Genomic DNA, 72,089 nt, shown 5'->3' with positions numbered 1-72,089 from the left:
TGTAGATATAAACTTATCGGTTTTGGGCCCGTAGTGTATTTGGTTACGAAAATTGGTAGACACATTTTTAGAATGAACATAGCTGTAGTTATTATCATAATATCATCTTTTGATACACCAGCGTCGATAAGCTTCAAATTTGTAACGGATTCTGATGTAGACAATCCAATCTAAAACATTTTATAGAACAACGATGTGAAGTTATAAAGTGGTTAAAATAATTAGTTAGACTAGTTATAAAATGTATAGTAATGAAATTAATATCGTTCATAATTTATTATTATCGAATTAAAATGACTTTATAGAATAGATAATAAAATGGATACCTATATCCATCTATTGTTGTATAATTCTTCTGTTATTTTTAACATTGAAAAACAATACAAAATAAAATATTTAAATATCTATGTAAATAAATTAATTAAAAAATAACTAATAAATATTAATAAACGTCAATTGTAATAATATATGTGTAGTATGTTAAATATGATTTGAGTTTGCAAGTATCGTACGATTTCCAGTATTCCATTAGGAAATTGTATGAACATATCAATTACCATAGACGTCAGAATAGCCATTAACAATAATTTCATATGTTTGATTTTAAAAATATCCCATAACAGCTTATAACTCTGAATAATATTGATCTTAAGAGGGTCGGCGTCTTCTTCTTCTAATTCTTTGTTTCTTTCTTTTTTAAATATGACTAAAAATGTGACAAACAAAAACACAATGCCCCAAAATAATAAAAAACCTGTAAAACAAAAATATAATTAAACTAAAAAGAATATTTTAACTTAGAATGTCCTTAGATTAATGTTATTTTAGTATTTAAGATTGATGAATGAATGCACTGAAAAACTAATTGAATCGAACTATTTACAGATATTGGATTGGTTTAACAATGATGTATGATTTTAAGTTTTTTTTTGCGTGTCATCGTTTGGAGCTGTAAAAAGCAACCTTAAACTTTGTGGGTAATTTCTGGTAGCAAAGTAGGTCTTGTTTTATTTTGGATGGTCAAAAGTAAAAATTCAGATACACCCAAAACTTAAAATAAGTCCCTGGTTATTTTTAATAGGTACTACTTTTTCAATAATTTAATGATACAGTCCTGTTTCAGTAAATAACTATACTTTATATGTATAATTTAAAAGTTGAATTATTTTCCCTATTGTAGTAATATAATTGCAAGAATATACCTACCAAAAATAATTAATCTATTGTGAAATATGTCTTATGATTGAAATAATTTAATAAAGTTAGGTACATTATTTTCAACATAATTATAAAATAGTATACACACATGTTATGTACCAACAAAGTCTATTTAATTATATCGATGAACAAGTTTCACTAAGACCATTAAAATCTTAAACAATATTTTTTACCCACTTTTGATGCTTAGTATTCCTCCTTCGTGTGGGGTTAATCGTAAGTATTTGTTACAGAAGTACTCAGAAGAAAGAAGAATTGGACACACGGAACCAATATACAATCCGAATGCTATACCTGTGCTATTACACGTGGATGAATAACTCACATTATTTCTGTAAAACATTTTAAAGACATGATATTATGGTATAATATACTATTATATAGTATTGTGTAAAATAGTAATATTAAAACTACTTATCCTTACTCACTTTTTCAACAAACTCAATGCCCAACTGTCAACTACTATGTCCTGAGTAGCAGCCAAAAAATTAATGATGAACAATACGCATACGATCATGCTGAGATTTGGTTTTCCTGACTCAGGTAACCAGTCATCGATGTTATTGCCGAAAAAGAGAAAGAGTATTCCTGCTCAGCATTTATAATATATATATATATATATAATATGTTGTTTTAACAATTAATGGCAGTGTTTGAGTGTAGTAAAATAATACTTAGTAATAATAAATATACGAAAAATATTACTCAATATATAACTATATATACGTTTATACCTATAGCATTAGGTACTTCAAATAGTTATACTATTCCAAATTTGTCCGATTGACAGTTACCGATTTCATTAATATAAATTTTGACAGGCCTTAAACCAATGCCATAGCGAGGGCCCCATTAAAAAAAAATTGCGATACGTGCATTACCTACTTATCAGTTATCATACGTTGTTACGTTATTGATTTAAATACAGTTAAACACACGTGCATCATAGGATTATAAACGTGTTCTATTTCCAACGTACCGATTAATCTAGTGAAGTGATAAAAATTCTGAAAACAGATTTGAATTTGTCGTCAAGTCTACTTGAGATCGACTTTCCCACATTTTTTTTCCCCAAAACAAAAAAAATCATAAAAACGATAGATTAAAAAGAGTAATAATTACTTTGATTAAAAAATTGACAAATTTCAATTTTTGGAGAAGTTTAAATCAAAAAATCGAAAATGTGGGAGAGTAAGTTGGAAATAGAACACGTCTATGATCCTGCCTGTTTATTATCGCTGCACGTGTGTTAGACGAAGACAGAAAATCGCCGCTTTCAATCCCCTTGAGAGAAAATATGCTCTTTTATTAACAGCTGGTATATTTTGTATTTTTAAATAAAACTCATTGCAATTAATACTAACAATTTATAAAACCTTTAAGATATATCAATTACATACCGATTAAAAATTGAATAGGAATGTACCATGATTTTCGTCGTCCTATCCACTGAAAATGTAATGCGTCTACGACTGGTGCCCATAAAAGCTTAAAGCTAAAAGGCCATAGTACAAAACTTAATATAGCCTAGAACATAAAATAATAAACATGCATGTCAATTAACTACTTATTTATTATGAAAGTTATCAAAATCTTACCACCAAAGCTAAATTATGCAATTGTCATTGTATATTTATATAATAAAATATTAATATTTGTTTATTACAACATGATTTTTATAAGATAATGGAAGTAATTTCAACTAATTATAATCGTCATAATTACATTTTAGTTACCCAATCATCATTTTAATCTAACAAATATTTAGAAAATATTTAATAGTATTTAGAAAATTATAAATTTAATAGCTTACCTATTCGTTTGAATTTCATACCAACATTGGTTTTTAAAAACAAAATTTAACATGTAATAATATTATAATATTTGATGTTTATTTTTAAAAAAAAATGTCCTGTTTTTCTAGACTAAAAATGGACAAGGGCGCCCACAGGGGGGGGCCAGGAGGGGTCATGCCCCCCCCCCCGATTTTTTTGCCAATATTTATATATTACAGTATATTTTTATAGATATTTTTATATGTTTTGTAGCATTTTCATAAGATTGATCGATAATTGATTAATCATTAAGATATTAGTGATACAATTGTTCTGTGTTATCGTGACCATGGTAAAGCATTATAGTCATAAGCATCTAACATTCCAAAGTCTGATTGACAGTTATCAATTAAATTTATATCTTATTTTTGTTTGTGAAATGTGAATTATAATTTCAAATTTGTATAATCCATAGCCGTATTGATAACTATGTACCTACTAGTCAAAACAAGTTTGTTACTCTATAACCTTAACGTATTTAAATTAAGATAAATCCACCAAAAAGACATACATTTATGGATAAGTTTGTTTGTTAAATATCAAAAAATTATGATGACGACAGAAGTAATGATGATCAATGATAATAAAAATATTTGCTACGGAGCCTAGGCGCAAGCAATTTTTATTTAATGACCAATAATCTTAATATTTTTTTTTTAATTAGATAGTTAATATTATAATATTATGAATAATGATTTACAAGATTTTTTTCAGTGCTCTTGATGTCTCATAATATTTTGATGAAAATATACAGTTAATCATATTATTGTGTCATCAGTTTATTTACTAAGTTTGTAATGAAACTATAAAATACTACGCCTAATATGTTATGAATATATGTATAAAATACGCCTTGCCCCCCCCCCTGGTGAAAATTTCTGCGGGCGCCCTTGAAAATGGATTAAGTACAGACCTGCTATATTATGCTAAAAATATTTACGAAATACGTAAAACCAATTAGGATATAGAAGGTACTCGTGAAATCTTAGAAAATACTTAAAAAACTATTTTGCGCAAACAAGAACTTTATTTTTTTTTTAGCACGATGCCTATATAGTTTAAGGTTTAGACTTCATCTACATTTTTTATAAATTTTTATTTTAACCATAATATATACATATGATTTTAAAAAAATCGATAAACATATGAATTGAAACATGTACTTACTTGATCGTTATATGTTACAAATTTCGTATTTTGAAGTATAATGGGAAAAGCGTAGGACAAACCTGTAGTAGTACCTTGGAAAGTGTAAAGTAATATCAAAAAATAGAAGTTTAACCAATCTCCCTTCAGATTTGGTCGATCTGAAGAAGAATCCTTTGGTATTTCTGATTTTTCTTCATTCATTTTTGTATTTTTCAACATAATATTTAGTTACGGTGTGTCGGTGTCAGATAGATTGATTCCGCAGCAGAATATAGTTATTAAAAAATGATGTTAGTGTACGCACTTTGATTAAATACTAAATATACCAACGCATGCTCTTGGCCACACGGAATTAATTTTATCATGGTTTTCTGACCTATTACATTCTTAATTTGTCCAACACAAAACGATTTTTTTGAAATTAATTTGTTTGGTATAATGATTACTTTTAAACCACTTATTTGCTAATTAAACATATTTTAATGACAGAACCAATTACAGCTACACTTAATACAATTAATTTAATTTATTATAATTTTACTTTACTTTTGCAGGACTTTGCAGGTTTTAAAGTGAGGTATTTAATAATTTGCCCAACTACCTATTATCCAGGGACATGTATTTGATTTTCACAAAATATTTCATCATGGTTAATATCACAATAATACATTGAAAAAATCAAAAATGAATCAACTAATATCATAAGTGATTTATACTATTACTAGCTGTTCCACCTGTAGTAACCCGTGCTATAGATTTGTATTTTGGACAAATATATTTGTAAATAAATATAAATGCATATTTTAATCGTGATTTAAAAAAAAAATTCCATCAGAAAGCTACACATCAAATGATCTATAGGCTATATTTTATCTCGATAAGTGGCCCTTCATTTTTTTATTGCATATTTGTGAATATTTTTATTACAATAATAGAAATAATAATAATGATAAATTTTTGTTTAATATTGGGTTGCTATTGGCTACAAAAAATAAAATAGTTATTATGATTGAAGATAATTTTAGACCTGTATTTTATACTTGGTAAAAACCTAAAAAACCTCAAAATGAGTGTAACTACTAACCACTAATAACACTGTTATAACTGTGTTTTTAACCTTGAATGGAGATTAAGACGGAATTGTCACGGGAAGTTATGAACATCACCACGCCGGGTATTAAATGATAACAAATTCAACACAAATTTTTAATCATATAGAGTAGGTATTTTGAACGGGCAAAGATGTGCACAGAATCAACTAATTACGAGAACATTTTGCAGGTCGGATCAAAGCTTGATTTTAAAAATTATAATTATAGAATTTAAAAAAAAGTGGGTAAGTGGATTAAGTAAGAATCTACTTTATTGATGATTTCAGATGTGTCAAAATTGAAAAGCTGATGTTTTTCGATGGTCATCATTACATTAACATAAACGATTCAAGTTACGAGGCTATTGTTAACTTATAGAAATGTATATAAATAACTGACTAAGTGTCTTCACTGGAAGGCTTCTTAAATCTGTCCTTACTTCAAGCCTCTTCCTATTTCCTATTCACTTATCTATTTTACTTATTGTTCAATTTTATGTAACAGATTGTAAATAAAAAAAAATAATAAAAAAAAAAAAAAAAAAGTTACGAGGCAATTGCGAAAGCTCGGAAGATTCATGTTATCACTTAGGCATCACTAACCACATTTTGTTGTTATAACTACTGCAGCTAACTACTTTACTGAAAGACCTTTTTTTGAATCTTTCGAATTTTAACGATTCAAGAACGATTGTACAGTCAGAAATCAGAATTAGCCGCTTAGACTGATTTAAGCTTATCAAACTACTGGTTACTTCACCATGTAGCAAGTACATGTTATGTTAGCATAGGTCTACTACACTCATCCAACTCACCACCCCAGAAGGTCTGCCCTCCACAAGGTTGACTATTTCTACATTCGGAGGGAAAACCTATAACATTATTAATTTCCCAATATTTGTAGTCTTTCAACATCCATCCAATGCCCGCTGTTTCAGTCAAATGTATTATTTATGAGTTACCATCAATAACCTTTGCTATTGAGGTAATGTCAGATTAAGCGAATTAACCCCACTCCATGTTCAAGTAAAAAATTGTACATATTTTAATTGTTCACTGAAAAAAGTGCACCGCCCACTACCACACGCAAAATAAATAACGCTACTAGTTATCGATAAAATTTTAGTAATATGCACCTTCTCGATTTATGTTTCCATGGTTTTTCTGTATTTATTTTTATTTATTTCTGTACTTGTAGTTAATACGGTTTAGATCGATCCCTACTTCCCATAAATCTACGTACCATCTGACGCTATATAACAATAGGTACATTAAAGAACCTTATGTCTCAACCTACAAAGCTTTACGCAAAATGCAGTCCGTCGCAAAAAAACGGAGAAACGTACAAAATAAAGTACGTTAAAAATAATTAAGAACATTTAATTTTTTTATTATTTGTATCCAAGAAATACACAATTACAATTCAAACATTTTTACATTGTAGATCATGAAAAAACATATTACCAAAAAATAAATAATATTTACTATTTTAAAATGTTATAACTTTAATAATATTATTATTTATTATAATTGAAAAGACGTAGAAATACAAAATCAGTTGTCTCGCACACATAATATACAAATCTTGCTCAATAAGTAACCGAAATCAATGATTTTGCATTCATAATTTGCTATCGTCTGGCCCACAGTTGCATTATTTCAGTTGACCGGTGTTGTTGGTGTCAAAATGTTTGCAGGCAATTTCTAAATCATTACCAGGCCTATAGTTGGCAATTTGTAAACCATTACTAGACCTATTATTAAAGGTTATATGGTTATAGCAGATAGCACTAAATCCGTAGATATATTTAGTTTATCATACAAATACTATACAACAAGCAGGCAATGAGATTTAAAATATAAACAAATTGGAATATACAACTTTTTGACATTTTGACGAGAAGTTATAAAATTTTGTGATATCTTATCACTGGTTAATAATATACATAATCTCGTTCATCGAAAATGATATAGTAAATGATGATTCAGCATTCAAGTATATTCCCCAGTGACAAAAATTACATACACTACCAACAATATAGTTTCCAATCATTGCTGTTATGAATGCGTAAATGTGATAACCATGTACCGACGTTTTGCATAAATATAACGTATAAAAAGACATCGTTACATTTTTTACTCAAGTATATAAATACGATACTAGGGTTACATGCACAGCCAGGGCTGTCATTTGATGGGGAGGGGGTGCAGGGTGTACATTTGCACCAACTTTTTCCTAAAACGCTTTCTTTGGCGTCCAATCAATAAATATAAGCGCCGATATACCTATAAGTGTTTTATATTATATAGTTTATATCTTTTCAGTATTAAAAAAAAATGTGTAAAAATATTCTTAAGTTCTTATCCCACTTGACCCCCCCCCTCAAAAAAAAAAAAAATGTTTTGACCTGGTAATAATTTGAATGGCCTGCAAACATTTTGGCACCAACAAAAAAAAAGTTGAAATGACGGCCCTGTGTACAGCTAAAACCGATTTCACTCAATTCGGATAAGTTAACTCCCGCGTAGTTAAATACATGTAAACTGCTATTAATTCGGGATATCAATGAGGTTTACCTCAAACGTTTAGTTAATTCACATTTGAAATGCACATTGAAATAACTATGGGAGTACAAAATGATGTAACGGAACACACCACAACAACCGAATCAGGATTGCGATAGATAGGAACTGTGCATGTAAATTTTACGAACTTGTGATGTAAACTGGTTTGTGGACAACATTTGTGGAAGTGTATTAAACTAATACGGTTTTAGACGTGTATGTATGCTTGTGCCCTAATTCGAATTGAAAAAGTTAATTCGAGTTAATGAATGCATATAAACAAGGTAAAATGAAAGGTGCAAAAGATTGCTTTAGGCTTTTTATTGGAACCTGAAAAGTGTCCACACTTTAATAAAATAAAGATAGGATAATATGAGTGTATTCACACAAAATTCATTAAAAATGATAAATACGTATTTTTTCACAATAGGCATCCCTCAATAGTAGACATTATTTCTCAAGACTCGACCGGAGATCACGGTTCCATGGATCAAGGCATGGTCGAGGGCAGCGACCAAAGTTTCACGACTACAGCTTGCCTCGAAGGACTGGTCCGGACGGACGGTCATGGTCGACAGCTGGTCTTGTTGGACGGAAACACGGTTTACTGGCGTGGACATCAGTCTTTGTCTTCCGGAAAAGGCCGCGTGAAAGTGATGGCTGGTCACCGTGGTGGCCATTACCCCACGTTTGCACGTTACGTGGGTGCTGGAATGTTGGACGCCGCCGTTGCCGGCCCGGACCCTGGTCGACATCCGAACGCCGGTCACGTGCTGACGGCCATCCGGGAGCTGGACGATCACTATGGGGTACTGGTGCTGGTGGCCAGCGAGACGGCGGCCATCCTCAACTATGGCATCGCAGCCCAAAAGGCCCGTACTCAGGGCATTATTGTCAAAGTAAACGATATTACGACTCAAATCCGGATTAAGGGGGACACGTCTTAGGGGCACACCTTGTGCCAGATTATAGTTATATCAAATAGCATTTTTAATACAATGTTAATGATTTTATTAGAATCATATAAATTATATTAAATATATGACTTCTAAAATCTACCTAAATATAATTGAGTATTTTAAAAATTATTATTTAAGGGGCCCGGTGTCAGTTTTTCAAATTGTCCGCAATTCTATAAAATTTGAAAACTAAATTTTATATTTTAGTTGTCATCTTAATTTATGATAATACTTTTCCACTAATCTACTGCCCGATATCTATTTAGGGGGGGGGGGGGGTGATAGTGTGTATTATATTGAAAAACATATTCACGGGAATAATTCTCTTGTAGAATTATTGTCGGATTTTGATAAGTGATAACTATATTTTTATCTGAAAGAAAAGACTTCCTCCAGGCTAATTTGTAAAAACGCATTTTCTGAAGACATTATATAAAGTTTGAGATTAAAATATTGAAAAACTGAGTTCGATGTGGCCCGTAGAATATTACCATCTATTAGTTTAAAAAAAATTATTAAATTTGGTTGATTCTACAGAGTAGGATCATTATTCCGTAGAGTGTATTGTTGTGTGCAAAATTACACCGGGCACCGGACGCCTTAGCTGCGTTTATTTCAGTATATTTGAATTATATTTTATTTCTTATATATAGGTTAGCACTATACACTGCTATATAATTTATTTTACTGTAAATTCGTAGTAATATTGCTTATTATTAAATATCAATAATAATATTTTAAAGTTATGAGTACCGGACACTAACTACTTGTTACGATGTTCAAACCTTTAATAAAAACAATATTATTTGTTCTTTTAGAAATGTACTGTATATGGACTTAATTCGGCCTTCAACTATGTACCTATTATATAAACGTACCCTCTTAATACCTATTTTTCACAATATATAAAACTGAAAATTTTTTTGTAAAAGGTATATACACACACATTTCTTTAATATAACCCCATCGGCAATCACCCATAAAAAATATATATTTATATGTCTATACGCCACTGTAAGAGTTACATCTAGATTCTAAGCAATACACGTAGATTTTTCAAAAACACATCGATATTTTTGAAATGATTTTGATTATTTTTTTCTACATTTAGTTATCACATAACAAAAACATGTTCAGTGGGGCTCATTAACTTCTTGAAAAATAAATAAAAATAAAAATTATGAAATAGTAAAATCCTTATGTTAAACATTTTTTTACGAAAAATAAATTATTATTTTGAAAAACGAATGAAATCAATCCTTTTTTAGCTATTGGCGGTCGGTGATGACGTTATCCGAAGTCGGTCGACGACTGGTGGCCGAAGACGTGGTTCTGCGGGCATAGTGTTGATATGCAAAATAGCTGGAGCCCTGGCGGCCGGCGGCCACAGCCTGGCCAAGATTTTTGCCGTATGTCAGCGCCTGTCTATGGACCGCGTAGCCACGGTAAACGCTGTGATAAGTTTAAAAAAACGGACGTACGACGAAGACACTAGCACCAAGTATGTATATGATAATATTATGTATTTGCATACAATTATATCACAACTACGGTGATAACTTAAGTCCACTGTCTCGACTCACGAATCATAAAGCTGAGTGCTCACTTCATCGTGTCATGTAGAGTTGTGTAAAATATAGAGTTACTACAATTTTGTCGCCTACATAATTATTATATGGAACATGACACGACACGCGATGTTATGTAAGCCCCTCGGCTTTATACTGCATTACTGCCCAATGCCTATATAGGTACCTAGTAAGTGTGTAATCTACAGGATTAATTTTTTCATACGTCTAGACTCCTGGCCTAAATATTGGTATATTCTCCATATAGTATACCTACTGAAAATCTTAGATAATAATATTGTTATATTTTAATTTAAAATAATTTACTTAATGTAAATACGTTTCAAAAACAATTTTCCATCAATTAGTTCATTATAAATCAAAAATTACATAAATACAACAGTAATACACACAAAAATGATCAGTAATCGCAGGAACGAAATAATTGCCTAAACACAACTCCTTAAAAATGACATATTTGCAGGAGCCTTAAATAGTTTTGAGTATTTATAAATTATATATATTATAAGCTACATATAAACATTCAAGTATTCAACTCAAATATTTGTTTTAAGATATAATTACTTTATTCCATAAACCATAAACGTGACGATTTTTAATGCATGCTTTTACCTCATCTGCCCTATTAACCAATGGTAAATATTTATAAACGACAAAAATACCAAATTCTACTAATTATTTTTCCTAATACTATTATAATCTGTAAGCTGTAAGCCTGTAACCAATAATAACCATTAATAAACAAAATAACAAATTTGATGGTCTCAACGACCTGTCTGTGCCAAACTGTGCGCCTGCTAAATTGGTAGGTAGGTGATTCAACTTACATGCCTGGATTCATGACGATAGACAATCTAATGCATGACAACTCTACTGAAAATAAGGAATCACGTCACACGGGATGGAAGAAAAATAAAGTTCAATCACAGGGACAAGGGGTTATGTGGTCGGTTTGATCTAGTGCAATTAATGGCCGCAGAGTACATTTTTAAACAAAGGGACGTACTTAAAATTAATACAATTTAAAGCAGGCAGATGACAGGTTATTTGTCTAGTAAGCAGTAATCAACGCAACTGGACGACCTGGGTGGTCACTCACACAACCCACTTTAATTGCTGATAAACACACTTAGTTCCTCTGGTACCAAACCCGATATCTGGCACGCTGGATTTACTTCCTAATGACAAATGCAGCAGTAACCCCAAAAATAAAATTAGGGGAACGCAGTAACAATGTAACATCAATGGCAAGTGACTCTTGGATCAATGAAGAACATGTTTTTATTATAATATATCAATAGTATATACCTTCAGATGTTGCAACACCAATGACACAAATTATACAATCATACTACACAAAAACAGACTGAAACAGACATAGATTTTAAATAATACACAATAACGCACTAGCAGGTCGATATAAGAACGACGAATAACAAACATAATGGCTTTACGCAAAAAATGCATGGATAATAATAATAACCATGAGTTGATTACAAGGTATCCAAAGACATCATGGATAATAATGATTAATAATATTAATAAAACAGATTATAATTCACGCACGTTTACTTGTGAGACTGAGGAAGAACGGATTAATAATATATCCGAATACGTAAGTCAAAGTCAACAAAATCAACTAATCAGCGCAAAAATCACCGCACATTTTGAAAAAAATCCCCTAAAGGCGTGGACAATGGATATAGTTTTACCACTGGACAAGTCAGACTATCAGAAATCATGCCACAGTATCGACGCGGGTGATTCCAATCATATCTGGGTGAAGAAGGTGAACCTGACCAAGTTTCCAATGAAATGGATTTGTGGCTTCGCTCATAAGAACAAAAGCACCAACATGCAAATGTTCCCCGTTGGTTTGCCATTTTGAGTGATACTAAATGTTAGATAAATATTCGTTCTTACAGTGTCAGAGTATAGAGTATAATAGAGTAGGGCTTAATTCTAAATGATAAGCCTTTTGGACAATACATAAACAAACATATTATGCATGCCAGTGTAGGTGCGCTTCGATGTCCTCTTGTTGATTTTAAAACATTTGGACCGGAATAATCAACACTAGTGCTGGTAAATAATTTTAATTAAAACAACTTATAATCCACACACATTTACTTATGAGAATAAGCAATTAAATAAGACTGCGTGCATCATCGTGCTCAACATGATAGTAACAATAAAAATAATAATATACAGAATGTAACAGATAGAACTGACTTTTGGAATAACTTTTGTTTTAAATTTTTTTTTTTATACATAATTTATAGCCACTTTCGCTACACGTGTAATAAAAAAAAATTATTTTTATTTTTTAATACCAAAAATGAAAAATTTTAAATTTGATTTAAATTTTTTTGAATAAATTCAAAATAGGCAATTTGCGAATCTGATTATAAGAACTATTTGGATGGTAAAAACATTTATCTAAATCAAGTAGTTGTTTTTTTAAAATTTTTTTAAATATCAGTATTTTTTTGATTAAATTAATTTGGAACGCTATAACTTTTTTAAAAATATTGTTTTTGGAAATTTGCTAACATGAGAATATTTCTAAAACTATTTACTAATCCTATAATTTTATTAATTTTTGTCATAAGTTCAAGTAGCATACATTTTTTTTTTTTTTTTTGGTCAGTTCTTTCTGTTACACACTGTATATATAGTTGAATTTTCAGCGTAAACATTACACATATTTTATTTCTCACAAAAATAATATTATAGTTAATCTGCTAATGTCCTAATCACATTTTTAAAACATACTATGAAATCAATTTTTCAGCTTACCACCATTATTAGTAGGTATTTACGTATAGGATAGCACACTTGCACACTTCATGTTTATTTCGCGCATACCAATATGGCCCTCAAATATGCCCACTACTACCACATACATAATATTACCTACACTGAGCTCATAAAAAAGTCAAGTCACAACCATCCTGAGAGAAAATAAAAATTAGAATTATGTTCAACTATAAAAGCTTATAATATAATTGCCCAAAGACCAGGCCATCCCGACTGTTTGCATGTACGCAAAAAACCGACAACAGCACACAAAAGTACAACGTGAATTGATTCACCAAATAACTTACAATAAAACACTTATATGTGCTTACTATTATTAATCTGCTCAAACATTATATTTTCGCTGACTTACCGTAGATAAATGACAAATTATCTGCTAAATATTTAAAAAAATTTGTTTAGAATAGTATAAGTGAGTATGACACAACTACGCTAATGTTTGGCGTTTGGCTATCTTGTCAGCAGAGATAAAATTTATAAAATGCAAGTGGATGTAAAATTAGTTTAGTTACACTAATACACTATATTATAATTAAGGTCATAAATATTAGGAAGTAGTAACAGTATTAATGCAATAATCAATGTAGTATCTATCTCTAATTTTAATTAATAATGTAGGTATAACCATAAAGACCATTATATTATTCTTTTATACCATAATAGTTGAAATAATAATTCAACAATTTATATAGGTAGTTCATTCTACATTATAATTATTATATCATGCGTTAATAATTTTCCATGTTATAATTTGTACTATCTACTGATTAATTAATGATTTTTTTTTTTGTTGTTGTTCATGTAACTAACCTACTGTAAAGCATATTATATTGTACTAAGCCAATTATCAATTCGTACAAGAGTTGGTATGGTAAAAAAAAAATTGTCCATAGACCACAGTATATCATTTTCACTGTTTATAAATTGTAAACGTACTATTTAAAATATCCTACCCACGTGACTACGCGAAGATATATTATAATCATAGATATATTTTGTATCAATGATGACTGAAAAATAACCTGTGCGGTTACAAATTTGTCTCCACATCGATCATATGCGCAAATAGGGGGAGGAGGTGCTTTAGGGGCTAAGCCCTCCTAAAAATGTCCATAGCCCTCCCAAACATTTCCTACATTTGTTTTAAGCTTATTCAATATCATCAAAGTAAGGCCATATTAGCCCTATTAGCCCCCTAAATCTCAAACGCTATTTCCGCCTATGACGTCGATATAATATTATAACCACCTACACACCACACAAACAAGTGTAAGTCAAAATTCATAAGTCTGACGATTTGGGCAGGAGTGAAGGAAATATGCTGTTTCTGGGCACAGACGCAAACGGCAGGAACGAGATCAGAACCGTGCGGACGATGGATCTCACGGCGATGGTGTCTGTCACGCTGAACCTACTGACAAACGATGACCAGCACATCATGCGACGTTGGCGGGATGCCGACATCGTGGTCATGGTCAACAACATGGGTGGCATGTCAGACGCGCGGTTCATGGCCATCGTGGCCGAGATTACCCGTCTTCTCGGCGCGGCCACTGGCGCCCGCGCGGTACACCGCTGGTACACCGGCCGGATGTTACCGTCGTCCAGCGACATAGACGACGGTTTCTCCGTGACCCTGATGGACATTGGCGCCGCGGCCCGAGGTTCGGCTGCCGCCGACGGCCGTGTGTACGATGGCCTTTGCTACTCACTGTTAGCTTGTCTAGACCATCCGGTATCCGCTTCCGGTTGGTCGTTTTCAGGCCTGGATGGATGTCTCGACCTGGCCCAGCATCCCAAACCCGAATATGTCCGGCGCCACCGCCACTGCCCCTGCGACCTCCTAACGGGTGGAAACGACCGCGACCGCGGCGGCAAGGACTACGACCATGACGAAGACGACGATGACGACGATGTTCCGCCGAGTACGACCGTGTCCGAAGACCAAGTGCCGTTCGTAACAGACGTTATAAGTATGCAATATCATACTATAATATTATGATATTATAATAATTTAGGCATGGGTCTCCGGACTCTATGATCTCTCGAACTTTTAAATCTCAAAGTTCAATCTGTTGATTTGGGGGAAATGAGTTTGAATTTGAACATCTCGATAGTTATCAATGAGTTAAAAGTAAATATTATTGTTCAATAGTTTTAAGAAGTTAGTATCACATTAATTTCAAAAAAATTAAGTTCGAGTTCATATAAATTAAAATTCAACTGATCACTTATAATAAAATACTATATTTCCATTCCACGCAGCATTTTCTGTTATATATAGGTCACGATCAAGTCTATTTTTGACATTTGATGATTATTATTATTCTGTGTATAGTTCACGTGTGCGATCGGATTATCCAGGCGGAGGGCCGGATGAACACAATGGACGAGACAGACGACGGCGACTGTGGCAGCAACTGGCGCCGTGGTGCGGATGCGGTGAAGGTGGCCGTGACTGAGGGCCACGTGAACGTGGCCAGCCCCGCAGACACATTTCGCTCGATAGGCCGGCTGCTTGAGACCCGCGTGGCCGGCACTTTGGGCACGCTATTGTCCGTCTTGTTCCGGTCATTCTCACTGGCATTTACCAAGCACTCATGCCGTACAACCCTCGGACCGGCCATGTGGGTAGACGGTCTACGCCGTGGTGTGGCGGCCGTTGAGGCATACGGTATGTGTCAACCCGGCGACAGGACAATGTTGGATGCACTAGTTCCGGCCGTTCGTGGTATGGAGGACGTCTTGTGCAAGTCTAAAAACCCGGTATGCCCTTTTGAGTAACCATAAAACGGATATCATAATAAGTGATAGCTGTTATAGACTTTTAGGCGACTTTGCTTTTCAAAGCCACGGTCAACTGACCACAATGGGAGAATAATATTACGTCAAATGTAAAAATTAAAAATATTATCACACGGAAATCCCCCCATTGGTAGCTGACGTGAATTCAAATTAGTAGTGTACACAGTTAAAATAGAAATGACATAATGTTCGTAATAAGTTCATCGTGTACACTGTACGCACGATATACGTGGTTCGAGGTATTTTTTGATAAATTACGTAAAGAATGCGATTTTTGTCATTCGTACTGATCGAGCAAGCGACGCGATAAGTATCTACAGTGCGTCTAAAATACCAAATTATAAGATGAGTATTGGTTTCGACTTTTCCAGCGTTTTTAATATTTTCCTGTCATTAACACTAAGAATATGTCCTGTTGTCGACATCCAGAATAATGTAGCGTTCTAATGCCTGTTGAAATGAGGCATTTTACAATTAGTCGACGTAATTTCCAATTTAGTAGGTATAATATTATTGGCATTAGATACATCGTTACGCGATATATAGGTAGTTACTACATATAGCTGTCATGCCGCATGAAACAATTATTAACTAGACATATGCGAGATATGAGCATTTTTTATTTGTAATATTGCACATACCCATATCTTGCTAAAAAATTAAAATATTGAAAATCGCCGACATGAATATCCGATCTTGTTATTTCTTTATGTTTTTGTTTTGTTTAATATTACAGTTTTATTAAAAATACCTTAATGGTTTAGTGTGAATGAGAATCACAATTCTTGTGTTTCTTTTAATTGGTTAGAAATTGAAATCAGGATTATTACTAATTAGTTATTATCAATTAAAATTTACAACGACTCAAACGACGTTTAGTCTTCCAAATGTATATAAACTATACATAAATAACTATTTCTTTTAAGAGTGATATGGTACCTATAAACTATAAAGCATAAACTATGTTTGAAATTTGTATTTTAATTGTCTAAATAATACCTATATAATAATATATTATAAAAATATCCAATAATGCATTAGTTATTTTATATTTCATTATAATACGAGATCGACCACATCAATACCTATATTATAGTAATATTGTCACGACGAAAACTAACAACTCGGCAGCAAAATAGGTACAAATTGTACATAGGTACAATATAATATCACATCAAACAGCCGTCCGTATACATGTGTGTGTGTGTGTGTGTGTGTGTGTGTGTTATATGTATACTAACCTATTGTACGATACGCGCTATTATTTTCGCTGTAATAATATTTTATTATATTATTATCGTGTTGGCGTTGTCGGGAAAATTCCAACAGCATAATATTATCGACATACGCTGCAGAGACCCGAGTCGCGCGCCCAATGACACGTCCGATGGCGTCTGTAGTTATGCGACAGTGCGGTCGTTATCTATCGTCGCGTTGGATTGGGTCTATCCGCGGTTCGGTTATAGTGTAGGTGGAATCCTCACCACGGTGAGCAATTCGACGAGCAAATGGTTTTTGAAAACGACGAAACAATTATTTTGGTCGTTACGAACGTAACACGATATTGACAAAATGTCGAATTCTTACGTTTCACATCGGTCGTGTTGTGTTATCAAAATGATAAACCGATGATTAAGGATTATGTTATTAAATATTTGTATTTACCTATTGTTTATATGTAGGTATAATTTAAAATTCATATACATTAAAATAAATATATCATAATTGAGTTTGACAAGTATCTATAGTCAACAAGTGTCAATATAATTTTATACAAATGTACAATATTAAATTTTAAAATGATAAAAATGTAGCAAAACAAAAGTAATCATTTACAATAATTTAATTTTTAATCATAGAGATGGAGTAGATATGATTAATTTTTTAAAAACATTTTTTTCAAGCAAATTACATTTTATTTTAACAAATAAATCATCTTATCCTTTTTATGTTCACTGTCAAACGTTCAGGTATGTGCCAACCGAGTTGGTCAAACCCTGACGTTTTTACCCAGATAGAAAATATTTCACCTCCTTACAAAAGTCTCTTGACCAATTTCTTCGCTACGTGATTAACATAAGATTGCCTTTGCAAAACACACAGATCCACCTACTGAACAGAGCGGTCAGAGAAGCGGACGATGGGTGCAAACTGACCGAACACATGATTCATCAAGGGGAGAAGAACGACGATGGTGACGGTGGCGTACGGTCTTCAAGTTGTAGTTCCGACGCAGGCGCGTACGGCGTGAAAATCGTGTTCGCAGCGATACTGGAAAAGTACACCGAACGATCGCCTGCCGCGATGGCGACGGAAAAAAATTGTATATGCCGGACCTCGACGTGATACATACCGACGATTGATATCGTATTATTGTGTAGTAAACTGTGTTGCTTTCGCAAAAAGTGTGCGTAGAAATAAAATTGCGTCGATAGTGTCGAGACGGACGTGCCGAATTACAGACGTACGTCGTGATCCCATCGGTACCGTTTTTCCAGTGTTCGATTACAAAACAGCTGCCTCTCTTCGAGAGTTGGGCAACTCATTTCTTGTTCTTCTGGTATGATGGTCAAACCAAACTCTAGAAAACGTGTTTTTCTGTTCATACCCATTCGATTCATCAGGTTAGATACTTAGGATACTAGGGGGATGTTCGTAAAAGAAAGAATAGCTGCAAGGAAAACCAAAATACACAACACGTCATTAATATTTTCAAATTTCATATAATTTATTTATTCATTTTTCCTAGTCAATTACATTACCTTATACAATATTATACTAATTACGTTATTAATTTAAACTTAATTCATTCATAAGATGGGTAACTTCAAACAACATTTCGCCGAGGCGCACGACGAAAACGCTTCTCCAGGGCCTTACATATTAAAGAACAACACCGTTTTACACAGCATATAGTAATAAGACAAAACCAAATTTCAATATTATCTACCATAAAAAAAAAAAAACTAATTACAATATTAGAACGTATCGGTAGTATAAAGTATCAGTAAAATTAGGTTATTGCATAATGAACACACCGGTTTTACTAATGTAACTTGTTATTCATTTTTTAATCGTATTTAAACGCATAGTTATACACATACACGCACACATTATGCACACAAACACACACACACTTTTACATAAAACAATTTAGTGTTGTATACTTGTATACAACATAATACATATATAACTATGATTTAGTTTACAGAAAAAAAATATATTAAAGAAATCATAATTATGATACACAATTTTACTATTTATGAAGGGATTATAGGACAGTGTCGGTTAATATATTTATTTAACATTAGATAAAAGTGTCCTGCTAATAATAGTATATTATTTAATAAAAAGAACAATATTTGGGTTCTGTATAAGTGTATTTAATCAACATTTTTATTTTAGGAACTAATTCGATTAGTTTAAATCAATTATTTTAAAAATTAACTAAAATTAATCTTCATCTAATTTCAAGTATTATTATTACTTTTCAATTTGAATACGTACAATAAATATATCACAGTAAATACTGCATGCATGCAAATAAAAGGCGTTTAGAATAGTGAGTGTTCACAAAAAAATATAACGAGATAAGTTTCTACAAACATTATACCATAGAGGACGAGAGTACGAGTTAATTATACAAAATAAGGCTAGAACAAATACATACAAAATAATAAAATAAATTATAAAATGTTAGTACTTTTTCTTTCTCAAAAATAGTAATACAAATGGCGCGGAGTTATTTATGTAACTTGATTTTTTTATTAAAATGCACTAGATAAATCTCAACAATTTAACTAAATTATTAAATAACACTGTTATAAAGAACTTAAAATTAATGTTTAACATTTAGTTATTATATTATATTAATGTAAAAGAGAAATCCCTAATAATAACTGAACCACTGCAAATTTAATTAAACAAATAAATAAATTTAAAAGGCACAACCAATCGATCTTGAGAAAGAAAAAAATATTAAAAATAAATTATCACTAAAAAGGTATTTATCGATCAAGCACAGCCTGTTCCAAGGGCAAGGGGCAGTGTCACCAGCCGTTTTTTATGTAATATAATTATTTAATAAATAACTTAATCTTAATCATTATAAATACTATACATAGAATTTCATTGTTTCACGCTAAGTTACAATTAATTTAAAATTTAAATTTAATATCACAGATATGTTTGCAGATCATTTTCATTAAAACAAAATACTGCAATATATTATTATTATACTAAAAATTAAATAATTATTGTAATTAAAAGAACATTTTTTTAATTTAAAGTATTATAGTTTATGTCAAAATTATACTAAAAAGACAGTCATATCAATAACAGTTTTGTTAAGTGCACGTCGTAGGAGATACACCGTACGTGTTAACTCTCATTTCTTCAATTGCTTTACACCATTCCAAAGCAAAACCTTCGGGATCTTCTAGGTAATAAGTCCTGTTTGGCTGCAAAAGAAAATTCAAATAATCAAAATAAAATATTGAAAAAGTTGAATTAACTAATTAGGTAAAATATTATACCAAAATAGGTACTACATTATAATGTAATTAAAAAATAAGACAGAAATTGTAGTTACCGTATGAACGAAAAATATTCTGAAATTTTTAGGTTCCACACGCAATTGTGGACTCCAAGGTATTTCTCCTTTTAAAGTCATAGATACTGGATCGGCATAATACAAATGTGGACCCATAGTTAACATCAACATACGTCTTCTGGCAAAAAGACCCTAAAAATGAAAGGACCAAGTGAATACCATAATAATGATAGAATGCACTCATTGAAACATGTCAAACAACAAAACTCACTTTTCGCTTGTCGACCAATCCTTGTTTGACAATCAGATTTCCCTCAACTAAACCATGCCATTTACTGTTACATCTTTGCTGGTTCAGTTGGTGTTGCCTCTCTTCGTCATTCATATGAAGAATGCCGGATCGTTTGCGCGGTCTAGGTACAGGTGCTGGGGTGGTCGTGGAACTGCTTTGGCCATCCAGACCTAGTAACCGGGTCAGTTGTTTGTCGTCCAGGCCCGGTTCCAAATGATCAGGAACTCGGTATTGACTACGAAGCTCTTGGCCTTCGCTATTTCCGGGTAGGTAAGGGTATATAGGTGGTGGATTTGTTACATGCAGCGTGTCAAAATCCAAGCCGTTGTAGAACGGGTGTGAACGAATTGAAGTGTACCGTTGGTCATCCTTGGTGCCCAGGCGTTCGTTTGGATCAAGCACCAAAAGTTTCTGTACCAGATCTTTGGCATCTGCATTGAATCCGTCTGGATACACATAGTCGAGGTTCAGAATTTTCTTGAATAACATGTATTCACTCCTGCACAATGGGAATTTGATTAATAAATAATAATAATGCTATTATTATACACTGTCAATGAACTACATATTTTTTTTTATATTATAACAACACAAAACAGCGATGTGTATCAAATTCAAATATAACATACCTAGATCGAAAGGGAGGTAAACCAGCAATCATCTGATAGATAATGCAGCCGAGGGCCCAAAGATCAGAACTGGGCGAAATCGTTTTCTCGGTCAACAGTTCAGGACTGACGTATTGGGCAGTTCCGACAAAACTGTTAGTCCGCTGACGGGGATTGTTTTCGTCCAAAATAGATTGGTTGTCCACAGCGTCGGTCTGTTCGAGTATTTTCGAACACCCGAAATCGGCCACCTTGATGTGCATATTGTGGTCAAGCAATATGTTTTCCGGCTTCAGGTCCCTATGCATAATGTTCAGGTCGTGTAGGTGCTCCAGGGCGCGAAGGATTTCGCCCGAGTAAAATCGAGTGCAAGCAGCGTCGAACGAGCCCACTTTATTTATGTACGGTAGCAAGTCACCGTTTTTTGCGTATGACATAACAAAATCTACGAGCAAGTGTTAAGGAAAACACCACAAAAGCGAGCTACACAAGAGATGTATAGCCTAACATAGAATTTGTGTACAAATTAATATTCATATAGGTGATAGTTATGTTAAGGATACAGAGTCGTTCGGTGTCTTGGAACGTGCAGTACAGCTTGACGAAAAGACTGGATCCTGAATTGCTGAGAATATTAAGAGCGTCCTTTTCACGACGTACTTGTTCGCGTTTCTTTTCCCTGATGATTTGTTGTTTTTCGCAGACTTTAACTGTAAAATCAAAACAAAATTTATCGTCAGTGAAATTATCACCGATATCATAATATATATTATTAATTATTATAGTAGCTTGCATAGTAGAGAGCGCGGAATGCGTATCGTCATAAAGGGTGCGGGAATGAGAAATACTACCAAGCGAAAACGAATTTACATAATTTTTTTGGGGGAGGAGGTCCCCCCCACTCTCCTCTTCTACGACGAAAAGCGGTTGTCAGTTATATGTTGTGTACAACGATAACGTTGTATACAGAAGAGAGCAATAAAAAAAATCGACGGAAATTAACACCAGTACTAATTAAGCGAAGAAGTCATATAAATATTAATGGCCGACTAATATGCGTGCGTTTTATCGTAAACGTCCGTTGTTCAAGGGTAATAATACCCGTGCCCGAAAGCGAACACTGTGCGCCGACATCGCCGAAGGTTGACACGTGGAAGACACATCCTTGTAGAATAGTATTATATTGGACTATAAAAAAAATTCGCACATACGACAGTAACGGCATTTTGAGGTCGCGAATTTTATTTCGATAAAATGCAGTAAGACACGTGCAGTGTCAAAACTCATGTGTGACGCTCCACCACCCCACCATTACTCCTCCTCCTACTCCTCCTCACACTGGTAACAATGTCACGTAGATAATAAGTGGCTATATTTTCCCCCATTACATGATTTACCCCATTCCCCGTTTACATACACATTTATTGAATATAACTCTAATTATTATAACCGTAGTAGTGATAGTAATGGTACACGAAATGTTATATTTATAAAATGTATACGGTGGTCATTAACTTATCAAATGGACACTCACTTGCATGTTCGCGATTTGTATGTATGTCTTTGGCCAAATACACCTGGAAAGATAAAAACAATAGCATTTAACGTACACGTTAAGAACGATATACAGTATTATTACTGCTGTATTTAGTGTTGTGTGTGTGTGTGTGTGTGTGTGTGTGTGTGTGTGATGATGATGATAACACGTCGGTCACTGAACCGGTATAAAAACAGTTGTAGCCAAGGTCAATGAGTTTACGCCGAGCGTGTTACAACGTTTATTATACCTATAGGCAAAACACTATTACGATACCAGAGTCAAAGGTCTTTTTGAGGACACACGGGTCGGTAACACGACGACAGCGACAACGTTTTCGGACGCGAGAAATGTTTTTTTTTCTCCGACAGAATAACGCATGTGCGGCCACGTAAGGTCCACACACGCCGCCGTGCGAAATGAGTGGCGCGTGTCGATGATAATGGGTTTGGCGAACCGGCGGAAAGGTCGACGACGATATAAAAAAAAAAACCGCATAAAAATAGATCGTTCGAGTAATTATGTTAGCGGAGGTCGGTAAGACCGTATGACGATAAGGAATTTTGCATTCGTAGGTGTTGTTTGTGGAGAGAGTATAATAATAAACAAATTACCTACACGAAAAACTTGTGGTCGTCAAGGTGGTGCACTGTTGGCAAATTAGTGCTAGTATGCAATATTATATTTTTGTGATTTTCGTGGAGGCAAGTGTATTATATCATGTCGGAATTTTATGGAGGCAATACACGTAATTATTGTGGATCTGATAAATAATGCTGGAGGTGAATCGTGATATAACTGTCGGGTTATGTAGGCATATAGATTATAATATAATATTATGTAGTGAACAGTGGTTATATTTGAATACTTACAGTCGAGTAACTGCCCTCGCCGATGACCTTTCCGAAAATGTAATCCTTTGGATTGCGTTTCGTCACTGGCATCATGTTGACGATCTTGTCGGCGGTCAAAGACTGACCACCGCCGTTGACTTGCACCACCTGGGACGTCTGGGTGGCCTGAGTTGATGGTGCCGGTGGTGTGGCCGTCTGCATAGTCGGAGGTGGCGACATGACGACGATTTGTTGCTGCGATTGGTGGTGGAACGCGGCGGTGGAGGACGATTTAGCTGCTGCTATCTGTGGAGAATAAGAAGACGTTATAATGCTTTATTATATATGCAAAACTGAAATAATAATAATAAAAAAAAAATCGTGAGTTGCGACGTGCACGCGGAAAGAACGGCCGGTTCGTCGAGAAAATCAAACACCCGCCGCCGTGATCTCCACCCGACATACACACACTTAAACTTAAAAAAACATTACACCGGTGGCGGCAGTGGTAGTTGCGGAGGCCTCTGACGTCATTTGGCAAGTCGCCCAACGTCAGAGACACTCTCTTCCCGCCCGGCGGGCAGCGGCGACGACCGAAATACTAAACGTAATGTAAAAAAATAAAAAGAAAGACATAACTGTAAAATTCGCGAAAAAAAATTGTACTCTGTCGTTGTCTTAGCAAATGTATTCGTTCAGCGCGTTAGTATAAACAGTATACGATGGTAAAATGAATAATAATTTAATAAAAAGACTCGGCTGCAGCAGCGCAACAGCATCATCATCAATGAGCGTTATTTATGCAGTACACTCTCACCGCCCGGTACGCGACCTTTGTTCGGAAATCGTGCAAATTATAAAACACGGCGTTTACGAAACAGAATAATATACGCGACGATGGAAATGCATTCAGGGGCTTCGACGCATAGTTTGCAAGGTTACGGTGGTACATGCCGACATAGCTATGTTATAATGGTCCGTAATAATAATACGAGTCGTTTCCGGATAGCGTTGGGCGAGGAGAATATTATAATGATATGGAAAGTAGGTAGGTACCCCGGTTTTTACACAACATCACGCAACACCACATTATGCGAAATGCTTCGATGTTGTGTTTCGTTTTTTCGTCCAGGGTAAGGGTTATAACTAAAATGTCATCGGATCGTAGCGATGCGATCTACACTCAATTATTTTAATATCATTTCGTTGCGGCATTAAGTTCGGGCGACAAGAGGACGTGGAGACGATTTTTTTAGCGCGACGGAGGGCGCTAGAGCCGTCTTTTGGACGGCTATCAGACGGCGACCCTGTGACCCGGGCCAGACGGTGTGCCGTGCCAAACACGCTCGGCCCGGCCGCCCAGACACGCCACGCGCGCACCCCGTCACGCCGCGCCGGACCCCGCGCGCGATTCTCTATTTCGGAACGATAAAAATGTTACGTACGCGCGAGGCGCTGCTGCTGTTGGCGGCGGCCACCCGCGTTCACATCACATACTTTTCCATACGACGGCGACACGCACATGTGTATATAGGTACATCGGGTATATATATATGGGTTTACGTACGCACGATTTGCAGGCACGCACCCGTGGAGCGATGTCCTGTGCGGAATGCTGCACGGACGAAATGTCGACATACGTGACGGTAGGGATGAGGGAGGGAGCGAGAGAACTAATAATAGAAAAATGTTAAAGTAATTTTAGCAACAAAAAAAAAATAGTGACGATATAAATTATATTATTTAACAGGTATGATGTATTACGTACGGAAGTGAAGAGGTTTTTGAAGAGGCGGCGACAATATTATTTCACAACGGCGCGCGATATGAACTATTACTGGTGCTCGGTGCTCTGTTGCAGGACGACGACGACGACGACGACGCTCGCCCGCAACAACGATGTCAGTGTGTCGCGGGCGTTTTCGTCGGTGCGTTACACCACGCACACAAGCGCGCGCCCGTGACGTAATTGCGTGGGATTCAGCGTGTACGCGCCGCCGACGCGAGTGGGAGTAAATAAAACAACCCTATATCCCTCTGCTACTTGTCCACCCGCCTGTTGGCGTAGATTATGACGTAAACGGACGTTATATATTATGTTCGCGTACACCGCGGTCCTGGCTCATTTCCGCGTATCGGATGGGAAGATGAGGAAACCGACGGCAAAAATTCGTCGAAAAAAATCACACGGCCCCACCGAGAGTACATCCGCTTCGTCGGTGTACATACTATTATATAATATGTTATGGCGTTCGATCGGAATTCGCTCGACAGGCCACACGCATGCCGGCAACACGTTTTATTTTTTTGTAAGCAAAGCGCACAAACACGGAAAACCCGTTATATCCGCACGACTACTCGGCTCGGACGGCTCCACAGTACATCACACGATATTGCCAATCGCTTCGTGTTTAGGTGGTCACCCGACCATCACTCCCCTCTCCAACCAAACACCCCCGGGAAGTTGCGTTCGTAAAGACGACGACCTCGGCTAGCCCCTCCATTACACCCCCCACCACAGTATTAGGGGTACCCGGATCTCTGAATTCGCGTTATCACAAGTCTTATACACACATTGTATTGTAATATACAGATTACACCGTCAAAATCACCTCTATATGTTTTTTAAGAACGTAGGTCGTCGAAGGAGAATGGAAAAACGATACATTTTAGCCGTCCAGCCGTCTCGGTATGTGCGTGTTTCTTGTTTGTGTGTTGTTTTTGACGATTATTATGTTATGCGTTTTGGTGGCAGGCCAAAAGGCTGTTTTTTTACAGCCACTGCGGCCTGTACATAATATTGAACTCATCGAGATTGCCGGGTGGGGAGCAGTGACGGAACAGAAGGGAACGCCACGGCCTTCCTCCACGTGCCGGTCGTTATGATAATAAAAATAATATAAAATTTCGCTACACCTGTACACAGTACATAATACTATAATACTAAATACACACACCACAACACATTGCAGCCGTTTCCGTTTTACTCCGTCGTAAAACTTTTTTTAAAACCGTTTTCGCCACTCCCCGGCGCCCGTCCAACAGTGGCGACGACGCATTATATACATAATAATATGATATACAACATATACTCGTACGTATATATAGGCCGTTGTATGTATATTACCGCACCAAACGCCAACGGTTGACCTATATTTTTCGAGCATTCGAAATCCAGCGGTGGCGGCCCGACGTAAACAACCGAGCGCACAAAAACACTGCTACACACCGCTACTACCTATATTATTCAAACTCGACAGACGTGCATATGATATATTATATAGTTAACGAAATTTTGCTGTAAAAAACTACTCGGTTATTTTGTTGGTTTTCCTTTTGCAGTTAATTACAATTGCGTTGCCGCCACCCGCCCGCACACGACGACGTGACGTTATATTATAGGCTTGTTTCTTCCGTTTCGAATAGAAGAAAAACTAACCGCACATTACTATTGTACTACAAACTCCGTTGTGAAATCGATGCGTATAATATTTCCATTATATAATGGTATATAATATTATTTCGCGTACCTACTGACAGTTGCGACAACAGTGGCGGCGGCGCGCGGCACGCAACCTTCACCCACATAATCGTTGTTGTTGTTGATGTTGTTGTTGTTATAAACGATGGATGACGACGACGGACGAAATATAGATTTTGGGTCATGTTGTTATTATTTATTTCAGGAACATCGCATAAATCGATATAGGCAACATTTAGATGGTCTAGCGGCGGCCTGATGTGGGTGCACGGGGATGGGTGACAGGGAAGAGTTTTACAGCTCGACGAAATATGAGTAGGTATATCACAGTTACAAAACATGCACAGAGATTTTTGAAAACGAGGAATTTTGGTCGTCCACTGATTTGACAACAACACGACGGGGTTTGGTCCGAGTGCGCGTATGTGTCCGTGTTTCCAGTAGGGGATGAGGTGGTGGCATTGATACCAGTAAGTAAAGACATTATATTTTGTAAAATCTGGTTTTAAAGGTGTTCGTCTTCAAGAAAATGCATGGCATGGCATGAGACGTTATACGCATTATAATATATTCGTCCAATTCGAAGAATAAATCCTTTATTTCGTTTGTTATTATTACGTTATCGTATCGTCCGTCCATCGGAGTGGCTGTCACGCCACGACTAGGGCGTCGTATTCGAAAACAAATTTATAAAAATGGCGCGCGCACGATACACTTCAGCTGTAGTATCTCACTCATACACAGTGGCGGTGTGTTGTTGTCGTGTAAAAACGTCAGTCTCGTAAATATTAATTAAAAAAACAGAATAAAAAAAAAGCCGTATCACTGTACGCCGTGTGTGTGTGTGACACTGGTATGCAGCTTGAGATAAAATTTAAAAAAAAAAAAACAATAATAATTATCGTTATAATTCGGCGGCACCGAAAGCGCCAAGTGAGTGTGTGCGTATGCGGCGCGCCAGTGTCGATTGTGTATGTGTGAGTATTGTTTGTTATCGCGGGCGGCGGCGACGCATTTCATTCAAAACATTGACGCGATCGGAAACCACACGCACGCACACGTTGTTGTCGAGTGTACACAGCGGTGGTGTGTGTGCATCCGAATTGCGTCATTCAACAATTTGTGGCGCGTTATCTCTCGCGGGGGATCCGACGGCGGCGTGTGACGTAACAAATATGGACTCGAACCGGACGCGCTTGCAAGTACCGATACGGCACGTGATAGCGGGGGTGTACACGGGCCGGCACACGGAATAAAAAACAGATTAAAAGTAAAATAAAATAAAAACCACAATGACTACAACAACACGACGGTGACGAGAAAACGGGAATTATCCACGGAAAAACTGCAAAAATGATAACGAGGCTACATATAATATGGACAAAACAACAACAGTAGAGGCAGAAAACCAAAAGGAAACAACAACGGCCTCAGTGCTCTTTTGACTGAATATTATAAATAATAATGTTGTTCTCCGGATGTGCAAAGAACGACGGACGCCGCAGAAGCACTGAAGGTGGTGGTGGTGGTGGCGGTAATGGTGGTGGTGGTGGTGGTGGTGACGACCTTGCCAACGCCCAAGGCAGTCTCGTCGACAGCAGAGCGGTGTGTCGTCGTCGTCGTCGACGTTGTTGTTGTTCCGTTGTTTACGGTTTGTTTACAAGTCGACGAGGCCGACTTTCGCGGACGCGCGTGAGACATGTCCGTATTTATCACATCGCCGTCGGTGATTCAAAACAATCAAAGGTTTTCGCTCCTAAATCCACCCTCTCCCCAAACGCGCCGCAAGCGCGTGCTTTAGTGTAATAATAATATTATGTATTACACATTTTTTCGCCAATCTGTTTTCTCGCTCAAACTAGTCTCGTACATAACACCGGATCCGTGTATTTATATAACGCGTGCACGCCGATCATCAAGGACACGGTGGCGGGACACCTACCGGGAGTCGTTGTCGTTTGTTCCCCTCACCGGGGCGAGTGTCGGTGGCGGCTGTTAACCCTGCGACAACGACGACTCCGCCGCCGCACGCAAGGACATATGGCGGCGGCGGTGTCAACGGCCCTGTTAGGGCGGCGGGGAGGCGTTGAGGAGGAGGGCCACCGGGGTCGACGACAAGTTCAATGCCATCTTCATGGACGCGCGCGCGCGGGTTCCTTGTATAGTTGTAGTTGTACTCAATAATAGTATAGTAGTCCACACGCACACCAACCCGCGTTTTTTTTCCCTCTCTTTCTTTAGTAATAATAATAATAATAATAATAATATATATTTACGCGGTAATATACACAACCACACGGCCGCCGTCGACCGTGCGTGCACGCGCACGTTTGTGAGTCCAACTCATTGAACACCGGTTTTTCCCACCCAAAATAGATATTCTTATTTTTATCAACGGCGGCGGCAACGACGTAATAATAATAATAATATAATATTAATATTATGGTTCGCAAAAGCGTAAATTACGTGTAAACACGTAGTGTTATTTCTTCTCGGCGGAACGGTAGTGAAAGCGTGCAATACGCCGCCGCCCGGTGAAAGCAGGTGTAGCACGACTGTAGCACGTTGTCTGGGTAGTCTACATCGTCGTCTCGCTCTCACACCTGGCCCAGGGATCTGCGGACTGCCGAGAAGAAAAACGTACGCGGCCCCTATTGTTGTCGTCCACCGACGCGGCCGCTTGCTGCTTGGCGATAGAGACAGGGCGGCACGACATACGCGCACCGGGCCCGCCGCCTGCACCTGGCCAACCGTCTGCGGCTGCTATACACGACGACGACGACGACAACAACAACAACAACAACAATCGCTGAGCGCGAACGGAGATCCCCGCGCGCGTCGGACACTCGACGAGACACCGCACCCCCCGTCAGTGAACCAGACGATTTCCCCCCTCGCGCCAGACGCTCATCCCCTCCCCACGACGCAATGTCATGTGACGATGATTCGCAGCGTAAAACGCAAAACCTCTCTCTGTCTGGTGTACGAATTAATAATAATATCTAATAATATCTCTCTCAGCCGTAGACACAACACGACCCATTTTTCCGCGAAATCGTTCCGCCGGAGGAGGCACGACGGGCCGTCAGACGGCTCCACCGTTATTTCGTAATATTAATGGTATTATTATTATTTATTATTACTTATCATTCGCGGTGATGCGGTCTCTGTATACATTCGTGTTATCACGAAGAAAATAAAAATAATAAGAGGGAAAAAACGCACTGATACCCTTCGACTGTAGACAATGCACGCTGATACGTTATCGGAGGGCGACGGAAAACCCATTACAGGTATAAGGTACATAATATTGTTATTATGTTATATCGGCAAAGTGAAAAAAAAAACAGCGGCGGTCGCGTTTCTCGTTCCTTCGGTATGTGGGTCATTGTCCACGGTGGTAGGGGCGGCGGTACACACGCATCCACGCGCGCCGATCGTTATTTATTATTATTATTAGAATATTACACAACGCGCATTCCTCGCACGTTGTTGCACGAGACACAAGCAGTAACGGATCCCCCCGTCGGAGGAGTATGGGTTTTCGTATCCGTCACACAAGACGTGTACGACACGGACGCGAATTTTTCAGAATCGATAAACCGTCCGCCCGCACGGCCGTGTGACGGAAAGCACGCGGAGGCGGGGAACTTAAAAGAAGGCCAGTAGGTCAAACCACATCCCTCTGGAACGACCGATTCGACTGATTAGGTTTAATGCATTTTATTCCACTCTTGTCTTACCGGACCGACCGAAATGAGTTCGGAGATAATAAATAAATAATCGATATTGAGACGACCCGGACAAATTCTTGCGATCCTGAGAGTGAGCCAACCGGCTAGACAGCATCCGGTTATGTTTACATACGTCACAAGCTACGGTGTGACGTAACGATAAGCGCACAGGGTTACGGACGACATCGTGGCCGCGAAAGCGCGGGCGCCACGCGCAAGCGCCTTCTCAGGCTCGTCGTCAGGGGTGCTGCGCGTTCTGGCCGCCGAATTTCAGAGGGCGGCAAAACAGGGAGGAAAAAATATGGAAACTCATGCGGAGCGCGAGAAAATTCACCCACGCTGTAGCTGGGGACACGTGCGCGCCCCGGAAGTGGCAATAATGCTACTTTGGGTAAAAAAAGTTTAAATATAACTGGGCATCATGCCCACGTACCTTGTTGGCGGCTTTTTTTGATATCTTCTCCTTGCGCCCAATACGAAAAACCCTGGCCAACGTTTGTGCGAACTGCACTGGACGAGAACGGACGATGACTGCTGCGGCTGAAGTTTGTTTCTTCGTCTGCTGGTGTAGATGATGATGGTGATGGGTTAGATGATAGGCGGACGTCTTGGTATCCATAACGCGGTAAACGACAAGGGCGGAGAGCGGCGAAACGAACTCAGCGTTGGCGGCGTTTCACCATGGTGGGACGACGTATTTCTCTCGGGTGCTGACTTGATTTATATGCGATATTTCAGTTTTTTTTTTTTTTTATCCTTTATTGATATCGGTATTTAATACACGAATTTAAATAAGATAAAATATGAACTAAGGAAAACACAAAATAAATAACCAAAATACACGGGGATGGTGTGAGCAGAACTCACGCTTCCCAACTTGAGTTTATAATATATTTTATAGTTCCGATGTTTGTAAATAATAAATTTGTTTAGACACGAAATTTGACTAAATTCGAACAGTCGCGAACGATGGTATTCGAATACTGACTGTAGTAGACTGCCGTCTGCCGGTGGTCGCCTCTGAATTCTGATCGAGCTCAACGCACTCTCGGCGGCGTCGTTGTCGAAGGCTATCCATGGGTGGGGGCGCGGTGGGGGAGGGGCAAAAGTCCCCCACTGCCGCGGCGGCGCGTACGGACCTGGCCGTGTTATACGCTTGTACACACGCGACTACGCGCGGATCGCGTTTGCCGCCGCCGCCGCCGTGCGCCGACCGTGTGGAATACAGTGGATCCTCCGTTCAAAGTACCCGCCAAAACGGTTATTCTCTTTTGTACGACACGCATTCCGTTCTATCCGTACGGTTTCTATTTGCTGTTTTGTTTCATTTGGTTTTTTACATTTATTTGTCGCTTCTCGGTATTTCTCGGTTCGCGTCGTCCATCTCACTCTCCGGCAACCGGAAACGAATCGGAAATCGCCACTGTCCCCAGAGCACACCAGCAGCTCGTTCGGGATTAATACAACGTCGCTCGGGAAAACATCGAAATTATTTTTCTTCTCCCCACGTTTTACAGTGGTCAAGGGTGGGATAAACCAACACGATTTATGAATGAAAAATAAGTTTGAAAGACAACTAAATGCGTGCACCACTCCTTCCGCACCACCGATGACCTACCCAGTGCCGAGTGGAATGTATGAACGTCTGACTAAGTTTTTCTTTTTCGGATCACGCTTTATTTATTTATATACATTATTTCTTTCTCGTCTTACTTTCACGTGCCTTTTTACGTATACAATAATATAATAATATTTTAATGTTATCCAAAATTCCCGGGACATCGTACCGAAGAATTTTTAGACTGTTTACTATATTATATGCCGGAAGACGGAAATGTGATGCCCGTATCTCTATATACTTAATAATAATAATAATATATCATGATAATACTATGTGGAATAATTTGGCTATTAGTTATTACCATTGATAAAGTTTACTTATCGATAGGTACACGTACCTATATTAAGTATTGGAACTATCAATTACAATACCTACCTTAAAAATTACAGATAACACGATGAAAACCCGATTCTTTAAATATGTCTGATTGAATTGAATGATATTTGAAATGAATGGACGTTAGTGATTACATTGAACTATACCTTCGAAGAAGGTCGTACAATTTAACAATGTTGTAAAATTACTATAGTATCATAGGTCATCGAATACAAACGTCAAACAAAATGGTTTTTTTTTAAAGAACACTGAAACATGAAAATATAATATAAGCCAATCACTTATATTATACTTGTATAACGATTATATTATTATTATTTTATTACGATAATATTGTATGCTGTGTAATACTGTAAAACAATTAGGCAATGAGGAGGTATTGTTTTTAACACGTGTTTTCGCGGACCGCCAAAAATTTAGAAATCAAAATCATTATATTATCTATAAATATATTTATCTTATAAATTAATATTATTACATTTTATACTACAGAGTATGTACTGTAATATTAATAATTATACGTAGTGTCCGTTTGCCAAACGACATTTGTTGTAAACAAAAACACATTGGCCACTACTAATTATCGTGTGTACCCGGGCGAGTTTGTAAACAGCATGGAGGAGTATTATTATTATTTTATTCGTTGGAGTGTTGTAACAAAATGATTCACGGACATACGCGCTGCCGAAGGTCGTCAGTTTCTACCACCACCACTGCCACCACCTCCGTGACTTGTTGATTTTTGACACAAACGTTTTGGCGCTTTTGCAGCCACCGCCCGGTGTGATTTTCCGCGAATACAATTCTTGACGGGAATATATATAATGTGGCGCACATGGTTTCTAAAACCGAAAGAACCGACCGCCGCATGGGGTGTGTACACGACAATATCACACGCCAATCGTGTATAACAGCGGCGATCTCTTAAGGTTTCCACGTCAAACAGTCCATTTCAAACAAAACACGCGGATACCGTAGTACAGATACTATACCAACAATACAATATATACCTATGCTGTAATACATTAACTCAATAATTGGCAGCCGTCGAGTCCTAACCATCACCCATTCACCCACCCCAAGCCAGAACGAAAGTCACTGAACTGCCGAAGCCATCCAATCTGTTTTAATTAATTTGCCTAGACAACGTACAGCTTAAATTGTAAATTATATCGTTCACGCTTCGATATATTTACAACTTTATTTTATTTTATTACTGACTATCCTGTGATTTCGTTTTGAAAATTCTACCATCCGGGGCGGTTTTCCAGTACGAGACTCCCGCACCACGTGTCTGAGTCACTGGCAACGCGACGGCGGTGTGCTATTGCGGCGTGTGACTCACAGAGCTAGGCTGTTGACCTCGGCGGCGGCGGCGGCGGCGGCGCCTGTACACATCACATAACGCGCGTATACAATAATATACATACACGACGTATCACGTATATAAGTATATAGAATATATTATGTACATATATCATCTATATATATACTTAAAAAACAAAAAAAGGCATTATATAGGTATTATTACGATCATTCCACTGTCGCGGGGTGGTGGTGTGTATGTGTGTGTAGTCTGCAGTCTGCATGCACGGCACACCGGCCCAGACGGTCCGCCTCGCACACATTCGTGATGTAAAAACGTCGCGGCCGCAGACTCTCGTCCATTGTTTCGCGTACGGCGGCGGCGGCGGTGTCCGACTTTCTATGAAGAATTTCCGCTCTTATAACACTGAGGAATGCGAAATATTACCACCACACACTCTCTCACTCGCAACTGTCTGAATGTCTCTCTCTCTCTCCCTCTTTCTCTTTATAACTGTATCTCTCTCTTGTCGTCTTGTTTCTCTGTGCAAACAGCGGCGCGAATGGACAAGAATGTGCGGCGGTCGCGAGTGAATGAAAACGCGCGCACAGCATTCTCGTCGTTGTCGTCGTCGTCGCCGTCCCGAAAGGGCACACGCGGCGGCCCGACGGATTTGTAATACGGTACGCATCGTATATATAGTCGGGGAGGGGTGGCGGAACCTTCCTAGGGTCGTTGCACTCTTACTCGGAGGGGTTATAGCGTCTACACGAATATAATAACGTGTTGTATACGTGTATATATATAATATATACGTCGGGCCGGGGGAAAGAGCGAAAAAAGAGGGCGCGCACCCTGTTCACGCGGATCTAATGATAAATGGTCGTCGACGCGGTAATTTCTCTTTCCGTCTAAGCTAGTCACGTGGGTTTTCCCGGAACGGGGGCACGGATTGTCGTATACAGCTATACACACGACAGTGTGTTACATACCACGGTATAATTATGTATTTTGTTTTTAGTTTTTCCGCAGATCGCTAAGCTTGTGGTATTGCCACAGTCGACTGGTTGCAATTTTACTGCGAGGATCGCCGTCCGGAAATCGATTTAAACCGTAAATAATTTGCAAAGAAACAGCTGCTATAAAATATACCGCGGTGACCAAACCTAAAATCGAATTACGGAAAATTGTCAATTGTTTTTTCCTTCACCCAGACATTTATGCGCAATACATTTTAAACAATCTAGTTCAATTTATGTAGGCATACCCACATATATTATTTGTACGTAAAATTTTTTTCACATAAGTTAATTTACACGAGTCGATAGATATTTACTCAACAGCACCAATCACATTCACACAAAACCTATGTTAAATACATTAATATACCTAATAAATTATATCGTTTTACTTTTCGGATATACCACGTTCTTATACCACACGCGATTACGTCCACCACGCTTATTTAAACAGGTGTTTATAATAAACTATACTTGATAAATAATTTCACACAATATTACCATCGTCGTCTAAAATATTATACAGAAACAATTTTCGACAAATGGGCAAGCGTTTTATTGGTTGTTGTTTCACTAATTCACTTGCCCGAGCAACAAAAATCACATCGTCAATCGCCTATTTCGTAAATGTGTTAATTATACTCGTTCTTAAACTATATAGAGATTATACCTATGCATGTATAATGTATATTCGTTACCGTTAGTATATGCCATCTTGTGACAGTAAAAACAAATGCGTTATTTAAAAATTACAAAAAAAGTAAATAGTTTTCCTACAATAACCCATCAAGCAATTTGTATAATATAATTTACTTATATATGTATTATCTACATTTATACTAATATAAAGAAGAAAAATTGTTTGTTTGTTCGGGGAACTTTCTGAAACTACCTACTTGACTGATTTAAATTTTTTTATTACCATCAGAAATCTACACTATCCCAAGGATCTATAAGCTATAGGTATTTAATCTCGATAATTGGTCTTTAATTTTTTTTATTGCAAATTTGAGAATTATTTATAGAAATAATAATAATACATTTTTGTTTATTATAGGGTTGCTATTGATTACAAAAAATAAAATAGTTAGTACGATTGAATACAATTTTAGATCTGTATTTTATATTTAGTCAAAACCATCAAAATGACTGGGTTAAAAATCTTTAAGCTAGTATAAATCTTCGGTGAATATAAATAATAAACAAATTAATATAATAATAAGAATAAAAATAATCAACAAAATATATTATAATAATGATATAACCGGACAATATACTGCTTGCATAATTACAAAGCTAGTCTCACGAACAACGCAGGGCATCCCGGCTATAATATAATATACCTAATCCTGACTGACTCACTGACTGATCAAGGTGTAGAGCCTAAACAAATAACAATGATAGCTTAAGGCTTGCAATTTTTAAGGTACTTTTTCGTACCACCGCATGTAAGTGTGCACTAATATATCATTTTCATAATTCGCATTTTAAAGCAGTGCTTACACGCGTATTTTGAGATTCAAAATGATCAATGAACACTTTTAAGTTTTGAATACCATTACACCGAATATTAAATTATTAAATAACGAATTGAACAAAGTTTGAGTTTCATATAGGGTTGGAATTTTTAATGGGCAATGAAGTGCAGCATTAGGTCATTATATAAACGCTGTTAATATAAATTAAAAACATTAAATTAATAAAAAACAAAATTATCTTACATAGTTACATACCTAACCGAAGATTTATAAAATATACTAAACTAGAAAATTTGAACAAAAATAATGAAATAACTAATACTACAATAGTAATCACTCACACGCAGATACACACACACACACACCCATGTACATACACAATATTATAATTGATTAAGTGTTACCGTGTGAACAAATTTAATTGACAAACCTGACGTTTCGGGGTCCTGAGATGTGAGCCATATGGCCCAATCTGTATAATATACAAAATAATATATTACGTATTATATTATACGCCGCCACTGCACTGATTTTACTATAACCAATTTTACAAAATAGCTAGGACATCGGAACGTTCGGCAAACGTAATTGTTTATGTTATATTATAATATATTGTAAAACACTATGTCCTAGTTGATGGGTTCGGAAATTACCCCGTCATCTGTGTTACTTTGTTTTTTAAAAATGCGTTCTGCGGATCCGTAACAGCTATAAGGACTTATAACTTATAACTTATAACTACATTCAATATTGATATTACTTTATTTTCTGAAGAAACGAAATATGTAAGCAAACATATTATATGATACGGGTGATAAAAAATATATATCAATTAATTAGAGCGTACACGACGACTTTCTAAAAGTTGAACAACAATAACGCCGCAATGGTGCTGTATGCGGTGGCGGGTGGAATACGAAAAGCCATATAATAATATTATAAGGTTGCAACGCATATGGTCGAAATTCGTTCTATTTCTAGATTAGACGAAATAAAAAGAATACCGACCTGCAGTTTGGATTTTGTATTTTTTTTTTAACCAGTAGCGTTAAGAATTTAATAGAGTTGTATGCAGCAGTAGTGTATCAGTATGTTATGTAACATGTAGTGTCGACGACCCCAAACACTTGTTTGGCGACAATTGCGGACGGCTAAAACTTGAAAGTTTTTATACACTAATTTCTTGAACAATGTGTTGTTGCTGCAACCCCCTTAACCATACCCATAAATATACACCTGGGACAGTCCAAAATCCTCGTTTTTATTTGTCATCTTCTACTACACCTCGCCTCACCTTTTAGTATTAAGGAGCATATATTATCTGATTAGTATAGATCCTATATAGATAGTACTAACTACTAAGTATGAGCACGAATCATGAAAAATATATATGGTTACGCCGTAACGTGAAAATGTATATCGATTCATTTTTAAAAGAATTATAGTTATTGTTAAAAATGTATTAATAATATTCCAACTTCTGTGTATTATTAGATAACGTATAATTTTTTTTTTATTGTATAAGGTTATATAATTTATAGAACAGATATTTTTTCTGTAGATATATTTTTCGAAATTTTGACCAGATATTTTTCACGTTAAGCATGGGGACATTTTATAATATACTATAATATAATATTATTAATATTAGTATAGGCTATTATTAGTCTATAGGGTATACTTCGATTAGTTCATTACCTATTATAGATTCGTAATAATTTGCACAGTTACCAAATGTTTTTTTCTTTTAATTAGTAATAAATTAGAATGAATTTTTGTCAGAGGGTTCTTATACGACAACGACATTACAATAATATATATATTAAAAACACGTTCCACTCTTTTCTATAGTACAATAAATTATTTTTTTTTTAGTACGGGTTTCGGAAAATAAATCTACATGTCTTCCAATAATATTATTGTTGTATTGATATAATACAAGTAAAAAAAACTCGGGGTCACGTGACATCGTGTCTGACATGTGAATATCGTTATCCAGTCGTAAATTAATTTCGTTAATATATGTTTAGACTATAGTCTATTATCATAATAATAACAATAATAATATAATGTACAATGTATGTTTATGCATATATTATAATATGCACTCAACAAATCCGTTTTATCGGTATAACTCATTTCTCGCTACGCACTCACCACTACAACAATATGTTTAGGTAATATAATTTATAGAATTCATATAATAATACACACACACACACGTGTGGCTCAACGATCAGGACTACTAACTGGAATGCTAAACACGAGGAAAACACGCCGTGGCACACTTAAAAAACGTACTCGTCATTGATATACTTTATACGATTACTCAATGAACAGACCGCGACGATAAAAAACTATCATCGCACAATACGCCATAATATAAAACATTTATATACGCCACCAATTATATTGTGTGGGCCCCGCCCGCCCGCTTGCTCACTCGCGCTAGACGTCTTGTGGGCGGTCACGGGGTGGGAGGGGTCCGAAGAGGAGGGGAGGGCAAATTGGAGTAATTTTCGTACAAGTATTTAGGTACGCTTACGCCGTGCATATAGTAATTTATATTAATTCTGTGCGACCTGAACGTCTGGAACGTTTTTTTAACGACGCGCGTATAACAATATAATAATATATATATATTGTAACTTATAACTTATAAGTACCATTATAGTACCTATTATAATATACCTACATGGCGCGTGTAATATGTGATATTATAATATTAAACTCAGAATGACGACTGTATATTAAATATTAATAGCATATTATACAAATAAGGAAACAAAACAACATCGAAGTACCTGCAGACTACCCGATAAATAATAACAATATTGTTTAATGTGTAATGATTGTACAACATACGTATACCTAAATACATTATAATATTATAGTACACAATTTATTGTTTAAGATAATTTTAACACGATAATAATATACTGAAATCAATCGACCGCACGCCAATCATTTTAATTTATAATAATATTACATCAAGCCAGGGCAGCAAAGGCTGTAGACGTTTGTTGTTCATATATTATCGTTTTTGGTGACCATCACGTCACTATCACCTGTTAACCCCACCAACTCGTAAAAGGTCGCGAGTAATTTTCAGAGTTATCAATAATAATATTTTAATATTACAATAAGCCGATTATTCCTATAGTATTTTAAATATTACATAAGTATACAGATTGTGCAGTACATATTATTAAAATATTATCGAAATGGCCGTTGTCATAACTGATAGAACGCGACTGCGAAAACAACTCTGGAAAAACATTCATCATAATATTATTATGAGTTAAGAAGTTATTAAAACTCTGTGGTTCCTGATCTACAGAATTTGGTGGGTGCGTCTTTAATTGGAAATTCGAATAATATTAACGTAACGCACTCAGGACTTGTGAGTAAGAACTATTATTAATATATAATAATATTATTTAACATTATAATATAATATTTATAATAGTATATTCAGTGCTACAATCATGCATTAAAAATATAATATTATTTGGGACCCTCTCCCGATATAAATAAAAGAGCGAATAGGGTGTGACGTATAGCCGTATTGGCGTAAGCTCCCTTATTCAAAATAAGCCTCCCAAATATAAGTCGATACCAGTTTTATTTCCATTAGATGCTAAATATATTTATTTTATTTTTTCAACTCGAAGGTTTGTTCACTGCTCTTTTTCTCCGCTTTTAAAGGTTACTCGCAATTTCACTTATAAGAGGTCATCCTGGTGATCTTTTTCTTTCCATTATACTTTCTATTATTATAATATTGTGCAATTCTTCTGAGTTCTGGGTGACTAAGTGCATGTCTAGCAAATAGCAATTTTAAATCATTTTTCCTATGGAATTCATCAAGGAACGTTCCTTTCAGACATTTTCAATTAACAACCACATTCGTATTATGCGCTCCTTCAAAAATCAAAATAAATATGTGTGTGGCTAACTGTGCCACTGTGGTACGCCGAAAAACATAGAACCCTGTACCGCGGTTGTACGAAGAAACAACAAATTTTTAGAGACTCATCATAGATAATAATATTATATAAATTACATTATACATTGTCTGCGAAATGTGAAATGCGTTGTATTCAAATATGTGATCGAAGAGCATACTACTCAAAAATACTGGTCCCGATTTGTTATCAAATTAGGTTTACCCTGAACATCCAAACTAACGTATTATACAGGTCGTTACATATGATAGTTAGCATTGACATGTCCCATGTAAACTTTATTTTGCCACTTACTAACAATCATATTACTATCTGTTTTTACATTTTTTTTTTATCAATAATAAATGTTACAGTACTACAGTATAGCAGGAAAAGAAAACTTCCCCCTTCCACACTACTCCAGTTGCTGAACCCGAGATCTGCATTCTCTCAATTTATAAAAATCTACAGCTTCCAATAATCCCCAATCATACTTACACAATATATAATCGTAATTCGAAGTATCAAAAGTGAAAAGTAAAAATTAATGAAAACAAATCATGCCATATGACGTTTAACTCAAAAATTACTTCTGTTCACAAACATTCATGCAGCCCAAAAGAAAACCTTCCCACTAATAATTACAAATGCACCGTTTTACGTCACAAATCAAACCTTACACGCAGACTTACAAATTAAAACTATTGTATACTCCATTCAAAATTAGATCTGCAGTACCGGGCGGCCAACTTAAGCGCAGGGCGTGGCTTCGTTCTGAAGCTTTGGCCGAAGCGGTTGACGTCATCTGAACGTTGCCGCCCGACACGGATCTCATTATAATATAGAGTATAGAATCATTAAAAACAGCTATAACATCCGTTATTATTAGTCTGCTGTATAGTATACCTAGCTATGTTTCAAATAATGCATATAATATGTATAATTCAAACAGTAATGGATATGTTAAAAGTTGCATTTGAATTCAATGGTAAATCAATGCATCGAAAAACGATTGTGAGCTCAGGCAATATGTCAGCCTCTATTTTCAAGGATATTGTTTTACCTGCCTTAATAATATATTAATATTTATATTAATAATACAGACATACGGTAGGTTAATACTTACCTGTGTATATTATTACTTATTATAACCGAGCTAAAGCCTAAGACCCACGTAGTAGTCCTCGAAATATTATAAGAAATACATGACACCAACACTCATAATATTATTAGTCCACATAAGTAATAACTACAAAATTAACTGATGAATTATATAACTTGGTCTTGTTGGTTCTCATTAGTGAGCGACCGTATGAGCAGTGTGTGAGTCATTCGAAATACGGAAAAGTCTAAAATTGTAGTAAATTATATTTATTTCGGGTAAAAATATTTTTATTGGCCACTACAAAATAGTTCGTGATTCTCGGTATACTATCACTGCCACTTGGACGGCGGGTACTCCGAAACACTATTCTGGCGTGCACTGACGTAATCTGACGGAAAATAAAAAAAGCTAACCTCTTCTCGGAAACCGATTTCTGAAAAGTGAAAAATTTCATAAGCGTGAAAACTTTTAACATTTTCTTAGTTAAAAGCGTAATATTGTATACACAGCAGCGCCGCTCACAAACACGCAACTATAAAATATAATGGTAATATATCGGCGTCCTTGGCCAACATGCAGCGACTACATACAGGGCGAGCATTGGTAGAAGTTTCCCCAACAGTCTACGTAAAACATAATATATACGGGATAACGAGGAAAAACACCACGGCCCACCCTGTATAGGTGCATATTTACATTATAATATTATAATATTGTTGTATGCACAGCGTTAAAGGAGATAAGGTCGAGTCGACACACTTTGGAATATATTATCATGCTATTTAGTGTAATTCGATCATTTAGAGAAGACATTTTAGTCGAGTTTTAATAGTCAAACTATTGAGGTTATTGTGAATCACAGTTTCTAAATTTACACAACTTCGTAATAATATTATAGTTGTCAGCCTGTAAGCATTCAAATCATTAAATATTTCGAATTAAAAAACTTGTAAACCTAATAAATATGTTTATTAACAATAAAACAAAAAAAAATTGAAGAAAATTGAAAATTAATCGTGCTTGTCTAAAATACTAAAAATTTGGTTGGTCGAGTTTTGAATGTACGGAAGATAAAATCAGTATAGTGAAAAGCATCTCAATGCTAACGAACTGAAAAGCCAGCGTTTCAACTTCATCTCCGGAGAGCGTGATCTTGTAATATGTGAGCGAATATATTTTGTTGTTGTTTTTTTTATTTGTCGGAATAATAATACATAATGGCGATGTGCATCACATACACCATATACGTGTCAAACTCGGCTGGAATTTCGCTCGTAAATAGTATTTAAAAATACATTTCAGGCGTATCAAGGTTGAGCTTACATGGTACGTCACGCACTACAATGATTTATGTTGTTATTTTAAGATTTATAGAGTTTGGTCGCTGTGCGCGAATACGCGCGTTCCGCGAGCGTCCTCGACGTGAATAACGAAACGAAACGAAACGGTAATACGCAAACGGGACCTTATACTATTGCCGACGAAGTCCGATAAAATAACAACCTCTACACTCATTCCACCCACTAACCCGTTCAAGTGTTCCTGGATCTCTAAAATATAAGGCAACGGTTTTCGTTGTTGTGGCTTATCTCAAAGCCTGCCCACATCACCCGTTCGTCGCCGATAAAATATAATTTATGCATTGGAAGTACCAAAGTATAAAAACGGCAAAACTCGACTCGATAATTTTTCGAAGAATCACATTTATTATACAACTACGTTATGCAAGATTGTTTTAAATAAGTGCGTTTCCTAGACGTGTTGTGGCGGGGTACTCGGATGCTGTAGCATATGCAGTAACGCGTAGCTCTAACGACCAGTATGAGACTATAAAGACCAGTCAGCCTAATATATGTATACATACATTCGTATATGAACGAGGGACAATATAAACGACAATAATATAGTAGTATACACAATACCACATTATTGTAAGGAACATATGGGCCGACGACCGGACATGCAAACAATAATAAAGTCAGATTATCGCGGCCTGCAGGGGGTGTGTCTGAAGTCTGGACCGAGACCGGAATTCAGCAGAAATCACTTACACACTCGATGGTAGTCGATACGTTGCATGTATTATGTAAATTCACGACACACTTTAGATACTTATAATAGGTCCTATGAATTTTGGGAACAACGACGGAATGGAAGGCCACATCAGTATACCGACTAGTAAAAATAATAATAATAATAATAATAATAATATGATATAGTATAGTTGGTATTTTACGAGTGGTAGAAGCGCATCCTCTAGGAAGCTATATGGGTTAGGTAATACACGACGACGCCTACGAGTGGATTCCCGGGTAGCTTATACGTTTAAGTTATTTCTAAAATACGAATTTTTTCCTAGAAGATACGGGTAACATACAATGGTTCAGAATTTCAGATAAACTCTCGATTTAATAATAAAACCAACTTTTTTGACTATAATTTAAAAATTGAAGGTATCCACACTGGAGGGCCTTCCTCCTCAAGCCATTTCATGTTATGTACATATATTAGCTATCAAATGTACTTAGAGTATTGTATATAAATATTACAGATTGTAAATTACTTTATTTTTATATAATGAAAAAAAAAAATTTTAATGATTAAACACAACACAGACAACAGTTTTTAGAATTAACCTAGGCATGGTTAACCGTGTTGCTAGTCAGTACAAATACAAGTAAAACTTATTATGAGCATTCAGAACATTATAAACTGTATATATATTATATACACGTATTTGTTAATACTAAATATTACTATTAAATAATAAAATAAATATATAATATAAATAGTAAAGTAGGTATACCACTAAAATATCTATAACATAATAATAGTCTTATAGTTTATATACTCTTCTAAATCAGATAACAAAATATTAAATATAAGTTGAAATTAATTCAAATAAATAATAAAACAAAAAATTATATGCTAGGTATACTATATTTACAAAACACATTTTTTACGAATTGTAAACTCGAAATTTGACAGGAATTAATTTTTTAGATTCTGAGTGGAGCGATTTTGTATTGGTTTTACAATAATGTGTTTTTTTAATTTTTTTTTGTGTCTTTGCACACGATAAGTAGTTGCGAAATAATGCTTAGATTTTCAACTTCAACATCTTGTTCGATGGGAAAGTGAATATTGTTTGTGCATTGGGGAGGTTAGGTGTTTTTTTAGTTTTTATTTCTATGAATGTCAATAAAATTTGATTTGTTTGGCGAAAAAGCGTAAAAATTTAAAACAAGGCTCCTGATATATTTGCTTAAATAGCAGTTGAAAAATATTAAAAATACATAGGCACAATTTTTTTTTTAAGTATTTAAGGTTCGATATTTGATAAAATTTATCAAATTCAAAATTTAAAAATGATTTTGTAGTTAAAAATTCATAAAATGTTCAACTTTTACAGCCAAGGATTGAAAACTTACTACAAGGTTCCACGTAAGAAGGTTATTCTGTAAGTAACCAAAAAATCCCAAAAATATAGAAACACAGTTTTTTATAGTTATTTTATGTTCAAATTTGAACGAAATTACATATTACATAACCAAGAATAACGATTTTGATTATTAGGTTGTAATTTTATAGTATTAATGCAACTTGCCGGCTACCGTTATGAGCATTTTCAAACATTAATATTTTACATGCTGATAAGTGATAACTCATTTAAAAATTAAAATATCTTAAAAAACCAACGAGAAGGTACAGATAATGTTGTTACCTAAAAGTTTGATAATAGGTCAATTCACTCTAAAATCAAAAATAACAGCTCCCTATTGAAACTAGCAAACGAAAAATTGCTATGTCGTACGTCTGTAAGACGGAGATAACACATGCGGGTACGAAGTCCTCTTAATAATAATAACTAATAAGCAATAACAATATAAAATATCCATACTGACAAATCGTCACCGCTCAGAATCGTTTTTCGTATACAATGATATATCTTTGAATTCAAATTTAATACCATCCATTATACAGTGACCGATTTGTAATCTACTGTACAGCAGAGTGACATCCACTTATCCACCTTTTTTAATTTGTTCACCTATTAACTTTTCATTTTTAGCTGTATTTTTACTTCAATTGTGTGCTTTTTGTTTTAGATTTTAGGTTTCACATTAGATCTCTTTTTGAATAAATAAAAATAAATTTGAGTAGGTAGAATATAATTTTGAATTAAGTTTTCAGTCAAACGATTCGCAACAAATTGTATAATTCGTTCAGAACTAGTTGAATATTCTACCCACTTTTAAGTGCACAATTTCACTCAACTGATACCTATATTTATACGTATTAGAACCAATTCAAACAGTGTTTTGAGAATTGAGATGATAACTGATAAGTCATTTTTACTCGAGAACGAATTCCGTGTTTCCCAATACGCGGATCATCCAAACTATTTACGCGCTGTGCGTCGCGCAAGGTTGTTTACGAGTAACACAATTTTAATTGTATACATTAAAATAATAAATTGACGAATAATTGGATTCTCCGAAGCCGATAATTGCATAATTTTAACACACGGACGGCTGCGGCGATGATTTTAATATATTATAATATTATTGTATTACATTTTATTACGATAATATATTCGCGCCAGCTACTCAACTATTAATAGTTACATTAAGTTCTGCCTATAATTACAGCATAATGTCTATAATGTATGCACATATTATCGATATGTGTTAGGTACTTCTCAAGCTTGTCAGGGTACACCGAAAAAGTCGTTACACGCATTGTATTATATTGTAATAGAATAACAATATTAGGAGAACAAGTAATAATACGTATAATAAACAACACATCGTCGAAATTCCTTCCACCTAAAAACCACGTTAAAAAAGCCAACACATATCATAATATATCAATACGAGGAGTAAAAGATAAATTCTGAGGCATAGTCGTCTCGTAATGTATAGACGGTCAATGGTATTTTTGTTTATTATTATTGTTGTTACCAGTAAACGGATTTACGTCGTCGGATAATCACCGCCGGTGAACCGTGGTGCCCTGCTCGGTGGGAGGGGAAATAATAAAACTCGAGCGGGAAACCTATAATACTACTACTACAAATACCAGCGGTGAGACGACGCGGCACTATCTACACCTCGGTCACGGTTACACACGTCTCGGCGACGCTCCTCCGCCCCGGCTCGTCAACATCCCCTCACCGGGCTCAAGAACGATCGTATACCTATATTACCTGTTCATATATTATACACGGGCCTACGCACGATATCGTGTTATATTATATTATTGCACGAACGGTTTTGCCGCGCGTATTGATTTTTCACCAACTATAAGCCGCCGCCGGGGTGTGTCTGCGGCGGCATTATACAAAACTGACCCGGGTACGACCGCGCCCTTTTCACCCTTACCGCGCGTTTTGGCGGCAAACACGCCGACGTGCGTACGTTACACGGCTTGGCGCGGCGGCTGCGGGCTGACGGCGGCCGACGACGGCGTGAGGGGACGACCGAGCGGAACGAACGCCGCCGCCAGATAGAGTTCACTGAACCTTTCCCCCGGTCGTACGGCTACGCCACGTGCAGCGGCAGCGGCAGCAGCAGCAGCAGCAGCAGCCAACAGGAGTGGAGGTGACGGCGGTGGTGCCGCCACCGAGGGGGGAAGGGGCGCCGTCTGGGACGATATTATATAGTATATACTATATATGGCGACGGCGGCGCGGCGGTTAAATACTACACCCGTCGTCGCGGGTACGTATACCTATATTTATATACCTTACCTATATATATATTTATTATTTACCACGTGCACAGTCATTCAAAATTTCAAATTGTTATTATTATTACAAAACGGTCGTCGGCGCCGCGCATCTTGTAAACGTGCGCGCGCGTATCACTCACACACCGCATAATAATATTAATTTATAATAATATTTTTATTGTGTTATACATTTTAATATAAATGGACTATAGGCATAACGCATAAACAAGTAGGTATAATATAATATTACATTTATAGATATTGGACATCCCCGTGAGTCATTGTCGTACAGAAAAACCCTCAATAAACTAGATTTTTTAATTGTTTGGTCCACCACCAGAGATTGTTGGAATTACATGCGCCAAACTCGGCAGACGAAATCGTTATGATCCGAGGCTGTGCCTGTTCGTGAATTCGTGTATTTTGGGATGTCTATCGAAGCCAAACATTAATGTACACCAGACGTATTTAGAAAATATATTTTCTGAGAATTATTTGATTTCGATCATATATTTGGATGATACTCAGCTTCATCGTATTATTCTTAGTATAACGTTTCAAACTTTTGGTATTAACTTGGAGGATAAGTTTTACCATTGAATTATAGAAAACGTGATTTATTCTTGTCCTAAGCTCTGACGAAGTTGTTATTACTATTTCGGTGTATTATTGCAATGTACCTATTTTGGAAAAGCCACCGAACCCAAGAACCTACATTTTCGGAAATTATATATTTTTCTAGAAAATTTACTAGATTTTCGGTAAAAACTAATTTCTGGAATTGAAATACTATTTATTTATGAAACAAATGTTTTTTCGTGTAGGTATATTGAAACTGGATAATCCTTGACGAACAGAGTTAATAAACGTGCGTCCTTGCGCCAATATAAGATGTGACTATAATTATTGGAATGATCGGCTTACAATGAAGATATCCGATTGAACCGTTTGAAAAATCAGACCATCCAAAATATTGTGTGGTATATATTTTGTACATACTATATAGATTCCAAGTTTCCCGCCAAAACACTTTTTCCGAGCAAATTTGGAACTATGGTGGTACAGGAAGGATACCCCCCCAAAAAAATTGCGTAAATTAGCCGGTGTAACCTACCTTTAGTAGAATTCGATGCGTCACCTCGTGTTTGGCGGGAACGCAATTGAAAATTCATAATATATACATTCCTACTCGTAAATCGAATATCAACTTTTAGAAGCCCGATTGGCCACTCCTTGGAAACACGTCGACCGAGTTTTCGGCGAATCGTAAGTATTAATAAATATTTGTTTTATAATGCACTGCATGCGTTCATAATAGGAGAGTAAACACCCACTGGTATATAAAAATTTGAATAAATTACCAAGTATATATATTACGATTTTGACAAATTCGAATTCCCCACGCACGGTTGTTGTTTGTATACACCGTATGTTTAAATATCGTATACGAAATTATTATAATATTCGACGAAACCCAATAACCTCGACTGCTGCGAAACGCCGAGTTTTCCTGTTATTCGCGAAAGAGTAAACACGCCACCCATACCTACCACACGCTACACACACACACACACAAATACATGCATAAATACACGAAAGAGATTGGATTTGGGTTCAGTACCACGCGTTATTCGATTTGTTCTTATATAAATATATAATAATAATTATTAAATTATATTATATTATTATTATTATTGGTGTATAAACTATATAAATGCATAAAATCGACGCCCCAGATCAAAACTGCAACAACCCAAATAATTGGTTTGTTGGGTATAATGTGTTTTCTATATTGTTTCTCTATGTAACTTAATGTAAATTATAATTTTGAAAATGCTCTCTCGTGGTCAATAATTTAACTATATTTTATTGTGTTCTTGAACTGAAATCGTTACAAGATCGTCTATAAGATGGTGTACATAACTCGAATTTGTTATAACTCGAGTTGTTGCAGTTTTGAACTGGGGCGTCGATATTATATATAAAGATTATACGCACGATAGTTATCCGTGTATATAGCAGAGCAATTGTAAGTACAACACATGCTATACCTACGCGTGGCCGTGGGAATACCTGTTTGTTTTTTTTCTCAGGGGCGGTAAAGTCGAGAGTATGTACATACTTATACATATTATAAGATTTTTACGCAGTCGTAAAAAAACAGGAGTACCTATGTGTATGTGCTAAGACACGTTGTCTACGACGGGCCGACCTCGTTGCATCGGTTATATTATTATCGTGCACGCACGCACGTATATAGGAACACGATATAGGTACGCATAATAGTGGGTACGACAGACGTGTGTACCGTGTCATCGCATCTCCACGGTACACGCGAAGAGTGAGTATCTCTCCCAGTCTAAATTTCTCGCGGTGCAAATTTATCCTCCTCCGTTCAGGATAAAAACTGCGACATTTTCGATTTGTATCCCCGAGGCCCGATAATGATGGCAGACGAAAAATGCACTCTCGTTTAGCTGTTAAGTCCATTGTACGAAATTGGTATAGACTACCGCGGTATACTTAGTAAAATACAGCATGCACAGAGCGTACGATAAAAATAATAGGTATTGATGTTAAAAAAAGAATAGATTTGTGAAAAGTGCTTTCCGTCATTCTGTTTTTTGACATTATGAATGCCATTACAATTTAAATTTTACTTTAAAACCCTAACTTTGGTTATTAACCAAATAAAATAAGTTTTATTAATATGTATATTATTATGCAATTAACACTATAACTTATAAGAAATAACATATACTTATATTCCAAGTTATTCGACTTAAATGTCGAGGTTGATTAAGTAACAAAACATATTATGTAGTTTTCTCTCGTCAATAACTAGTTCAATATGCCGCTAAATATCTATATTTCAGGTGGCTGAGAGGTGTGGAAGGTAGTTGGGAACACAATAAATCGTACTTCGATTCCTGATTGCGTAGGTATGGACGATGATTGTTGTTAAAATTATATTATACGCACGTGTATAATGTTATTTATTGTTGTTGTATTTTATTGCGGGCCTACCACAAAACCTGTATAATGTGCACGAAACAATCGAGACGCTGCAGAGACAGAGAGAGCATACCAGCCCACCACATTTTACGCGCTGCACGTGGAACCATAATAATAAAAGTGCATCGTAAAAAATTCCGTTTTTTATTTTATAAAAAAAACTATTCGACGAACCGATCGGTTGGGGGGGAGAGTGGGGGCGACGATTACATGCATACGTATGCACACGCGCGCACCAGTCGATGACCGCTAAATTTTACACTCTACGAACAACCGTGTCCGACCACTAAAATAACGCTAAGTAATTACTAAATATATTAATATCATGTTATGAGTTTGATGTATGTATATACAAGACGATAGTAACTATATAATATATATATTTACAATACTTATGTTACTACTCGACGTACGATAGACAGACGATAGAATAAAGTATAAAATAGGTAAAGTATAAAGTAGGTAACAAGTTTGGACTTTTGTCCAAACTTGTTACCTACTTTATGTATATATAATATAATATAAATATCACTCAGAAAAAAAAGTTTTAGTTATATATATATATACCTGAATGGCTGTATTATACGCACATAATATATTCGCCAACTATTAATCTATCCTTTTGGGTGACAATTATTTTGAAACACAACTATTCTTCCGTTTATTTTTTCAACTGTTTTACTATGATGATTTGAATAAATATATTATTATTATTTTATTTTTATTTTTAAGAAAAATGAAAATTATTATAAAATATAATGCACGTATAATACAGTTTCCGAGACAACTTTTCGCCAGTTACAATATTTTTATTTTATATTTCTATATTTGGTTATCAATATAACACTGTTAATTATTATGTATTATTATTTTATATTTATTAGTTATAATATATTTACTTACGCGATTCAATCAAACACCATACGTGATCCTAGTTGCTTGTGAGATGTGGATTTTATGGGCTCTTGTATCTTTTTGTTTGACCACCGCGGTTCGAGTGTTTCCTGAAAATAGTTGTTAGTCAGTATATATTATAGTATATAAATTCTTATAAGATATTATATATTGTCTAACAATATTATCATCATATTTCGCTTTGCAAAAGAGTAATAATATATTTTTACATAGCTTGTGTAATGAGCAATTATACCAATATGAAGTGTGTTTGTTAGGTATGCGCATAAATAGAAACCGATGATCGCATGTTCATGCCCAAGATAAGTACAAAATCGAAACTATTTATCAATAATAGTTGTTTTTCTATCATGTTTGTGTGTAGAAACACTAGAAACTATTATGATATAATATATTTATAGCAAGTGTATTTGAGTTCATGACTATATTAGTAACGTGACTATAATACGCGTTGTATACACTTGTGTTACCTTAACAGAACAGTGAGTGTGACAGTGTATAAATTACTATCTAAGGGCTCCAAAAATAAAAAACCGTTACTGTTAGTTTGGCTTAGTTTCAGGTGACCTTTTATGGTATGGACTATGTACGTATGGTTACGGATTTTTAACTCGACGAAATAGCGAAACCAGTGACGGGTCTAGAGCGAAGATCTGGGGGAGGGGGCGTATTAATTTGTATATACGCCACACAAATATTTATCTCTTACATTTACATCTACATTTTATATTAAATATGATATAATTATCTAATTCATCACTTGCGCGTATTGTTAGATAACTTATCATTTAAAGATGATTACCCATATAATTAAATTATTAGATTAAATATGCTGTGAGCCGTGGTGGGAGGGTCTGCAGTGTCCGCTGTCCAGTTCTGAATCAAATGAATTATGATGGAAATATTATCATCAAATACTTTTATGTATTTTAAATAACTACGAAAATAATAATTGTACTTATGAAAAACTGATAATATTATGACATAATAAGATGTTTTAGAAAAGTATTAGATTCTACTTAATGATTTGTCCTTAAAGGTTATTGGTTGTTTTATCTCTTTAAAAGTAATTATGATTTTACTTCAACCAATCAAATCTTCCTTCCAAATTATTTTAAGTATATTTACCCATCATCACCGACAAAAAAAATGTTCTACCTACCTATACAGCAATATAAATATTATATATTATAGTATATTTATTATAATTTATGCTTTGAACAGTTACTTAGGTATAGAGCGTTTTGACATCGTAATAAGTCAGTAAATGGTTCGGAACTCAATAATGTTTAACAAAAACTTGGGCTTATGTACCTATAATCTACATAACACAACGTTTTTAAACAAATACAAATATTTCTTGTTTTTGAAATTGTACTGCCACTCAGTGATAATCGGTGACACGCCACCACTGACCCAGCTCTAATGAAGAATTATCAGTATAAGAAAATACCTAATATAATTAATAATATTATATTATAGTATGAATATGGTGAGACAAAACCGGCAGTCAACAATATTGTGATCTATACATGGAACATGAAGTCATTCGTTCGGGAGAGCCGATGAGGTCATTCGTATACGGGTTTTTTTGAAAAATGTATGTTACAGCTGTTACGGGAAAATGTATTATGTTTATGTTTGTTTTAGTAATTTACGTGTACATATTATTATACAAACCAATAAATAATATAACGACTTTATAATATGAAATTTAAACGAGGCACCAGTCACTATTAACACCGTTCATGCAGCATGTTAAGTATATCCATCGTATAAGATGCATTGTGAAGTACATGTGTACTTACGAAACAAACAAACCTACTCGCTTTTATGCCAGACTGGGGAACTAAGGACTAAAACATTTCTGTTCTCAGGTATTTCAGATTTCGATGCCACAGACAGAAGAATAAATAACACATACAAATTTCTCAATGTTCTAAAATTTTTCTTAGACTATATTAAAATAATGAACGGCAATTTTCTTTAGTATCGACAAAGGAAAATTTAAAAAAATTATAGTGAATTAATCGAAGAACTGTTTTAATTTTGAGAGTCTCTAAGATATTAATTAAAAATGTAGGATAACATACGAGAATATACAAGGATTCAAAATAGGGATGTTATGTGAGAGTAGGACGTTTAGAAAAACACATTTATACGTTTAAACTTTAGAGCATATTATGGGGATAAACAAATATTTTGTAAGATACAAAGTATAAAAATTACTGTTTACTTTGAAGTCTCAAAACAAGTCACAGCTCAATCAAAACAATCATATTTATCATAGACAATTGGACGTAATAAGACTCGTTTTTTCACAACAGATCGTACGAGCGACATTTTCGATGCCTATCTGAGGGGTGGACTGGTGCCAAACACTAGGAAAAAGTTGAAATACATAATATAGGTACAGGCAAATAGTAGATATATCAATACTGCAGACAATCAAATTTTGACTAAATTATTAGTGTTAAAAAGTCAAGTGATAAAAAAACTATTTTCGAATTCCACATCACTAGTAAGTATGTTACTACTAATAAAATATTATTTATTACTATCAACTATTACGTAATGCGCTGCATTGCTGCAAGGCATTAGTACGTGATATTTTTATGACGATTTATTAAAACCTCGGCGTGTGTACACAGGTTTTAGGGTACAATTGCGACGATTTCATTCTTGATAGAATAAATCTACTCTTTTATGATTTTTGACATTCGGTTCGAAAGTAGGTATAGGTACTACCGCTAAATAATATTGTATATTATGGAATAACAACAAATAGGTACGATTCCCAGAACATCAAATGTCTCAAGTACGCAAAAATTGTTTTCGAATTACGCACACACAATTGACAATATTGTTTGTCTATTAAAATAATTGTTTGCAATAATGCTACACTAAATAATACACTTAATTATCTGAAGGTCTGAACACAAGTCAGGCGGTACCGTATACCTGTACAGTGTAGTACGGCTAAAGTACAAATCGATTCATATCGTGTAATGGTGTATTGGTGTGAATAACATTAGGTACCTTTATATAATTATATCATATACAAATAAAACACTATGCACATATCAATATTGAAATATACAAATATACAATATAGCTTAAACCATAGTACACAAATAAAGCGATATCACGAGTGCGTAAAATATCATATAGACTGCAACATTGTTTAACGATTATAATAATAATATAATATTGTTATTTATTATTACAACTGTGCCGGCGCAATAAAATTAGAAACTAGTCGAGAATTTTGATTTATCGGGAGTAAAACGCGTAAACGCAATAAAGGATAAACATTGGTAACGAACACTATACCGCAGTGTTTCTCAGTTTCAATGAATAATTGGAAAATTATAATAATAAATAATAATAATACATCAATAAATAATAATGTGATCGTGTCTGAATGGTATTGGATGAGTGATACACCGATAATATTCACAACATTTGCGGCTGTGTTTCGCTGAAATAACAAAAAAAAAAAATTTTAAATTTTAAAAATTTGTCTACAATGTAACATTTAATTTTTAAAAAACGCAATACCTATAATAGTAGTATGCACTATTCAATGACAGGCCAATAACCTACGATGCTGAAGCCTTAATTTTAAAATAAAAAAAAATATATATAATATATTAAAGTGTTTGTACCAGGTAATAATAATAATAACAATAATAATAATATTAATAATAATTAGAATAGTGGAGGACGGAGCAAAACAAGGAAGTGAACAGGTGGAAAGGTGTTGCCGTATTGGGTTCAACGGCACGGCGACAAGGCTATATATTTTTTGATTTTAAGATGTTTAATATTCGAGGATACGAATCTTATTTGTGTGTGTGATACAACTATGGTCTATTATCTATACAATATAATATAATATATAATAATATTATATTCTTATCTACGTATATACACAAACGCACGCCATACGCGTTCCATAGATAATAGATTAGTGTTAGGTAGTGTGTTACTATTATTATTCGACTACGACGAGTTCGCAAACACATATTTTTAAGAGCACATAATATTATAGGAAAACGATTATTATTCGTACAGGTCTAACAGGAAATGGCAACGATCTTAGAGTCTCCCCGGGCCACTAATATTGTTATTTTGTGAATAGATCGTGAGTTTGTTTTGTTGGTCGACAAAACAAAACAGTTGTCGGTCGTTGTTGTTGTTGTTCAGTCGTCTTGGTTTACAACAATACTATATAATATACTACGCGTATTATCATTAAACTATCATATTGTTTCTAAACGTTTTTTTCCGGACACGCGCAGTTATTTTATTGTCAGGTATTTCGAAGTTTGGTCTGTTAAAAACTGTAATAAATAAATGCAGGTGAAATACGTTGGAAGTAAGACTTGTTCACAACATACTGATCGTTCGATCTTGTGGTTAGAAAACGAGAAATTATTTACTCGACGGTGTTTCTGTTGTAGATAATCTCAAAATAAAAACGACAGTGGTACCTATATTATACTAATAGGTCCGTCCTCTCAGGTCTCGACACTGGAACAGACAAAACTACTATAATTATTGCACCATCGTTTCGAATGTCAACATAGTATAACAAAAATCTATGAGGCCATAAGTAAAACATAAATCAAATCATTGAATAAAATGTAACATTTAAAACTGCGAGCTTCCTTCGAATTTGAACAAACTTAATATTGAACCAAAATCACCATCAATCAACCTAACTAAATGTATTTCCAACTTTTTTTGCATTAGACATGAATACATGATATTTCTTTGCGATTGAAAGTATTTATTGATTTACTACTTAGTCCAGTGGTGAGGCGAAACATTTTATTTAAATGAGCCAAATAAATTGTATCCATCCACCAAACTTAAACAGGATGTATACCAATGTTTTCTGATATCTCAACTCTCAAGTCTATAATTTAGAAGCTATACATTTTACAAATCTACCAGCATCACTACCAACACCACCCCTAGAAATCAACGGAGCCGAGGCTAAGAAAAACTGCCTCATCACGTCACTTCTATCTACAATAAAGTTGTTGTTTTGTATATCATTGTAATATAGCTATTATTAACTATATCGATAATGACAAAATCGTCGACCGGCTAAATATATTTTATAATTTAATTATACATATACTTGTACCTTAATAAAACGGGGGCGCAATTCATGTGCAGTGACGATTGCGGATGATGAGGTACTATACCTACCTATTATATATTATACTATAGATTATTATGTCCAACGCTCGGAATGTTGATGATCGATGAACGATGACATTTCAAATTGTTGGATGAGGTACAGTTAGATAATATACGTATAAGTTATATGTATAAAGTGTAATAGACATTCCGGTTTTCTCTGGTCAAGTTTTTTATATTATTGTCCTAGAATTGTATCGTGTTTCTAAATTTCTAACGTTTAATATCCCAGACGCCCAGTCACATGAATGTTAATTTATTAAGCTTGCAGTTTTTCACTTTTCAGTTAGGTAAGTAATATGTTATTCAGGCGATTTAAATATTACTTAAATTCTCTGAAATGGTATTTTATCTTTTATTTCAAAATGGCAGCTGTAGGTATGTTATTATTTATCAATTAACTAACATCTGATCTAGACTGAAAATCATTAATGAACATCAATAGTTACCTATAATAATATGGCTACATAATACATTCATGAAATAATTGCAGTCCGTCTATTAGGTCCACTAGATATATATGAACATTACTTATTCATATTATTATTAATTCTTTTAAATTTGAATCTCCTGATAATTTGTTCTTATATAATATATAATTATTAATTACTCTTTCATTACATAAATTATAATTGTACCTAATATTATATCATAGTATTTGTATGTATATTTTATTGACATTTATTATGATTATTTTCATATTTTATTATTATCTCAACTACTATTTATATTTAATTGTCAATCCATATAGTATAATAGTGTATTTTTTTTTAAATAAATATTAAATCATTCAAAATCTGCCTTTTTTTGATACATACAAATAAAATATTTTTGAGAATATTTTTTGAAAACTGCGCAAACATACATTTTAAAAAATACCTCATGATTCACAATTGATAAATGATAATAAATTAAATGTTAATAGTAACCTTCAGAAATAATCACTGGTACGTAGTTTATAAATTACCCTGTGAGTATACGTATTTTCCAATATAAATACTATTAGATCATTTATTATTGAATGCGAGTTTTAAGTGGCTCGTTAAAAACTTGCAATTGCATAAACAAATATAAAAACAAAATAAATCAATAATTGAAGTGCGCGTTTAAAGTTGCAAAATTGTTGCTGACTTAAAAATGAAATAAAAAATCGCTCAGGGCTCTCAAACGAATACATAATATAATATAAACTTCAGAGAGAACGCCGCCATACATCACATGCTGCAGAGGAAAGACTTTATCGGCGGTCAAAGTGCACGTGCGTTTGTATTATTTTCGATTTTTGTACTTGGTTTTATTCCTTTTACGTTTCCGTTCAAATTTTAGGTACGTTTTTCACAAAACAATTCACTCTGCACACTCCTCGTGAGCGTGGGGGAGTGTGAAGGGCGTCAAATAATACAGTTTTAAAATATAAAATGTTTAGGATTTTTCAAGATGACTTGCATAACGATCGATAAAACCTTTGTTTTTGTTTTTTTATGCATTCTTTGATGGCATAAAAGTAGCAGTTAGTTGCATGTATATAATATTTAAAATTACAACGCTCTATATAATAAAACCCATACTTTAGTTGTACGTAACCGACGCGTAAACGCCGTAAGCCCGTAAACGAACAAAAGTACGATAAAAAAAATTAAAGCGCACGCGCACACAAAATATATAGGTACAATATTATAGACCGCTTGCATGTGTCGTAAATGCGGTGTAATAATATGTCGCAATGCATATCATGCGTATAATACGTAATATATAATAATATTATATTACGCGTTCGGTCACCGGGCGCGATGCGCACAGTAAAATTGTGTCTATTTATTTTATCACGCGCGGCGGTAATAGACGAAATAAAACCAAACGACGGCGTTGACGCACATTTTCCGCGAGCCATCGCGTGCCCCATTCGGTGGCTATTGCGAAGAACGGATAATAATAATAAAAAAAAAAAAGGAATTGAGAATGGTATACGCGCACAATAACCGCTACTTGTTGGTCGACAGTGTCTAGAGGAGGAAAAACGAAACACATTTTTTAGGAAAACCCTTTTTAGATTTGGACTGCATTTCGCTATATACACACACTTATTTATTCACCTCGTCGCATTCCAATTACGCGTTATTGTAATTGTTAGTATGTTTTTCGAGTTTTCGTCCTGCGTGCGGCGACGGTCGAATAATGACGTTTTCTCGGTATTTTAATACATAGCGACACAGGTAATTCGTTTTTCCAGTTTCCACTATAAAAATGCTGCTGTAGTGCTGTACCATATTCTCAAACTGATAATTATTTTCCGTATTTCTTTTGTATCATATTATATATTGTATACTGTGCATACCTACGCTAATATCAGTAAGAAAAAACAGGTAAATTTAAAATATGCCGAGAAGACTTAATAATAATATATGATATGGGTTTGTGGTTTGTAGTTTTGTGGTTCATTTTTTTTGTTTCGTTGTTTTCGCATACCATTTAGCATTTTTCGATGAAAATTAAATTAAACGTGCCAATGCCACCACTTACTTTAAATGGACGGCCGAAAGGTTTTTTTCATATATTTCGAGGACACGCATTACTGTTGTAAAAGATTCACGAAAAAATTATAATTATGTGATACTAAAAGTCATTATAGACTTCAATGGACTTTAATAATTATGATGTCGCAGTTCGTGGGTGGTGAGGGGGATGTTCACCACAAATCGGATTTACCAAGAAAAACGGTTTTAAAAACACAAAGGGGTCAATGACACTGCCGCTGTCATGACTGTAATGAGTTTTTTTCACTAACTTCATATTTAGCTTAAATAAAATGTCTACTAAAATACTAAACTAGTTTCTTCGAAAGCCATCTGCTGCGCTATGGCCCCACCATACCTGTTAATATTATAAAGGAATGACAGGCTACTACAGGCCTACAACACATGCACATACACACACACAAATACATTTAATAATATGTATACAAAAATTAAATATGTGGTAGGACAGTAGGTACTTACCTGTTGCTCTATAATCACGGAATTGAAGGCTGTGCAGCGACTTATATAAAATTATCAGTTTAATGTACCGCGGTCATGTTTAAAATAAGTTATACATATTATATATATCTAATATTATATTAAGAAATAAAAGAATCGAATGAATCGAGGTAGCGAGGGTAGGACATGAAGTAGTTTACCTACGTCGAAAAACCATATATTTTAAGTAATATTATGTAATAAATTGGTACGTTAACCACATTTTTGTTTTAGTCAATACAGGCTTCTCCCCCGTCCAGGTTTAATCCTTGCGGGTTACAGCACTGTGACATCTACGATTCTCAAATCACTTCCTATCATTCGATGGGCAAAAAAAATATTTTCCTAAAAAATAATCCTATACTCTGTTCCACAAGGGAACAGGGTTTTCTGCGCATCCCCACACAAACCCCTGCTATAAGTGAAACGGTTTTGTTAACAGCGTGACGTGGGGCGATGGCGCAGAACCGGCACGTTCTCTAGTGGAATAGAGTTTAGTTTTTTTTTTATTTAATTAATTAACAGTCCATCTTATCACTTTTTTATAAGTTACGGAGTTGAGTACCTAACAGCATTTTTTTAGGGCATTCAAATTAAGATCCAGCCAATTACAACAATCATCCGATTATAATAATGGCGCAATATAAATATTGTAATCCACGAGAAAAATGAACAATAATATAATACACAAAATATTAATATATAAGGACGTGTGGAGGAAAAACAATTATAGTGTATATTATATGCAGCCATGCAAAGGGTGATTCACCAAGCATCTTCCCTCCAACACTTAATATTTTAACAATACAGTAATACAATTTAAAAATACTTAGTACCTAACTAAGTATAATTAAAGACCATATTTCTAATTCTTTGATTTTTTCTACTTTTTAATAAAGTGTCTTGTTTACAGTAAAACGGCGACTCTCTTAAGTATATATACTCAACATTTCTAAAAGTCAGTTTGAATAAATCCTTTATGAAAAAAAAAATAATTAACTGAGCATGTATGGCCATATAATATAACAAATATGTTGTAAAATTCCGAGGCTCCATAAAACCAGAGTGTCTCGTACGTCTTTAATATTATGGTATCTAGGTATATATACTAAATATACGCACTACACGTCCCGTGTCGGGGCCTGGCGATAATAATAACGACTTCAGTGCGCTTCGTAAGTCGACTGCAGCTATATACATATAATGTAATACTATATTATGTATGTCCGATGCTGTACTATATAATATACTATCTGTAATGTATAAAACGCATATAATCATAATAACATATTGCACATAATAATATATCGTTTTATATTGGTAATACTTGGGGACTTTCACCCACCATTAATTAATACGTTCTAACTGTATTTCGCTGCAGTCGGAATACTCGGAAACTGTCAAAGATTTAATTTCTAATTTCTGTCGACTAGCAAATCGGTAAGAACTGTTGTCTATTCGACGAAAAGCGAATGCACGCGCAGGAATGATAATACTCTGTTGCAGAAGCGGCAGATTAAAGAAATATAACTTCTGTATAGTCTGTACCTATATTGATAAATAAATAAATTACCGTAAAATAAATAGTTTCCAAAATATAATTCTATTAAAAACTAAAACACGCATTGTTATAAGCACGCCACGCAACCCTTTTTTTTATTATAATAGATTTAATAATCTATAAGGTCGTTAAGTTTGATTAAAGAGTCGGGATAAAGTTATTGGTAACGGACTTTGCGAGTACTATTAAAAGCAGAAAAGCTATATAGGAATTAGTATTTGTGGTCAAATTAGCGGGGAAAGATATTAGATAATATAAGCGCGTTCGCTTCTCAAAGTTTAAAAGTTCATCCTTTAACTGGTCACTGTATGCGTATACAACGTTAATGTATTTCAGAAATTTTTACTTACTTTAATATTTGATACTCTTAGCGTCATATCATATAAAAATATCTATAATATATTTTCAAAAATTTACTTTGCATATAGACAATTTATCAAGTTTTTGTTCAGTATAGGTACTCATTTTTTTAATCTATGTCACCTAGCATATGATTATTATTATTTGTTTTTACAGAATTTTCTAATCTATATTTTATTGTTTTTACAGCAGTTAACGACTGTTACCTACGCAAGTATGACTGTTATTTGAATTGTCGCCATAGTTTATATATTGGTTTCGAAATTGTAATGTTTTACGGTGCATAACTGTAAGTCTGTAAATATTCTGGCACAAACAATAATTCACTTCCACATTAGCAGTCTTTAGTTTACACAACATGTATATTTCTTTAGGATTAGCTGTATAGGTGAGACAGTAAAAATTTCAATTTTTTTTTATTTTTCGAATTCTTTTGTACTTACGATATTAGTATTTGTTTTTTCTTTAACGTAATAATTATATTTTACCCAGTGGGTTCAATCCAGGTTATTATTTTAGACTATAGGTACGTCGCAGGTATAGAGTTACACATTACTGCACTTAACTATACCGAAGGAACCGCGTCATACGTCACTATATTATAATGTATATTATTGTATACAATGCATATTACTGCCTTACGTCGTAAACCGCGGTATTTCCGTTTAATTGTCATCGAATGCGTATAATATTACCGTGTACTCGTATTATAAATATGTAATATATTAATATTATTGTAAACAGCGTAATGGTGTTTTGAAGAACACAGACGCACCAGACGTACTATGTCTTCAATGACATGCAAGTAGTGAACGCGTGTGAAAAACAAGTGCATGCGAAATTATTGTTTGCATCCTTATACGTGCGTGTAATTATGTTGTAAATACTAATGGGGAAGCCGTTATAGAAGTTATTACTGTCCGAATTAAAAACGAAAATTACGTACGCGGACAGCTGCTGCCTTGTGTGGTCGTATATGCGCAATATTTAAATACGATTCAAGGTAAAAAAAAGGAGTGAAAAATACCGCGTTTATCCACTACCATCGCGTGGATAGTCACGTGTTTTTAATTATATAGGTAGTGGCGTGGTGCGCCTCGAACGAAAGTGTCCGTCTGTTTTTTTCATCGTGGTTTAAAAATAATGTATAATAATATTATAAACACGCATCCGATAGGTAGAAGTTTGTCAATACAATATTATTACGACAATGGTTTTATTTATCATTTGTCGCGCGATTATTCCGAAACGCGTCATGATGTACCGCATTGATCAAGTATCATCGATTATCGCCACACAGCACATCTATAATAGTATAATATAGCACATTAGTACCTACCTATTATGTAACTATGTAAATAATGTGTACTCGCTATGCATCTTATCTGCTGTAGTACGTAATATCCAATTGATATTATCTTCGTTCGAAGCAATTTATCCTTAATATTTAATATAGGTAACGATATAGGTATATAGGTATATAGATATTAGTTTAATACATTGATCACGTATCACGCGACCACACATCGTTGAGATTTAAACCCAAGTTCAAACAGCAAAGTTTTGGTCTAATCCAACTTTAAAAAGTATTTATATCTATATATATATAATATATACCTTCCGAGTTGCAACAATGACAGTCAGATTATACGTATATATGTATAGTATGAGTTATTTCGATGAACAGACACGTATCTAGGTATGCCACCCCGATCGATATGTGCGGACCTATGACGTTTGCGATGAAACACATATGTAATTACAAAACATATTAAATATTATATACCTATAAAATAATAATATATCTACGTGTATCCTTCGGAGTGAATGACGTCAAGCTTAAAATTTACTCCCGCGTGTCAGTGTGTGTGTAAATGCATTATAAATTATATGGCAATAATATTATAGAGGCATAGTATATATTATTGTATTTTATACTCACTGTTTTTGACACGCAGAACAAAAAAATACATCATATTATCATGTGTAGTTATCATATCGTAGTAGGCGCCTTATGTCTCGCAATATACCTATATAGAAGGTATATTCACCATACGATTTACAGCATATTGCTGCAAAATACGCGAATTCGTGTATAACACGCGCTACTTAATATTCTGGGGTCGAAAAGGCTATTATCGACTTTGATTAATGGTTGTCAGCGTTGCAGACGATGATGACGGAAAGTTTCATACATATTTATCTTTTTCGTAACACTTGCGCGTATATTTTACCGTCGTCGTCGCGCGGGGAAAGAAGATAAAATAAACGATACAAATGCCATTATAATGCATATACATATAGGTAGAGGTACACTATACGTATACTCATGATATGTAATATATAATATAATAAACGTGCGTGGAAATGAAATCGCGAGAAACGTCTTAAACTCGTTTGTGGATTAATAATGACGTATAATATTATATTATACATGGTACATCGCTTGGATGCCACCTTATGTCTTATAATATATACTTACATCACGTGTTATTCCGATTACAATAGTAACGCGTAAACTATATTATACTATACGTCATACGTTTCGGTAATTCGATCCAACTTAAAATTTACCGATTTGCAGGCCTCGTTTGCGAGTCAGCATACGTGTTTCTATATAAGTATTATACTAGTATATGCACTACTATGTGCACGTCTATGTATACGTGCAATTTAATATTATATTATCATAATGTCAGTCCGCTTTTCATATACACTTACAGTTTTTTAATGTATAGTGTTTATCTGGTGGCGTTAATATTTGTTATTACACCACATATTTACCCATCCCGTATATAGTCGCGGAAAAATATCGGATACCTCGCCGCCAATAAATTCTAATATATTATGATAGTTATCTGAATGTTTTGCAGGTGGACAGTTCGTCGCATATAAGCAATATTATATATCATATTTTACATCATAATTACGTTTGTATAAGTATTTACTTGTATACTTACCTTGAAAAAAATTTTAACAAAACTTATTATCGGTGTACATACAATATTATGAGTATATATATATATAATATATCATAATATATTATGTATGTAGAACGCCGTCGTCATCGCCACCGTAACAACGCATAACGTGCGTAATTGTTTGGGAAAGTAAAATTCTTTAGAAATAATACAATATTCGTCCTTAACCACGGCACGGTTTTTAGAAATAGTGTACGTCAATATATACCATTATACTATTTATTGGCGTTGCGAAGTATACAAGTAGATAATATTAGATCGTACACGAGTGTATAGGTAGGCAATCGCGGGTTTATTAAATTTAATATTGTTATTACGACTGACGTGCTCGTTGAAATGCACGTATTGTTCAATTAAATGATGGTTTGTATATATATATATTATGTTGTTATTGCGTTTGACGGCCATGTTTGTGTATAATATAAGTCCTTTGGACGTTTACGAAATGACGGTTTTTTTTCACGCATATATATAATATCACGTAAATATAATTTATAATATTATATATCATTATATCATATACCAAAGCATTCGACGCCGAAGCATTATATAATGCCAAAGAAATATAATATGTTCGCCATACACGGAGTAGAGAATTTGGCGCTGGGTTTTGCTTTGGTTGGAACAATATGAACCATTTTAAATCGTAATGTGAAAGATGGATTACTAAGTTCTGACATCGTATTATAGCCTTGAGAGTATTAGCATAATATTTTATGATTAACAATTAATAATATAGGTTAATCAAGCTAATTAATGAACTAATTGTTAAATTATTTTCCATCTATATAATAAAAGAAAGCTTAGTTTGGTTTTATGATATTTTGGAAATTGTCAACCGTTGTAAAAAAATCACTCCCCTATCTGGATCTACCACTGCGCATTCGTTGCTGCTTTCAAAACGATTTGTTTTCACAAGTATTTGCAGGTATAATTATATTTATATATAAAGAATAGGGACGATAATATTACAAATTACAATAATTTAATATTGCTATACTGCATAGGTACTAGGTATGATATTGTGAATGCACATACATACATTTAAGGGACGCGCGTGAAACAAAAAAAATACTCATTATAATATTATAATTCCTACTGAGATCTGTGCGTTTCCCATGGTTCATCAATAATGTGCACTTAATATTATATTAGACAAGTACCATGTGGTGGATGTTACATTCAATAAACTACACACATTTATTAGAGTTCATCAAAAAATCACAGCATTAACTTCACACAAAGTTTCTAACCGATTGGTTGGACGTTACCAAACAACACACGGAATACAGATACAAAAACTCATTCTTCTAATCGTCGTCGCCACTGTATCCTTGTATAGAGGATTGTACAGACGCGATCGCCGTGTACCAGTAGGAGTAGGTACGGTAGGTACTATATCATAAAACGCTTTGGCTCAACATTCAACACAACAACAACAATAACAAAAACAACAACAATAATATACAACAGCAACAATTCACATCAATCGATGCGAAACGAATATTATAATCGTACCATCGCACTAGTTTACCAGCGATATATCAATATGAAAATATATAATATGTTATAGGTATGTACATCATAATATTATATACATAATAATATGTACGTATAATGTACTTATGTACCTATACTCCATGCACAGATCGCTGCAGGGCCTCAGGGGTACGGGGACACTATGGGGTATCGGGACCTGTTGTACGCGTGTACACAACCTGCAGGGTAGTAAATATCGAAAAAGACCAAGACCAATATTCATCATGTACGATAACACAATAATTGGAAATAATTTAAGGCAAACCTCAAACCGTTTACGGATTTCGCGTGGATGTAGTATACATTTATTATAATATACACTCTTTTATACCGCACGCGTTTGTTAATATCATTATATTAATGCGCTTCTTCCGGACCGCCTGCGTCGCGTCCTTTTACGTCATATACTCGTATAATAATAATAATAATAATAATAATAATAATATGTATATATAATAACACACAAACACACACACGCGCGAGCGCGCTCACTCAAATACAATAAAACCGCCGTCGGCGGGCGAAAACGTGTACTACGCGGTGTATATAATAAAATAATACGCCGCCGACGACGACTACGACTACGACTACGACGTTAATGAGCTATATACGGCAATGGTTAATGAAAATGCCTCGTCGTCGCACATGACCCAGATTTTGAGCTCGGTGAAAACGCATAACATGCGCCGTATATATAATATTATATTGTATACTTATGGTTAGAAAGTGATTATATGAGATATGCATAGAGTACATACTACGTCGCGCGAATTGTTAGACGGAGTCGCGGCGGTTGCTGTCTAAATATACATATTATTATACTCCGCAGTTATATGTCGCTGCAGGTTCACAGAAATCGATTTTCTTATTGCGCAAAATAAAATATTTATCTTGAAAACCTACACCCACCCCTGTGAACCATACCCTCCAACGCCACTAAATCGAAAAAATATATCATAAGTGGTTTGGCTCTTACCAACCACCCTACCACTAGCCAAAGCTCGTACGTAATATACATAATATTATCTTGGCTGTTGCAGTATGACTGTATAATATGGAGTAATGTGTTATAGTATATGCAAACCGTCGCCACCGCAATGCTAATATAAGTACCATGCCACGGATAAAGAAGACTTATGATACGCAGCAGTTACAATATATACTATATTATTAGGCCGCATAAATATGTTTGCCATAAATAAAGGACGTTTTACTACCCCGTATCTCCCAGTGGCATAACGGTCCACATCCCCTTGCGAATAAATTATTGATGACCCTACAGGAGAACACACTCAGTCACCAGGTGTTGTGAAAATACCTCCTCAGTAAAAATGATTTTTCTACGCTCTGCTAAAATTATATGACGTAGTATAGTATCCAATAATTTAATATAATAATGTACTTGTCCTGTATTACGACAAATACTTTTTTAGCGTTTACTTAACGTTTGATTTGAATACTTTCCGGAAACACTCGACAATCCATTATATAATAAGAAAGTTTGGAAAGCTGCATATTTTAAAAGTATAAATTCGAGGCTATGGGAAAATCGTTTGTTATTGAAATTCCGTTACCATAAAATTGCGTACATTATGTACCTATTTATAAGCACTAAACAAAATTCGTCATGTGAAGTAGGAATAACTATCTTAAGCTACGCTCAGAATCTAAAATTACAATTTGTTTTTATCTGGTATCACAAAAATAATATTTTATATAAATATGTATAGTGCAAGTATTTTTAAATTGTTTAAAACTTACAAGGATAACGTACAGGTCAAAAAACATATTATGTGACATCATATATTTAAATAAAATGGTCAAAGTATCCCTCCCTCTATCAGTGTATATGCTTTATTAAAATGTATACAATAAAAAAAATAGGCCCTGAATTGTATACGGTATCGGGTACATATTATATACTATAATATGCACACTATATTATGAGATAAGAGTGTTTTCGCGGATTTGCAGTTTGCGTGACCGTCGTGAAATTCCGTTTTCTATACGCGTTATTCGGCGATTATACTCATTTATTTTCATATTTTTTTCTTTCTAGATGTCTTACGCGTTGGGTTTTTATCGACGATTTTGTCGTCACTTTAGTGGAGAATGTCTATGAATATCAGCGTGAATTATAATATTTTAGTCCCGGGACACCGAGTTCCCAATCGTGTGCGTAATATTTTATTATTCTCCAAACATGCATAGTTATACTAAGTCTTTAAGAAATTCTTTCCTCGATTAATCACGAAACGTCGTCGACTGCTTGTGTTGTGTAGTTGTACTATAAAATATATTCTACTATAAGCATTAAAGTTACGGATTAAAATATATCGTGCCGAAAATAAATGTTTTTTCATGGTGTATTGAAATTTCGTCGTTTCTAGAATATTGTGTGGTCGTTGGCCACCCTCAACAACCACACTACTCCTTTCCACTCGGCGTAGAAGCGCAAAAAAATAAAAATGAAAGACAATTTATGTTAAATTAATATGCAGTTACAAATAATTATGAAAAATTGGGAAATATATGAGTACCTGTTACCTACGTAATTAGATAGGTATAAATATGAATGGAGTGAAATGTGATAACTGATAATGTACACAGAAATTTGTGTTCAAGCGGTACACTATGTATACGTAACGACTAAAATCTGTAATTAAGAAAAAACTGTGGATGATATACCTACGCTGAAATGTTTTTTTATTCTTTAAGAAGAGGTACTCGGTTTCTCCGCGATTCCCGAGCAACTCGAAAATATTTTTTATTCTCTGAAATGATATTATGACGTATAATATATTATAGTATATACACACAAATCATTAGACCGATGCGATCCGCATTTCTATTCTCAAGTATCAAGCTTTCCGCATGTATATTTCTATTATATTTATAAAATATGCAGCAGTTGGTGCACGGTGGCCTGGCTGTATAGCAGCCCTGCATCATTTCCTATAATTATTATTGTTCGTTTGTTTTCCGGACCAAGAAATATGCGCGCTATTATTAATTGCATCTTTATAGTCGGTATACTATATTATAATAATACATACAACATCCGAGGATATAAAATGTAATATTACTACTAGTTACAATAACTACCACTTCTACTACATACTACTATTATACTGCATTATATTAATACACACGCCGCCGCTCGTTACATAACACAAAAAATATAATATTATATAAAAGCCAATTAATATCAATTTTCTTCCTTTGTGTTGTTAGCCCCGTGCAGCGTCGCCGCACGTGCAGAGTTCTTCGTATACACGCCGAATTCAATAATATAATATTATATAATGCTGTACCCTCGTTTTTCTTTTCGTTTTACTTTGGTTCTGTGTATGCCACAAATAAACAAGCTAAACGTTTACCGCTTTTGACGAATTTTCTCCGTTCACTCCTCAGTACACAAGTATAAATTCAGTCAGGTGGTTTTCCGGGAACTGGTTCACGTGCTTACTGCTTATACAATATTAATATATTAATATTCTGATAATTGCATTTTGTTTGGTTGAGGGAAGGGAGGGCACACGTGCATAAATTACGCTGTTCACGACGGCACGCGCGCACCAGTATAATATTATTTATAGTATGATACCTATGTTATACTTGAATACTTGAAAAAGTTATAAATTATAATATCGCATGTATACATCGACTTCTCGGTAGTTAACACCAGCTGTACCTATACAAATACCAACGTTTTTTTTATTGTTTTAATAACTTAAATTTCTTACTGTAAGAATTATGTATTTTAATTATATATTCTGAAGCAGAATGTTTTTTGAGAATTTCAATATTTTACAAATACTGAATTTTTAACGAGTAGCTATAATTAATTACGAGTGTAGTTATAACTTAAAACTTATAAGAATTCAGGTTTGTTGCTGAGCGTAGTGGAATGGCACAATTAATGTACTCTACTCATCAAAACTCAAAATTTTTTTTTTAAAGAGTGTACTATTTACAATCTGTATCCAAAAATGCAATACTTATTTTTCAATTTTAAATGGGTATCATTCCCAGTCAATTTTGACTTTAGATCCGTAGTGACTAGGTATAGTTAATAGTTATGTACCTAGTTAAAATTACTAAAAAAACATGTCCACTAAATATTGAATCAAAAATAGGTGTCGCAGCAGTTAAAAAAAAGTTTACACTTAAAAGTTAAAACGTATAATACTAATAATCAACGATAAAAACTTTACATATACCTAGGTAGTTGAGGAAAACATGTAAAACAATTTGTTGAGAAGTTATAATTATCTAATATTTAAAGTTTAAACTAACTTTATTAAAATGTGAAATAAGATTTTGATGTTTATCGAAGTATTAATAATCGTTCTGAACCACTGAATGTACTAATATAAATATATTATGTCTCTTTTAATGTAATATTAACTAATATTTAATATCTGATATTAAGTGATAATACACTTTTAAACCTTACTGTACTTTATGTTTGTACGTCTCGAAATATGAATATAATAAAATAAAGTGGCGTATAAAACTAGGATTTTGTTTTAAGGCCTTGGGGGGACTAAACTAGAATCTCTCAGTTTGGTATGATGATACCAGATACGTATTATAAGTATATAACATTTTGAACTTTTGTACAACACCTATTCCTTGTAAGTACAACAATTAAAAAAAAAACTGAAAAGCTTGGAATTATAGGTAGGTAAATTAAAATTTTCAAAAAAATTATCCGCTAAATAATTTACAGTGAAAAAGGGGGGTTCTCAATGAAACATATAAGTTTATATCAACACAGAACTCTCCTTATGTAGTAGAAAAAAAATTCAAGAATTGGAAAAAATGGTCTTTAAATAGGTAGGGATACTTAAAAATTCCAAAATTCCAAAAATCATAATTTGAATAAATTCATTATTAAATAAATAAATAAACGGAGGTGAGCATGTTTGGTGAATTGCCTTATATATATTTAATGAGCACCTATATTATATGGAATGAAGTAATAATGATATTATGTGAATAATGTTTATTTATTATAAGACAGATAACTATAGAAATTCCGATAGGTTTCGGCGGGAACTTTCCCTTCACGAATTATGAGTCCGTTGGCAAAATTCAATGAAGTTTCGAGACGACCACTGTCCAAATCGCGTACCGCGGAACCCGCGAGCGGATAATCATGATCATTCAATCGCGATATCATTTGTTGTGTATTCTAAGGAAAACGGTCATCACCGCCGGCCATTTTCACCGCGTTCACCGCATCGTTCGGTTTTTAAAAATTTTCGATCAAACAGTTTCGTCTGCAAGTACGTGTTTAATACGAGTATATAATACAATATAGTGTTTAGTATGACGGACGTTCCATCGAAACGATCCATGTTGTATTAACATTCATTTGTGAGCCTTCTTGAAACGTGTCGTTTGTTTTCGGAATATTATATTGATAATAATAATGTTATTTTTATATATTTTTATTTTATAATATCTAAAATGATATCAATTTAATTATTTTTTATTTGTAACGATTAATTTCCTGTGTAGGTAGGTACTATGATAATAGACCTGAACAATAATTCTGACTGTACAATGACTTAAAAATGTGTGCGTTGAGAAGCAGGAACACGGTTTAGTTAATTATTTTTTATAATATGTATGCAAGAAATAATTTCATAAATATTAGTGTTTTCTGAAATGTTTAGTATCTTATGTCAAATGGGTCACTACGTTTAAACATTAAACATATTATTGTACTAAACACTTAAATGGCACACGTTACGTAGAAATAATTAAAATAAATAATGTTCGTAAACCACAAGAATTACTTACCGGTTATGTCGTTAAAATGGGATATTGGCGTCTTGGTGGTTTTAATTTCGGAGAAGTTCGCATA

General features: G+C 34.8%; 4 protein-coding genes across 7 annotated transcripts in view; 2 read left to right on the top strand and 2 right to left on the bottom strand.

Moving 5' to 3' along the window:
• Positions 1–4,523, bottom strand: part of LOC100159262 (acetyl-coenzyme A transporter 1) — a 6,714-nt gene extending 2,191 nt beyond the window's left edge. Inside the window, exons 1-6 of the mRNA XM_001950868.4 lie at positions 4,221–4,523; positions 2,619–2,745; positions 1,647–1,806; positions 1,396–1,550; positions 558–754; positions 1–170 (exon numbers count right to left, since the gene is read on the bottom strand). The exon at positions 1–170 is cut by the window's left edge and continues 15 nt beyond it. Of these exons, the coding sequence (XP_001950903.2) occupies positions 1–170; positions 558–754; positions 1,396–1,550; positions 1,647–1,806; positions 2,619–2,745; positions 4,221–4,421 (1,010 nt within the window). The 5' untranslated portion in view covers positions 4,422–4,523. The remainder of the gene's footprint in view (positions 171–557; positions 755–1,395; positions 1,551–1,646; positions 1,807–2,618; positions 2,746–4,220) is intronic.
• Positions 4,524–5,891: 1,368 nt separating this feature from the next.
• On the top strand, positions 5,892–10,981 carry LOC100570666 (putative 3,4-dihydroxy-2-butanone kinase). The gene is made up of 4 exons (XM_029491178.1): positions 5,892–6,646; positions 8,288–8,756; positions 10,085–10,317; positions 10,960–10,981. The coding sequence occupies exons 1-4, from the start codon at positions 6,576–6,578 to the stop codon at positions 10,979–10,981; spliced, it is 795 nt and encodes a 264-aa protein (XP_029347038.1). The 5' UTR covers positions 5,892–6,575.
• Positions 10,982–15,610: 4,629 nt separating this feature from the next.
• Positions 15,611–16,009, top strand: LOC115034394 (putative 3,4-dihydroxy-2-butanone kinase). Its single transcript, XM_029491176.1, has one exon. It carries the CDS (start codon positions 15,611–15,613, stop codon positions 16,007–16,009), a length of 399 nt encoding a protein of 132 aa, XP_029347036.1.
• Positions 16,010–18,733: 2,724 nt separating this feature from the next.
• Positions 18,734–51,631, bottom strand: LOC100159966 (3-phosphoinositide-dependent protein kinase 1). 4 transcript variants are annotated; one of them, XM_016806338.2, is made up of 9 exons: positions 25,621–25,659; positions 25,420–25,525; positions 23,892–24,158; positions 23,017–23,059; positions 22,046–22,192; positions 21,504–21,927; positions 20,854–21,373; positions 20,622–20,774; positions 20,349–20,490 (listed from the first exon to the last, which is right to left on the bottom strand). In XM_016806338.2, exons 3-9 carry the CDS (start codon positions 24,090–24,092, stop codon positions 20,377–20,379), a joined length of 1,602 nt encoding a protein of 533 aa, XP_016661827.1. In that variant the 5' UTR covers positions 24,093–24,158; positions 25,420–25,525; positions 25,621–25,659; the 3' UTR covers positions 20,349–20,376. The 4 variants fall into 4 exon arrangements, with proteins under 4 accessions (XP_001951019.2, XP_016661827.1, XP_029347686.1 ...); XM_001950984.5 differs by lacking the exons at positions 25,420–25,525; positions 25,621–25,659 and adding an exon at positions 31,501–32,078 and having other exon boundaries at positions 18,734–20,490; XM_029491826.1 differs by lacking the exons at positions 25,420–25,525; positions 25,621–25,659 and adding an exon at positions 51,531–51,631.
• Between the last annotated feature and the right edge of the window lie 20,458 nt (positions 51,632–72,089).

Source organism: Acyrthosiphon pisum, chromosome A3 (genome assembly GCF_005508785.2).
Source record: "Acyrthosiphon pisum isolate AL4f chromosome A3, pea_aphid_22Mar2018_4r6ur, whole genome shotgun sequence".
In the NCBI taxonomy this organism is placed as follows: domain Eukaryota; kingdom Metazoa; phylum Arthropoda; class Insecta; order Hemiptera; family Aphididae; genus Acyrthosiphon; species Acyrthosiphon pisum.
This window is presented reverse-complemented; position numbering and strand designations above follow the sequence as displayed.

Coding starts and splice junctions, on each gene's coding strand:
- LOC100570666 (XM_029491178.1), top strand. CDS start 6,576: ATGTCTCAACCTACAAAGCTTTACGCAAAATGCAGTCCGTCGCAAAAA. Junction 6,647..8,287: donor GGAGAAACGTACAAAATAAA/GTACGTTAAAAA, acceptor TTTTCACAATAG/GCATCCCTCAATAGTAGACA. Junction 8,757..10,084: donor CTCAGGGCATTATTGTCAAA/GTAAACGATATT, acceptor ATCCTTTTTTAG/CTATTGGCGGTCGGTGATGA.
- LOC115034394 (XM_029491176.1), top strand. CDS start 15,611: ATGGACGAGACAGACGACGGCGACTGTGGCAGCAACTGGCGCCGTGGT.
- LOC100159966 (XM_001950984.5), bottom strand. CDS start 31,686: ATGGATACCAAGACGTCCGCCTATCATCTAACCCATCACCATCATCAT. Junction 24,159..31,500: donor CAAAAAAAGCCGCCAACAAG/GTACGTGGGCAT, acceptor TATTCTCCACAG/ATAGCAGCAGCTAAATCGTC. Junction 22,193..23,016: donor TACAAATCGCGAACATGCAA/GTGAGTGTCCAT, acceptor TTGATTTTACAG/TTAAAGTCTGCGAAAAACAA.